The 51,949-nt window shown below is 38.2% G+C and overlaps 3 protein-coding genes across 8 annotated transcripts; 2 read left to right on the forward strand and 1 right to left on the reverse strand.

The window, feature by feature from the left end:
* Nucleotides 1-1,113: 1,113 nt before the first annotated feature.
* LOC117300929 (steryl-sulfatase-like) lies at nucleotides 1,114-16,319 on the reverse strand. Of its 2 annotated transcripts, none has more exons than XM_033784797.1 (6): nucleotides 16,244-16,319; nucleotides 6,614-7,141; nucleotides 5,988-6,110; nucleotides 4,571-5,257; nucleotides 3,962-4,243; nucleotides 1,114-1,651 (listed from the first exon to the last, which is right to left on the reverse strand). In XM_033784797.1, the coding sequence occupies exons 2-6, from the start codon at nucleotides 6,909-6,911 to the stop codon at nucleotides 1,215-1,217; spliced, it is 1,827 nt and encodes a 608-aa protein (XP_033640688.1). In that variant the 5' UTR covers nucleotides 6,912-7,141; nucleotides 16,244-16,319; the 3' UTR covers nucleotides 1,114-1,214. The 2 variants fall into 2 exon arrangements, with proteins under 2 accessions (XP_033640688.1, XP_033640696.1); XM_033784805.1 differs by lacking the exon at nucleotides 16,244-16,319 and adding an exon at nucleotides 9,305-9,521.
* Nucleotides 16,320-16,858: 539 nt separating this feature from the next.
* On the forward strand, nucleotides 16,859-32,779 carry LOC117301338 (fumarate hydratase, mitochondrial-like). Of its 5 annotated transcripts, none has more exons than XM_033785278.1 (11): nucleotides 16,933-17,023; nucleotides 17,375-17,575; nucleotides 25,069-25,197; nucleotides 26,240-26,350; nucleotides 27,204-27,380; nucleotides 28,149-28,304; nucleotides 28,721-28,832; nucleotides 29,256-29,336; nucleotides 29,745-29,948; nucleotides 30,613-30,844; nucleotides 31,256-32,779. In XM_033785278.1, the coding sequence occupies exons 2-11, from the start codon at nucleotides 17,393-17,395 to the stop codon at nucleotides 31,446-31,448; spliced, it is 1,578 nt and encodes a 525-aa protein (XP_033641169.1). In that variant the 5' UTR covers nucleotides 16,933-17,023; nucleotides 17,375-17,392; the 3' UTR covers nucleotides 31,449-32,779. The 5 variants fall into 5 exon arrangements, with proteins under 5 accessions (XP_033641176.1, XP_033641169.1, XP_033641161.1 ...); XM_033785270.1 differs by lacking the exon at nucleotides 17,375-17,575 and adding an exon at nucleotides 21,313-21,982 and having other exon boundaries at nucleotides 16,937-17,023; XM_033785259.1 differs by lacking the exons at nucleotides 16,933-17,023; nucleotides 17,375-17,575 and adding exons at nucleotides 22,938-24,213; nucleotides 24,247-24,338.
* Nucleotides 32,780-33,925: 1,146 nt separating this feature from the next.
* Nucleotides 33,926-46,249, forward strand: LOC117301361 (calcineurin subunit B type 2). Its single transcript, XM_033785295.1, has 6 exons — nucleotides 33,926-33,999; nucleotides 37,931-37,970; nucleotides 40,108-40,284; nucleotides 40,502-40,561; nucleotides 42,874-43,058; nucleotides 43,995-46,249. The coding sequence occupies exons 1-6, from the start codon at nucleotides 33,997-33,999 to the stop codon at nucleotides 44,040-44,042; spliced, it is 513 nt and encodes a 170-aa protein (XP_033641186.1). The 5' UTR covers nucleotides 33,926-33,996; the 3' UTR covers nucleotides 44,043-46,249.
* Nucleotides 46,250-51,949: the final 5,700 nt, after the last annotated feature.

Consider the following 51,949-nt stretch of genomic DNA (forward strand, 5'->3'; position numbering starts at 1 on the left):
TTGTACACATTAATAAAGAAAAGACCAACCACACAAAAAAGATGACTTCTTTATGAAGCAATGGTGTAGCTTCATCTAGTCGCTAGAGTAGCTTCATCAAGTATCAAAAAGTCATCCATTTTGTGTGGTTGGTCCTGTCCCTTGCTTCTTTTCATCACACAGTGCAAGCAGTCACTAATGGACAAATTTAGCGGTTGCCGAAAATGAAAACACAGACACAAACACTGCATCTGCCACATCAATGTGTTAAAATTTGGTCAGAATTCAGGAGCTTTAGAAAACTTGGCTTACAGCAAATTCTTGTTCAGCCAGAGGCGCTGAATTTGAATGAACTAGTAAGAGAAGGTTCAGCCAAGTTGAAATAGTACAAGGTTGTGTACTGAAACCTCATGATCTCCAGGTTTATCCAACCCGTATGGAAATTTCAAAACACCCTTACTGAAGGGTACAAATAATTTAAGGGTTACAATTTGACTACTAACATTTTAATTTATGATCGGGTAAGATTGACAAAATCCCAACTGCGTATCTATACAAAATATATAAAAGACAAACGGAATGAATAGGATTCTGACTTGATTACTTTACAAATTGGAGTTATTAATAAAAGCCATCAAATGCCAAATTTACCTATAAAGCTGCATTTCATAAAACCGATTTTGTGGCAAGTTTTTCCATAAAGCACAGAAGGAAAACAAACAAATGCCTACTATAGATTCACTCTTGTTAAAAATTCATTGCACAACTAAAATAATTACACTGCATACAAAAAAAGGTATACATTTTTAAAAGGAGCACGTTGCCTTGAATCGGTCGAGTTGGTCTTTAAAAAGCATTTATAACCGTTTGCTATAAATGGTTAGAAAGATGTCTAAAAAGTAGAATACAATGATCCACACAAATTTGCTTAAAATTGCGCAGTTTCCTTTTACTTTGCAAACTAACACGGCCAGCCATTTATGGGAGTCAAAAATTTATGGGAGTCAAAAATTTCACTCCCATAAATGGCCGACCGTGTTAGTCAACAAGATAAAAGGAAAACCACGCAATTTTGAGTGATACTTGTGTGGATCATTATATTCTACTTTTAAATTACCTATCAAACCATATGCATTTTATAATAAACGGTTACACACGCTTTTCAAAGACCAACTCGGCCAATCCAAGGCAACGTGTTCCTTTAAGAATTTTGGACACTGGTGCTAACAGCCCCTTCAACTCTGAGATATATCTTCTGTAGGTGGTACCCACTCAGGTTGTGTCACCACTTTGGGTGGCAGGACAGGAGTCTCGACTGTTGAGGAATCCTTGCAGGAGCAGAAGGGGAACGTCCCACAGCAAGGCTGCTTCCATGGACGCGGTAGCAATCGCAGCACATCAAACTGATCCTGCTGTTTGGTGATCCCACCTTGATGTTCAGCCACAGCTTCCTTCATTGTGTGGATGACCTCTCTAATCTCAGGGTCATTGGGGTCAAGTGGATTCTGCTCGGCGGGGTCACGGGTGATGTCGTATACCAGAGGTGGGTCATGGTGGTCTACGGAGTAGCCTGTACAACGACAGGCGTAGGTTCCGAAGCAACCCATGGTGCCATGAGGTCCTGGGACATGGATAACACTGCTGTAGTGAATCTTAAATACCTTATCAGAATCTGGGAAAAAAAGGATAGACCTTGAGATATCTGAGGAGATAACAGGGCTCAAATTTGGGGACAATTTGCAAGACTGCAGGGCTTGGGGCTCAAATCTTTACTGCACCTGCTGTCGATTTCACAAAACTCTTCCTAACTTAGGATTAATCTTATGATTTAGGACGAGTCCCAACCCTGCACTGTGGCATGCAGACCTTAAGGTTAATCCTAAGTAAGGACGAGTTACTCGTCCTAACTAGAGATAAGACAAGTCCTAACTCTTTCTGAAATCGACGGCTGGACTCTATTTCACAAAGCACTTAGATTCATCTTGAGACATGTAAGCTGAGTTGTCAACAAATAACAATAGCGATTTGTATTGGGACATCACACTTTGCTTAGTAATTAAGATCGAATGGCAGTTAAGATCAATCTTAGCTCTTTGTGAAATGGAGCATTTGTCTTGTTAATTTATATTTATCAGACTCATAGATAAACATTTAAAAAAAAATTAAATTTGTACAAGATACTAAAAACACTAGACCACAGGACTTTCCCAGTTATGAGTTTACCGGCCCAGGGCTTAAAACACTGGCCCTGGGGCTGCGGTTCAGTGGAAACTTTTAAGTCTTTCATAATTTGACAGATGATGTAATAAAACGCATTGTGGAGATATCGGTGAGATATTTGAAAAGGAATCAGTACTTATGAATAGTTCATAGTGTTTAAGTATAGACCTAAATATTTTAAGCGTTACTGTAAACTTCACAATTAAAAGGAATGTGTGGTTTGTCATTTCAAACACTGAATGTTTAGACATTGACATCTTTATACTCAGTAGCCAAGATAGTGCCTCAGAATAGAACAGTTTTGTTACCCCAAACAGTTTGTTACTCCAGTTTGGACAGTCAGGTCAAATTCATTGTATGATGTGGGCAAACAAATGACGCAAAAATAGACCTCAGATGCGGCAATAATAGTAACCTTATCAGACATAAGTTAAAAAGATTGACAAATTAAACTATCACATTTGTTTTGCATTGATAACATTGTTACCCAAGTTTGGACAGTCAGGTCAAATTCATCATATGATGTGGGCACACAAATGACGCAAAAATAGACCTCAGATGCGGCAATAATAGTAACCTTATCAAACATAAGTTAAAAAGATTGACAAATTAAACTATCACATTTGTTTTGCATTGATAACATTGTTACCCAAGTTTGGACAGTCAGGTCAAATTCATCATATGATGTGGGCACACAAATGACGCAAAAATAGACCTCAGATGCGGCAATAATAGTAACCTTATCAAACATAAGTTAAAAAGATTGACAAATTAAACTATCACATTTGTTTTGCATTGATAACATTGTTACCCAAGTTTGGACAGTCAGGTCAAATTCATCATATGATGTGGGCACACAAATGACGCAAAAATAGACCTCAGATGCGGCAATAATAGTAACCTTATCAAACATAAGTTAAAAAGATTGACAAATTAAACTATCACATTTGTTTTGCATTGATAACGTTGTTAACCCAGTTTGGAGAGTTAGGTCAAATTCATCATATGATGTGGGCAAACAAATGACACAAAAATAGACCTCAGATGCGGCAATAATAGTAATCTTATCAGACATAAGATATAAGTTTGACAAATTTAACGATGATACGTGCACCGAGCTGCGTGCAAGTATTTCACAATCTCTTGGGGGGTTGTAGTAAAGTGGGTCAGAGATAAGAGTTTGGAGCCTGACTGAGTGATCACGTCACCTTTTAGTTGACATCGGTTTAAGTCATGCTGGGTGCTCGGCGGAAAGGCGGAAGGTTCAATGCACATGCAGACCTTATTTTGCCAGCAAATAGACGACAAATACCAATACAATGGCATAATTAGTAGAATTACCCCCAAAAGACATGATTTCTCATTCCCATTCAGATTTTAACCATCTAATCCTATAATACTTATTTCGTCTCTGTTTTCTGGAACCAAAATTGTGTCACCAGTTGCACATAATAACAGTTATCATAGTGGTTTTTCAACCAGGCCCAATTTCAAAGAGCTGCTTAAGCAGAGAATTATGTAAGAGCCAATTCTGCTCCTATAAGCAAATAAATAAAAAGGATACTAGTCAAAGATTGTCATGCAACATGTTACTTTGAATGGTAACCTTATTCAGGTAAGCATGTGTTTTGTTGAGCATTGTGCTTAACTGCTTAACAGCTTGTGCTTAGCTGCTTATTGTGCTTAAGCAGCTCTATAAAATAGGGCCCAGACGTCCCAAGCTGGTATGACTAGCTTTTATAGACTAGCTTTTTAATTTTACCTTTTGGGGTGTAGCGTGCCGCATGTAAGTAGCTACCACAGTAGTGATACATGAACTCATGGTGAGGACCGCTAGTCTTGCCTCGAGTCAATAACGGCATGAGATCTTTCCCATCATATACCCTGTCATTGGGGAGCTGTGCCCCAGCGATTCCTGCGATCGTTGGTAGCAGGTCTTCAAGCTTTGTGGGCTCTGAGATCTCTAAGCCTGGGGGAACGACTCCTGGATATTTCACGATAGTGGGGACACGAATTCCACCTTCCCAGGTGCTTGCTTTCCCACCTGTTGAAAATATTGGGAGGAAAATAATGTAAAACTGTTCAAACGGCCAAGTTTGCCAAAACAAAAATAGATGGTGTCGCCATGTGCCATGTCTACAAGAGAGTCTACTGATTCCATACTCATGCATGTCTGTGGGTAAAAGAATTTAAAAAAGAGAACAAGCTAAGAGGAAATACAACCAAGAGGAAGGTTGTTAGTCATTGGAAGTATGGGGAAATGTCAGTTAAAAGAACTATATATAGGGTTAAAATTGTGTGTGGCCAGGAAGATACAGGAAAATAAGGTCTCTTAAGGGTTACGGTTGAATCTTTCAGAAACAAATTTTACCTTTAAAAACGCCGTTCCATCCTCCCTCACGTACACCGTCCTCTGAAAACTCCTCCACATGACCTCCGTTGTCCGAGGTCAAATAAATGAAGGTGTTCTCGTCGACACCAAGTCTGCGCAGCGTCCTCAGAATTTCTCCCACACTCCAGTCCATCTCCTCCAGGGTGTCACCGTAAAGACCGTGCTTGCTTCTGCCAAGAAACTTTTCTGAACTGAAGAGGGCCGTGTGCGCCTGAAGAAATGACATGACGAGTAAGAAAGGTTTGTCATGATGCCCTTCAAGGAAATTGACGGCCCGTCGATGAATTCTCTCGGTGAGATTGGCATACTGAAGAGGCTGCTCCACGACTCTTTGATTCTCCATCAGGACGCAGTTCATCATGCGAATTGACTTGATGAAGGCAAAGAAACTTCCGCACAGGATTGCCCCCGTACCGACAAAGATCACAAACCCACACAGACCGATGTAGCGGTGCTTCCGGGCAGTGTACGCAGCCCACAGCACAGCCAGAAAAGTCAGGACAATGTCCCGGTAAATGTGGGGGTCCCATGCGATAAAAACATTGCTGTTGCTACCGCAGTCACGTAAGTTTGTTAGTGGAAGGCCAAAGAAGTAATCAAAGCCTTGGCCGTTCGGATGAGAGCATTCGTTCTCTGCCTCACACATGGAACCTAAATGCCATTTACCTGGAAAAAAAAAAAAAAAAATGAGAACAAAAATGTTAAGAACTGTAGCAGACCTTAATTTTGAAGGATTGCGCATACACACGCTCGCCTCCCCAAACCTAAACCTTGTCCAAGAAGTGCCCCCAAAAAAGGTTTCTTTTTTTTGCAAAAATTGTCAAAGACCGGTATCCTCACTTGAAGGATCGCAACATATGCATACAAAAATAACAAATCTGTGAAATTTGGGGTCAATTGGTCATCGAAGTTGCAAGAAAATACTGAGAGAAAAACCACCCTTGATCCATAGAATTGTGATGATTTTTGGGTTCTTAAAATTGTATAGGCCTATGGAAACTGTTAATTTGTTTGAAACAAATGATTATCTTGGTTTACTCTTTCTAACATGTTAAAGCAGCAGCATTTGGGGATTCTAAGGGACCCAGTGGTTTCTTAAAACTTTAGATCAAATTTAAACAAAATGTAACAAAAGACAAAACTTGGCATCTTGAGTGCGTTTGGCGACCCCAACCAGAAACATGTTTGAGCTTTGGTCATCGGTTGAGCCTTTTCGCGTGTTCGGTGACGATGCTGTTCAAACCAACCGGTAACCAACTTGTTGACTCAGTTGGGCTTGGTTGGGGTCGCCATAACGCACTCCAGGGACTCAATGAAGTCAAAGATTTGACTACAAAAACATAATGACAACTTTGTACCAAGTTAATTAGTATGACCAACTTGGATTTTTTCTTACCGACTAAAGCCGTTGAATATCCAGTGTCTTTAAGTACCTCAGCAATTGTAGTCTCGCTGGAAGGCAGACCCGCCTTGGCCGAGAGAAAAGTAAAGACCCTCATGATGTGCCTGGAGCCCATCCCTGAAACAAAACACAAAATCTTAAAATCATTCTAATCAATTTCAAATAGCCTACAAAGATCTCAAAGCATGAGTAACTTGGATGGAAGATTGAGCGTCTGGTCATAAGAAATTCGGTGACCCAAGTTGAAAGACTTGTGACCCCTATTTGACTTTGACTTGAGTCACATCTATGATGACTCGGACAACCCCCATGCAGGCATGTCGGCAATCATTTTTAAAAGGGCAAGGGCACTAAGGCATTTTCTTCTTGGTAAAGGTCACTCTATGACTAAAACTGGAGAATTTCAAGGGCACCAAGGCAATGACCAGGTTGCATGGAGGCAATTACCTATGCTGCCTCTGTTGTCCGTGACGCATCAGGCCCTGCCCTTGGTCTTTCATATGATTTGACCAAGGACTCAAGACTCGCAGTATGGACTCAAACTCAATGAATGATAACTTTAATACAACTCTTGATAAAAATGTATCCAACTGTGCTCAGTGTGTTTGTTTAAAACTCACCATATCGTATCGGCAACCTTCCAGTCATAAGAGCAGCTCGACTTGGCGTACACAGCGGCAACGCTAGATGGTGCGTCAACTTAGCGCCCTCCTTCGCCAATCCATCAATATTTGGTGTCTTTATAGTTCCATTCCCAAAACAGCCCAGATCGCCCATACCAACGTCGTCCATGATAAAAACAACAAAATTTGTGGGTTTGCTCTGTGGTTGTGGTGAAGAATTTAAAAGAGCGTTTGTGCAAAGTATCGTACAACTCAAAGTTGCAATGAGAGATAATGATGTCCATGACAACTCCATTGTGTCACCAGCTGTGGGTATAGCACCCTTAAGAAGTTAGAAAGTTCAAAACTCTGACATCAGTTACCACAATTCAAATCTCCAGTTTTCCCAATTTCCTCTGCATTGAGTCGCTTTCATTCTACATTTACTCCATTTTGTCAAACTAGTTGATCCCTATTTTTCTTGGTAGATCATCCTTTCGTAATGTGAGAATGTCGTCATGTACATGTAGTCCTTGTCCATTTCTCCTGTAATTCAAATGATACGGGGGAAAAAAGAGATAATTTAGTTTACTTCTGTCACATTCATGTACGCGGATCATCGGTTTACAATATTATGCAACAGAAAGATAGTTCAAATATTAAGTATGTTATTTTCATAAATACCTCAGACAGTTTCGTTATTCCTATTGGTGGAGAGTGCGTCACATGGGTTTGTATAAACCTTTGTTTATGACCGGTAAAAAGTGTTAATTCATGGGCGTGACACGCGACCTTGCACCTGTTCTTATAAGACAGTTTCTTCATTCCTATTGGTCGAGAGCAACGGCTGAAACAGTTGTGCCACATCACGCGATACGCGCGCAACGCGCACATCATTCCCTTATAAGGAGTTGTTTACCCAGGGGCGGCGGAGGGCTTTACCATTTCATAGCTGGAGGGGTGTTGTGTTCAAAAAAATCATTTAACAATTTTATTTTTTTGCATTTATTCATTTATTTTACTTTTTGACCAAAAAGTGATGATGTTTTTGACCGAAAAAGGTATTTATGAATGGGAATCAAAGTGTGTTGAATCGGTTTTCAACTAGTGGTTTAAAACCCGCCGAGGTCTGGTTCTTTATAATTTACCTCGACTTCGTCTCGGTAAAATTATCAAGAACCAGGCCTCTCTGGGATTAAACCACTAGTTGAAAACCTCTTCACCACACATTGATTCCCTTATTTTTAAACGACAGAATAATTGAAGTACTTTTCACTGTTGCTAGTTGATGTGCTTTCAACGACAAATTATGAAAAGGGAAAAACAGAGAAAGTATATTTTACACATTGGCTATTCTTAGACTAACGACACAGGAGGCAGGATTATTCTGTTTCATGACATGATGCCACAGCCTGAATTTATTCAGCCAGAAACTACCAAAGACAGAATAGGAGACTTTCCAACGCTAGGTGGCAGCAGACATACCGGGTAAATTTCCATTGTTTACGTAGTTCTGAACATGCGCATAATTCTGAGAACAATGGATTTACCCGGTAAGTCTGCTGCCCTCTATCGTCCCAGAAAGTCTCCCATTGGATCTGCTTAATTACAAAGTGATGTAAACGTACACACAAACTGCAAATTTTAGAGGTAAAACCATTAACATTAAATTTGTTTCACATGTACGTACAAGGAAGCCTGCTTCTCAAGGAAGCCTGCTTCTCAAGGAAGCCTGCTTCTCAAGGAAGCCTGCTTCTCAAGGAAGCCTGCTTCTCAAGGAAGCCTGCTTCTCAAGGAAGCCTGCTTCTCAAGGAAGCCTGCTTCTCAAGGAAGCCTGCTTCTCAAGGAAGCCTGCTTCTCACAAGACGATCCAATAAAATTAAGGACAGCCCGTCATGCCTGAACCACAAATTGTACATTTACTGTACCTTAAATTTCACCTAAACAACATTTTTACAATGAACCATACATTTGTATAGCTTATCATGAGGGAAAATTGTTGACAATGTTGCTTTTACGTACATACAAGTAAGCAAGTTAGTGTTACAAGTTAGCATTTCTATCGTAGATGCTCCATACCATCTCAAGTTCTAATTTATGTAATGTACACCGTACATGTAGGTTGTATTAAAGACAATGGACACTATTGGTAATTATCAAAGATGAGTCTTCTCACTTGGTGTATTTCAACATATGCATAAAATAACAAACCTGTGAAAATTTGAACTCAATTGGTCGTCAAAGTTGCGCGATAATAATGGAAGAAAAACACCCTTGTCACACAAAGTTGTGTGCTTTCAGGAAAATCTAATTTTGAGGTCTCGAAATCAAATTCAAATATTATAGTGGAAAATTACTTCTTTCTCAAAAACTACGCCACTTCAGAGGGAGTCGGTTCTGACAATGTTTTATACCATCAACAGCTCTCCATTGCTGTTACCAAGTAAGTTTTTATGCTAACAATTATTTTGAGTAATTACCCATACCTGTGTCCAGTGCTAAGCAAGCTCTCATTTTGCTTCAAATGCTCACCTTTTCCAATCAATCATGTTCGAATCTCTAAGATCATCATGTTGTCTACTTGTAGATTGCAAAGTTCTGTATCTCTAAGGTGTTTTTAAAGTAAATTTGTTCTAGTCCTTCAGGGAGCTAGGAAACAATTACAGAGGCATCTCAATTGTAAACACATTTGCATACATGCACACCTACCTGTTCATACTTATAGTGCACACATGCAGGAGCATTGTGTGACAACAAAGAGATACACACTACGTAAAGAACATCCTCACAGTTACTTGCATAATAAATGCCCAACCAATCAATAATGTATTAGGCCTTAATCCTTCAGTGAAAAGGTTGTGTAACAGTAAACCAATCTAGAAGAAGCTACAGACCTGCACATTGTATAAATATTGTCCTTGTGACAGTTTTACAACTGTACACTGCATGTGTATATATATAAATACATGTACTGGTAGATGTGTTAAATGCCTAGTACGTGTGTCGTCTTACATACCAATAGAGTAATGCCAGTATTAAAGGGTGGCTGCAGGGTTTTTTTTTTTTTTTTTTTCTTCATTTAAACGATTAAACATGACTTTTTAAACCTGAAATATGTTTTTATTATTTTTTATTAAATGCGCAAGTATTTTAAAAATGGTTTTCAAGAGATTAAACGTTTGCATAAACGTGACGTCATGTCGGTAACCCGAGCCGTCGGGCCCCCTGGCTGTGTGCATGTAGAGACGTGTGCAATGTGTGGCCTGGTACCTAGGCGCGTGTAGTTAGGGACCAGACTCTTTTTGCCGACGATATGTTTGAATTCCCGACGTGACGTCGATGGTAGGGGCGGTATGTCGCTCATTACGCAAGTCAGATAAGTCGGGAATAAACAAAACACACTTTATTGATGTTCAATACATATATCAGAAATAAGTGACAGCAAAATTAACTGTTTTATTTTAATTCACTGCAGCATACCTTTAATTGTAAGTGCTGCAAGTGGCATAATAATGCGTGGGCAGGTGGTTCATGGTTTCTGCTAGCATAGTTAGTGGCAAAGCTATTTTCATTTTCCCCACAGAAAATGACACCTTCAAACAACAACAAAAGGACTAGTTGCAAGTGCCACCAAATCCATTAAGTACCACATCCAAATTTCATTTATGGTAAGCAGCAAATTATTGCTAAGCTACAGTGGATTAAGCATTAATGAGCAGAATACCACTCACAGAATGGAGTGGATTGGTAATTTGGCTGGTTGGTTAACTGGTAAGCAGCTTATTTGAATTGCTGATATTAACTACAATGCAATCATAAATGAGCAGAATACCACTCAAAGAACATAGGTGGATTGGTAATTTGGCTGGTGTGTAGCCTTATTCTGGTGAGCATATTTTGTTACATTTGATGTGCCCAACCTTTTCCTTAGCATCTAAAATGTAGGAAACTTCTGTTGACAGCTCTCCATGCCCTGTCTTTTACAAAATACCTAGGCAACTTTTATCACCCAAGCTTACAGTCACGAAGCTATAGCTACATGGTAAAGTGTAGGAAGAATATGACGTCTTAGCACAGCAAGTGCGTTATAACCAAATGAATTTAATGTCAGAAAAAACATTTGGACTCATTGATCACAGCTCTCAACTCTTTTCAATATTTCCTCAACACTTCACAGTACCCCACACCTTTGTCCATTTATTATTCACCACTTTGGCTCATTCAATTATAAATGAAATTATCTTTCACACCAACTCAACATCAACATGCCATATATTGTGTACAATGTACGGAAAACTTTGTGCTTTTAAATATGATTTTGTTTTCATAAAAGGAAGCACTTGGGTATACTTCAACACCTCATGGTAATGCAGTATGGGATTGAGGTTTGGTAAAAGGTAATAAATAATTCACAACATCATTTCTGAAGTTATTAATTATAAAACCCAGCGATTATTTTATGGCAAGCCTATTTTGAGGTTCCTTAATTTAATGTACATGGTACCTTTTCAGAAAAAAGGAATCTGATTTTGAATTTTTGAAAACATGGAAAAGAAGTTCAAAACAAAACTTCCCCGTAAACCACTAAATGTATGCAAATACACTGTCTTCAAATCAGTCTTATTTCCTATGCATGTGTAAATACTACTTAAAGGCAGTGGACACTATTGGTAATTGTCAAAGTCTAGCCTTTACAGTTGGTGTATCTCAACATATGCATAAACTAACAAACCTGTGAAAATTTGAGCTCAATCGGTCATCAAACTTGTGAGATAATAATAAAAGAAATAAACACCCTTGTCAGACGAAGTTGTGTGCGTTTAGATGGTTGATTTCGAGACCTCAAGTTCTAAATCTGAGGTCTCGAAATCAAATTCATGGAAATTTACTTCTTTCTTGAAAACTATGGCACTTCAGAGGGAGCCGTTTCTCACAATGTTTTATACCACCAACCTCTCCCATTACTCGTCACCAAGAAAGGTTTTGTGCTCATAATTATTTTGAGTAATTGTCAATAGTGTCCACTGCCTTTAAAACTAACACTGACTATCAATTCAATAAAGGGGCCCGACTATCATCACTTCAATAAAGGGGCCTGACTAATAATTATGCCCTTCCACTCACTGTCTGGTTTCTTAATGAAAGGAAAGTAAGTCATAGTCATTACATACAATCGTGAAAGTTCAAGGTAATGTGAAACATCCTTAAAGGAACACGTTGCCTTGCCTTTGATCGGTCAAGTTGGTCTTTGAAAAGCGTTCTGTAACCGTTTGTTATTAAATGCATATGGTTAGAAAGATATTGTAAAAGTAGAATACAATGATCTACACAAATATGCCTCGAAATTGCGTGGTTTATCTTTACCTCGTCGACTAACACGGTTGGCCATTTATGGGAGTCAAAATTTTGACTCCCATAAGTAGCCAACCGTGATAGTTCGCGACGTAAAAGGAAAACCGTGCAATTTTGAGTGATACTTGTGTGGCTCAGTATTCTCTACTTTTAAAACATTTGAACGGTTTCAAAGATAGAAGATAGTTTTCGAGATAGAAGTAATTTTCCACGAATTTGATTTCGAAACCTCAAGTTTAGAACTTGAGGTCTCGAAATCAACCATCTAAATGCACACAACTTCGTATGACTAGGGTGTTTTCATCTTTCATTATTATCTCGCAACTTTGATGACAGATTGAGCTCAATTTTTCACAGGTTAGTTAGTTTATGCATATGTTGAGATACACCAACTGTGAAGGCTAGTCTTTGACAATTACCAATAGTGTCCACTGCCTTTAAAAGGTCTCATTTTATCAGACATACAACTTCCTTATTGCAAAAACAAGGAAAGGGTCTGCATTATCACACTTAACTTTTGCACAGTGTTTTTTAGTTTTCTATGGCACCGTTTTGAAAAAGAAAAAAAGGAAATCAGCTGATCAGCTTAAAAGTTGCGTGCCTATCTAATTGCTCATCCCTTGCTTTTTCTTCAATTAAACTTAATTTACCGATTCCACTGCACCATAGTTCATTTCATACAAACTTTGAGTGCCTGTTTTGTTTGAAGCAAAAGACCTTGAAGCTAACAGTATTATGGTTACATCATGTAGGGGTCCATTCAGAATGACCACAGTTTAACAACTTCATGGTGGGAGGGTGGCCCAAACAGAAATATCATATTTTTGAATTTTATAAAATGGAACAAATACACAATTGAAATAAATAATCCAGACAGCCATTTCAATTTCATCTGTGCTGTTCTGTTGTCAGCGGTCATCATGTGGCAGTCATATTGAAAGTCCACCGCTTTCCAAAAGCAAATAGGAATAGGAATAGGAAATAAAGGACAAAGTTTTGTGTGCTTGACAATAATTTCCATTTTGTTTGGTCAACTTCAAAGTGACAGGTCTGATTGTACATGTACCTGGAATCCTTGAAAAGCTATTGAAATGCCTGAGAGCCAGGAAAATCACAAAAAATACATCTAAGAATAATCTGCATCATTTGAGGCATCACTTTGGCCTTCAGTGTAGGATAAATTGAATAGTTGGTCAATACAATTAATAGGTATCTCCAGCTTAAATATGTTCAAGCAAACAGTTATTTACAATACTGTTGGTGTTATGAGCTATTGTGGATTCAGCATTGTCAGGTTTCTAGGGTTGTTGTACAGGGGTTACGTAACTATACAATGTAAGCTAGACTGTAGGATTTTGTACTAAGAGTTTCAACAATAATACTGCAAAGATTTGTCTAATAGCCTAAGTATTTGATTGATTGATGTACAATATGCATTGAATGTACCAGCATTAAACACAGTTTAACCCATGGTCCAACCTTAGGACCGATACTACAATAAAGTCATATTAATATCTAACATCCTGTGAAATATCCTGGTATTTGTTTTCTTATGATTTTAGAAAACAGGATGCTGCCCACGTATCAATGGGCATTATCAGCGCACAAATGACTCCGGGTGAAAGCAACACCAGCAACCGTCATCATGGCATGAATAATACTGGTTTTGAAGTACAGTAATGCAGTACACAATAAAACCTTTTAAGATGTGCAAACAGCATGGCGTCAACCGTCCCTATTGCAATAGTATATTTTCAAGATGACGCATCTATGCATGCATGGGCTATTGTTAGCAAATTGGAGTTTGTGGAAAATGGAAAACTAGATGTTTTTTCTCTTTACATTCCAACACTAAGGCTCACCTGGCTATCGTTAATGGCTAGTGGCTAGTTTGTAGTAGGTTCACTTATCGCCTTGCTCCCTTTTTAGCCTCATATCTTCTCCACACTGTACTTTGTGTAAAGATATGCTGTAACTTATGGAAGTTTTAAACTAAAAGTAGAACAATGTTAATTTTGTGTGATTATGAGCTTTTTCCTGTTGACCTAGAGTGTATTCAAGAACAGACTCCAAGTTCTTGAGACAGTCTAGGTCAACAGGAAAAAACTCATAAAACAGACAAAATGAACATTATTTGATGTTATAGGCCTAATTAGTAACCTTCCTTATTGGAGTATGTACAGTATAATAGAATCATCACGCATTGGAGTTAACGCTACATTTTCTTTTCATTTGCAAAAAAACCCCAAAACAAGTACAGGGGCCGATTTCACTAACGTCTATGTTTGCGATCATCGCTAACACACTCGCGATGAGATCACAAACCTCAAATACATCGCAATTGCGATGGATTTCGGCGTTTGCGATGACCAAAACGCGTTAGTGAAATCGGCCCCAGGCCTGTACATCTGGTCAAATACTTAAAAACACATTAAAACAAATCTGGGTTGAGTACGTTATCAGAAATGTAAACTTTCCCCGTACAATTGGAATGGGGTATCCGCAGAGTATACTGATGAACTTTTAAAATATTGTAAAGAAAGTTCTGTGGCTTGACCGAAGAAGTTATGGGGGATGGGGGGGGGGGGGGGGGTAACCTGATTTATTACAACATAATGGCATCCATATTGTATTGTTGCTGGTTGGTGTTATTAAGCTGGTTGTACGAATATGACATCCTAACTTATTAAAAGTGGGACCAGTAAGTTTGACATCGGAAGTACAAATATTTGTTAAAACCCTTCACTTAGACAAAGAATCTCTAAGGTCATCAGGCCATCAAACAAGCTGAAGTGAAGTGGCCGTGATTCAACAAAATATCACCCGATACTATTGGGCTTGTTGGAGTTTGGTGAAAAGCCAGCAGTACCAGACCAGTTAGCTCTGGTACCCAAGCTTTTTAACTATGTATGTATTTTCAGGTCTGACAATTCATGGAGGCATTGAAGGTGATTGCATACATGCCCCTAAACAATGCTTTCATGCCCTTGAAATAAATTGCTCCAAAGTCACCTTATTTGGGGTTTGTGGGTTAATTGGACGTTTTTTCTTCACGTCTGTAGTCCTGTACAAAAGTAATGTCAGCAGATGTTGGCACTGTGTGGTCATTGCAAAGTTGAGATGATACAGAACTGGTTCCAATGATCCTGAACTGGTCATATGACTGTAGGAGTACAGTAACTACACGTAGGTGTTAGATAATCATGGTCCCATGGAGGTGGGTGTTATGAACTAAGAGAACATGAACATTTTCCTTGTCTCCTCGCTTTCTTTCAGCTTCCCATGCCTTCTCATCTCAGTGTGCTCAGTGTACGGTCGCTCACTATGGCCTCCTGTCCATGGCAAGCCTCAGCCTCCAACCCTCCCAAAAGTGGGCAGCTTCGAATTTACCTGTACTCTAAAACCTACTCCTATTAAAGGAACACGTTGCCTTGGATCGGACGAGTTGGTCTATAAAAAGCGTCTGAAATCGTTTGTTATGAAATGGATATGGTTAGAAAGATGTTTTAAAAGTAGAATATAATGATCCACACAAGTATCACTCGAAATTGCACGGTTTTCCTTATTACGTCGCAAACTATCACGGTCGGCCATTTATGGGAGTCAAAACTTTGACTCCCATAAATGGCCGACCGTGTTATCGGATGAGGTAAAAAGAAAACCACGCAATTTCGAGGCATATTTGTGTAGATCATTGTATTCTACTTTTACAACATCTTTCGAACCATATTATGCATTTTATAACAAACGGTTACAAAACGCTTTTTATAGACCAACTCGTCTGATCCAAGGCAACGTGTTCCTTTAAGTCCTAATACTACCTTGAACCATGGTAGTATGAGGAGATTTGTTCAAGGAGACACTTGTGTCCACCCAATCATACTTCTTCTACTTCTAAGACTTGCGTACTTCTGTTCTACTTGTGTACTTGGCAGGAGGGTTACGTAACTATACTATAGCATGCAGTAAATCTACTAAACTCTAGTCAACATGATGTATGTCCAAGTTAAAGTGTACATACAACAAAGGTTACAGTACATGGCTGCGGTAACCACAGCTTCACACACACATACAATCATGACAATGATGTCCGGTCGCGGTTGCGGTTGTTCACATGGTTGAGACTGGAGAAAGTGGATTGGAGAATTGCCAATTCGATTTTGGACACTGCTGAGACTGCTGACGGTTTTCTTATATCCAAACTATTAAAAATCTAGTATTCATAAAGCAGCATTTAAAAAGTTGGAAATTAATTAACGTGAGGAGATTAGTGGGATTGATAAAATAAAACCATACCTTGCTTGAGATCATAAGAAATTAAGAGACATCATCACCATCATATCTCCGGCGATATTGTAAACACGATTGCTTTACATACAATGTAATGTGCTCAAATTCTGCATGCACTTTGACACGCACTTCACGCGCAATATCCGGCGCTCTGACGAAATGGATTTGGACCCTTCCAAACTAATTAGGGGTTAGTAGAGGGAGGGGCGAACGATTGTAATAATTATGCCAGCAAAATTGTATCAAATTTGTAAATAAAATACTATCGTTGATAACAAAAAATCTAGAATAGGTTCCACTAATTCAATTAATTAAAATATTTCTTAAAAAAAATAACTTTTACAACTTATAAATAAATATTTTACCTACTACATGTATTAACTAAACTCTCCACAGTTGATTTTCTGGCAACTAAGCCTAAACAGCCCTTTTCGAAACCGCGGAATCAGCTTAGCCTTCGACTTCGGCTTTATCCACTTGCGATTGAAAAACACAGCGCAAAGACTGAACCTAAAGTCGGAGCCCAAGTTGAAGCCGTGATTTCTAATGTAAAAGGGCCTACAGCAAAAAACGAGAGAGAGTTCGCTCGGATCGCTCGGTGTTTCAATTTGCGCAAGGCTGAAATTTGCGCTCGACGAGACGGCAGGTACCGACCGGTGGTGGAGCTGTTCATGTGCACCTGTACAACAACACCACTAAATGACAACCATCCAAAATATTGTCCGGCGGAAATTATTGGCTTCAGTAGGGTTTGCGACCTCATTTCGTCGGAAAGCAAGCGATATGGTAGGTATTATTAGCGAGGTTTTTTAGCAAGTTTGTTTGTCTAATGTATTCCTCCATGGTAGGAATTTACCATGGACTCGATTTATTTATATGCACACCAACTCTATCAATACAACAGGCATTGCCAGATTTGTGAGTGTTTGAGTGACGAATGAACTTTGAAGTAGGCACATGCTCGACCAGCCCTGCTGGTACTGGCATGTGAGACTTCCTCTTTTCAGCTGATTTCCTCTTTTTTGGTTTTGATTTTCCTCTTTTTTTCTTCACTTTCTGTGTACAAAAGGATAGGATTATCTTCTCCTCTTTTTTTCTTGCCTGGTATTCTCTTTTCCTCTTTTTTTTTCATGGTAGTAACCCACATGCCTGGTGATGGTCAGTGCACTGTCGGGATGCAACGGAGGAGTCCAACCTGGGCTACGGTCAGGCCTACTCCTAGAACTATTTCGGTTACGTCCGGCTATCGTCTCCCGTAACGAAACCGAAGTAGTTCTAGGAGTAGGTCAGGCCATGGTCGCCCATGGGGTCGATCAGCATGATCGATGTGATGTGCAGGTATCATTAATTAATAGAGCTAGTTGCGATAACGTAAACCTCCCGTCGACAGGAGGAGGGCTACGTTATCGCAACTATAGACTATAGAGCATATAAATAGATCATGATATGTATCGACATTATCATGGATTGTGGTGGCTGGTAAAATAAATAATTGTATGGGCTATAAACATCCTCAGTCTAAAAAGAAAACCAGTAGGCCTACAGGCAATACTGGATTCACAGACAACCCCCCCCCCCCCTCAACCGCATCGACCTTATCATCGACTCCCAAAGCCAGTTTATTGCGCAGTTCCAGCATGGCGGAGGAATTCTGGTTGGATACTATCTGACCCTGCAGCTTTTCAGACTTGAGGAGTTTAAAGACCGCTACCATTTCCTCCATTGTTCCTTTTGCTTTGTGCCCCGCCTTGACATACAGTAGCAATGGGCCATATTTTTGACCGCGTGAGGGCGCTCTCAATCACTTCCGGGGGTATATTCATTCATACCCAAAACAGTTATTAAAGATTGGAACACATTACCACCACAGACATCTAATCCATCACGGACAATAAGACTTTTAAAGGAGCCGTTATAATCCACCTCTAAAACAGATTGAAACTACGGCGCAACACTAGTGACAGAACACCTATTAATCTGTGCAGGGCGAATCGCGTATACCCCCGGAAGTGATAAAAGTACTATTTATAGCGCCCTCGCGCGGTCAAAAATAAGGCGCATTGCATCAGACTCTTTATTAGATGTACATGTACATGAAATTAAATCCTTGTTTAGTTCTTGGCATTTTTCATCCCAGCAGGGGATGTAGCTCTGAGAGTATAGCCAAAGGGATATATTCATTGGCTGCCTTTATCAACATGCTACAGTAAGCAGAGTAGAAAGAGTTTTTACTCTTTATAGTAAAAAAAAGAGTATAGTATAGTCCTAGTATAGTCTGCTTTGCAGAAATGCCAGGGTTCTACTGGTTTGTTTTGGGTTGGCCCCACAAGAGCTACATGGACAATCAGGGAAGGGCCATGTTTTGATCCGGGAAACTTGTCAAGGGAGGATGTATCACATATGAGTTTGATTCCCTTGGTAGGAGATAGCAAAAGGCAGATCAGGGTTGGTGCCTGTATTCTAATGTGCAGTGTAGAATATTCAAGGGGATCTTTGTTGGTGTTGGTGACTGCCAGCTGCTCAAAGATGTTCACGAGGAGCTGTTGAAAGCCTGGCTTCAGATGTGGACTTGCCATTAGAATGAAGTGGTCAGCTATAGATACGACGAATGGTAGTGAGCAACCCCCAGGAGAAGTGATTGACTTCAGTAGCCATCTTATGCAGAGAAAGTCACCAATGAAATCAAGAAGAGAAAATGTAGATTTCATCTTTTCGCTCCAGATACAGTCGCCGGCTGGTTGGTTACCAATAATCATCAGGAACATCTGATATCTCTACCGAGCCATTTGATAGGGTTTTTGGCAAGTTTAATTTTGTATGGACTCATGAATGCAGCTTTTCAGGAGGTTCTGCACCCAGTGCTGCAGGGTGCATTTAAGCCTATAATCGCTACACCCATGGGCAGCCTGCTGTACCTTGACCTTACCCAACAATGTAAAGGAGTAGCCTATTCGAGCCATGCATGTTCGTATGGAGATAATTGTGTCCTCTTGTTTTTTGAAGTAATGATCCAAGAAAGGTTTTGTATCCTTCATCCTTCACTTATGACATTATAATATAATTTTCAAAACGGTTTATTTTTACAAAGGCAAACTGTTAAACACCTAGCAAACTATTTTGTTTAACTATTTTCAATAAGGGTGAATAAGTTGGAAACACCTCCCGGTCCCGCATAATATGCAAAAATAAATTGCTGACGTTTCTTTTTGTGTCCCACGAGTTATGTTGGTTTTGAGTAATTTTAGTGACAAAGCCTAAATCACACCTTACATTTTCCCCAGCCTTAATGTATTCGTGAACGCTAAGAATTGTAGAATGAGTTTTGCAAAGCTTTTTTAATTATTATGTTCTGTGGGAATTTTGTGTCACACGCCTAATCCTACCTCCATGCTTAATTATAGCAGACAAGTTTTTAGAAGAAGAACATCATCTACGACCTGACCCCACACGTGGTGTTTACCGCCAACCAAAATACATTGCATCCAACATCCCACATTTTTATGAATGAAAATCACATGGTAAACAGTATACCGGATATGTAATGGAGGAAGGTCCGTGTGTGTACGTCCAGGTCCGTAACGTCTCCACCCCACACCACACACACACAATTACAACGCGGCGCCCTATTCGATACAATAGGGACTTTTCGTTTTCGACGACGGATGGTTCTGCGACGGTAAAGATGTCATTTGGCGTCATCTGCGCATGCGTCGGCTTTGAGGACGGTCGTCCCTCAATTTCTACGACAGTACTTGGGATGAATCTTCGTTGTGCTGAAAACGACAACGTTTAGCTGAACAACCGTCGCAGAACCATCCGTCGTCGAAAACGAAAAGTCCCTAATAATGTGCTACTAGCGCCCTGCTGCATGTTGTTCGTGTCCACATCATCGAGTCGCAGTTGCATTGGTGATTTTCTTTACGTAAGCTTTATCAATTCGTCAAGAAAATGTAAGTGTCCTAAAATGTTTTCACATGGTGTGTTACTTTATTTTTAAAAGAAGCATATTGAATCAAAAATGTTGGGTCTTTCCGATTGCTAACTAGTTAGTAGTTGTACCTCGATTTTACAACTTTTCATGACGACTAGGAAGGCATGCACGGTGTCCTTACTCAACTGGAGTCTCAAGCACGGACGCTATTTGAACACTTCCCAGTCTCGGGTCCCACACATGTTGCGTCTAGCATGACAGTCTTTATATCTCTTTTTTTTTGGTTGGGGGGGGGGGCGACACATTGTTATTTTGATCTATGTTTTGTTCGAATTTTGCTTCAATCTTTTACGAAATGATCATGAAATTGCCGTTGAAATTGTCCGGTCTGTGGTGTGGCGATTGCTATGGACTTCTCCATTTTATGCAGGGGTAGCTTGAAAGAGGTTTTGATGATAATAATGAAAACGGTGTTTGTATCAGTTTTAACGCGTTTTGATGAACGTGTAAAAAATTAATATCGACTAATTCGTTAAAATAATGAGATAAAACAAACTATTTTTTGTGGAGTTAGTCAATGATTTTCCCCATAGATACAATGAACTATCGCCTGTTTTAGCAATGGATATGTCCAATATGACTTTGGTGTGGGTTATACTATAGGCCCCACCTGCCAAGCAATTTGAGATGGAGCACGGTTTGATCATGGTTTGATGTGTGAAAAACAAATATCTATGCATACCTTACTCATTGCTCTATGCTTAAAACATTTATTGCTAAATTTATCTTTGATTTGTCCACTTTTCTTACATTGTGATTTAGGCCTTTTAATGTGATTGTAAATGGAGGAACATGGGTCTATGTCCAGGTCCAAACCTGCCCAAGGACCAACCCCAACTTTTTCAACAAAATTGTGGGTACATGGCTTGAGGTACAAAAATCACCCTGCTTGGAATTGAAGCCTTGATAAACACAGTAACAATAAATGATTAAACAAAATTCTCAAAAAAAAACTTTGCTTCCCTCCCATCCCAACCTCTTTGAAAATGTCAATAGAGAAAACATCAATACCAGTATTAAAGTTTGTGTATGTAATTATTCCTTGTTCTATTTTTAAATTTGTTTCCACTTGTCTCTTTTCTAGATAATTGCAAGTTTATCTGCAAAGTTTTATTGGCATCATCATGGCTCCACCCCCATTTCGATTGGAGATTTGTGGCAGTGATCGAATTGCCCAGAGGAAAAAAAAAAAAATTTCAGTTGTAACTCAACCAGCACAAGAGTTTGGATCCAAAAAAGATAATCCAACAGTACGTAAAGGGAAACAAACAAGTTATCGACAAAAGCTGAGAGAGAAAAACCCAGATAAATATGAAAGAATCAAGGAAACGGACAGAATTCGCATCCGTCTCTATAGACTTGAGATGACCGAAGATGACCGACTGCGCAGCAATCATCTCTCCGCCATAAGACAAAAGCGTTACAGACTAAATAAGAAGGCAAAAGAGGAAGCACTCAAAAAAGAAGGAATAAAAGTTGAGAAGGGAAATAAACGTAAAATAAGACGAGGACAAGGAAAAGCAGAGGCACTGAAGAAAAGAGACGCAGAGAGAAAGCGTAGATACAGACACGGTCTAACGCAAGAGAAACTCGAGGAGATTAACAGAAAACGGAGACAGGCATATGCTGAAAGATTTGGAAATGAACAGCAAGAGCATCTAGAGAGGAAGAGAGAGAAACTGCGGGGAGAGTTTGAGAGGGGGAGACTGCGTATGGAGCATCAATATGCTGCTACTGTTCCAAAGAGCATTCTAGTAATAAATTTTAAACCATTTTGAAATCTGAACCTTTTTGATTTGTCACACATTTTGACCCCCTATTTATACCGACACACCTTTTTGCATGGTTACAGTGTTAGACATGAAGAAAATCTTAAGAACAGAATAAGAGGGGACCAGTCGCCCTTTGACTTGATGCCCCTTTTGCAGGTTTCCATAAAATAATAATAATATGAAGCATTTATATAGCGCTCTATGGAGAACAGAGCGCTTTACATGAGACTATGACAACAAAAGAAAAACAAACAAACTAGGATTGGTGGGGGAAAAAAAATGTCTTGAGGAGGCTTTTGAATACAGGCAACGAGATCGCCTCTCCTAGACTTGAGCGCATGTGATGAGTGGATTGACCACAGGCCTAATTAAACTGCATCATTGTTTTGGCACATGTAGATCAGGGGTGCTGAGGCAGCAAGGCATCATGCAAGAAAATAAAATGGGGCGGCAAGACTGGTTCCCCCATGGGTGATATAGGTAATGTGGGTTGTCGGTTGAGTGGCGAGAAAATGGGGTTAATCCAGAACAAATTTGACAAAACAGTCCGTTTTCGTCAATCGAGTCGAGTCTTAATAATTATTTACTCCTGTAAATATAAGTAGACAGCACGGTTTCACATCATAGTGTAAACATCGGTTGGACGTAGTATGTTCCCCATAGGGCCAATCTGTAGACTTGTGAAACCTCTCTACACAGCCTTGTCGTTTGATATGTGGAACATGTGTCACTTAACTGTGTCATTCTTTAATTTTGTTCAACCCTATAAACCAAATCCTTTAAAAGTTAACCTATAATTTATAAGTTTCCATGGTATTTTTACTAATTTATAAATTATATATTGTTCCAAGCTTTGTATTATTTATTGTTGTAATAGATTAGAATTCAAACGGAAACGTCAAAATGATAAGGATTTTAGATAGAACACTACATTTTTTACTCCGCTATGCATCCAATATTTGCATCGGAAAGGACTGTACTGTCCAATAGGGTATAAAACAATAATTATTTTGTAGGTTTTTTCACCTTCGCTCCCAAATTAATCGATCCCGTATGTCGGTTACTGTGCATTGCATGCTCGTGTCGTAGCGCAGGAAAAAGGTTGTCGGTAAACATGGCGCTGCCATTGAGTAGCGTGAAAATTGAATGCACGTCATTTGATCTCGTTTCAAGCGACGATTTACAGGATTTCGTTGATTTAGCAGACGCCTCTAATACTAAGAAGCAGATTAAATACGCCCTGACTAGATTGGAGAGTTATGCAGTCTTCTCAGAAACAACACTTGATGCAGTTTCAGCTTTAGCAAAGCGTGACCTGGACGAGTTTCTGTGCAGATTCTACGCCAGCTTGAGAAAACACGATGGAGAATTGTACACCAAATCATCGATGCAAGGAATTCGATACGGTCTTCAGAGACATTTTCAAGCCCTCCGCAAGTGGAATATTTGCAACATTGAAAGCTTTCCCCAGAGTAATATTTTTTTCAAGACCATGCTTGTTAAGCTTGACCGTGAGGGGAAAGGAAAAATTAAGCACAAGAGCCCAATATCGGCTGCTGATATGGACAGAATACTGGCCTCCGATGATTTGGACACGAGTACTCCAACCGGATTGCAAAACAAAGTGTTCATTGATATCATGATGAACTTCTGCAATCAAGGCCGTGAGCACATGCGTGAAATGAAGCCAAGTGATTTCATAATTTCCAGAGATGAAGATGGCGTTCGTTATGTAACAAAGCGTGAACACAATGTGACCAGAAACAATCAGGAAAATGATAATGAAATGTCCAGTGGTTTCATGGATGAGTTTCCAGGCAGTAACACATGTCCAGTATCATCGTTTGAGATGTATCTGTCAAAGTTACACCCAAAGTGTCCTGATACTTTGTGGCAAAGACCTCTACCAGTTAGACCCGAGAGTGGTCCCTGGTACTCCTGCGTCCCAGTTGGAATTCACACTCTTGGCAACAAGATCAAAACAATATCAACCAAAGCTGGCTGCAGTAGAGTCTACACTAATCACTGCCTAGGCCTGAGAGCAACCAGCGTACTTGATGGTACAGGATTTGCAAACCGCAATATCAGGGCAAAATGTGATGACAGAAGAAGGCAAATGAGTGCTGCACTTGCATCTCAGACTTTAAACCGGCAGCAGGAATCACCACAGCAAGAGGTCCCTTCTGATGATGACATTTTGTGTCTACAACAACATGAGGATAGAACCAGTAACTTGGGTTTCCAACAACACGTTCACATTGACCGACTCGTGACACCCTTTCCAAAGAAACGCTCCTCTTCATCTTGTGAATTAATGGAACAGTCGAGACTTCACACTGTGATTATTGAATTATTATATTTTGGTATATTTCACCAAAATCCATCCCTTAATTCTGTATTTTACTCTTAAATATTTGTATGAACTCGAGAATAAGATTAATCCTAGTGTTTCGTGAATTCGGCAGCAGACATGCGTGAGGGTTCAAATCAAAGCTTGCAGCGAAAATCTACATTAAAGACAAAACAGTTAAGTTGTTACTTAAGTTGTTACTTGACCAGAATTATTTGTACTACTTTAAAAGACAAGAATCCAAATGAGAAGAGATTATGCGATTTAACCAAGAGTATACACAATAGTAGGAACAAAAGTTAGTGCATGTAGGAACCGACTAAAGAGTACATGTAAGAGAATATTTGTGATACATGGTTTAAAAAATAATAAAATTGGCAGACTCAAAAAGAGTCCAAGTCAACATTTGAATATATTTTTTTGGTAAATAAAGTTATAATTGCACAGCGATGGTGATATTGTATAAAATCAAAACACAAGACCACTGTACGTGTCCTGTGGGGTTTTTACTGGGGTTTTACTGGCCCTACAGTAAAATCATTGGGCTGGGACCTGCAGTCCAGTGTTAATTTCAAGATCTTGGGTTGTGACAAAAAAAAATTTGGGTTAGTTAAAGTTAACGATTTGTTTTACTTTTTGTTCACAACATTTTTAATATCCCATCAATTAACATTAACAGTTTCAGCATTTTTATTATTATAATTGTTTTTCTTTTCAGGCGAAAAAATTCAGGACGGAATCGGACACTTTTGGTGACCTGGAAGTGCCGACTGACAAGTACTATGGTGCCAACACAGCACGCTCCTTCAAGAACTTTGATATTGGTGGTGAGCGAGAAAAAATGCCAGTGAGTGAAAGATACTTTTGTGTTACACATTTAGTGTACATTATATTTATAAGAAGCACAGTCAAGTAAAACATATCACTCTTGATTTAATTATTCCTATAAAGAAAATAATAACCGTAATCTGTCAACAAAATATTCCTTGGATTTTAGAGGGTAGTTTTTTTTTTCAGGCATGACGGTTTAAAATGGCATGTATTTGGAACCAAGTCTTTTAACAAGATTACATGCAAGAAAAAAAGGTAGAGGTGGTCCTCAAACCTAGTCCGATCTTAACTCAAAGGTAACTTATCATTTAAAAGTGTGCGATAAAGTGGAACTGGAATGAATGGCAGGTTACACTTCACAACAACAATTATCTTGGTTTTATTTGTGTACAACCTTTTACACCAGACTGTAGAAAGCACTGTAAACTCGGTACTGTCCTCGGTGGGGATTCAACACCTGCTGTGAATTTTTAATTTTTTTTGACAAGACTCTAGAAAGAACGGAGAATACAATGCTTACCTCACATTAGTGGAAAGGCAAAACACAAACAATTACATGTGAGGCCATTTTTTCTCCCCGATGCAATCATTACATCTATTCAATCATTAAGGTACCAGGGGTGGATTTCACAAAGGTAGTCCTAACTTACCTAGGCATAGCTAAGAGATAGGACTGGTCCTAAGTTAGGACCAGTAACTCGTCCTAACTTAGGACTGGTCCTATCTCTTAGCATTGCCTAGGACTAGTCCTAAGTTAGGACTACCCTTGTGCAGTCCGCCCCTGCTTGGTATACAGGATTCAAACTGACGTCTTGTCGCTGGGCATGCTTGGTGGTCTAGTGGTAAGACATCTGCTCTGGAATAGCAGGTGTTATGGGTACAAATTCACTAGAGTGAAATTTTGCTCTCTTCTCTCTCCTCAGTGGAAAGCACCTACTACACGGTGCTTATCGCACAATGCTATAACATAAGGGTGTGACATCTATAAAAAAAATTGTGTTTTGTTCCTTCACAGAGACACGTGTAGATTAGTTGGTAATTTTATTTTGACCTTGTAGGTACCACTGATTCGAGCGTTTGGTGTACTCAAGGGTGCTGCTGCCCAGGTAAATAAAGAGTATGGTCTCAGTCAAGAGAAGGCCGACTACATTGTCAAGGCTGCTAAAGAGGTACGTGTAAAATTATTACTAATAATATTATAGGCACTGGACAACTACTCAAAATAATTGTTGGCATAAAAACTTACTGGTTAATGAGCAATGGAGAGCTGTTGACATTATAAAACGGCTCCCTCTGAAGTATTATAGTTTTTGTGATTGAGGTAATTTCCCACTCAAATAATAAAATATTTCAGCTGAGGCCTTTTATTATGCATCTGAAAGCAAACAAGGTGTGCAACAAGGGTGTTTTTTCTTTCTTGAATTGAGCCCAAATTTTCACAGGTTGTTTTATTTTATGTTGGGATACACCAAGTTAGAATACTGGTCTTTTACTAGTACCAAATGTGTTTAGTGCCTTTAAATGTCCTATACAATACAGCACTGTATGCATCAACAGGTACTCAAGGTACTTTGACAAACGGCAATATTGTAAGATAGGTTCAGAATTAAGGGCAGTGGACACTATTGGTAATTACTCAAAATAATTTTTAGCATAAAACCTCACTTGGTAACCAGTAATGGGGAGCGGTTGATATAGTATAAAACATGGTGAGAAACTGCTCCTCTGAAGTAATTTTCACAAATTTGATGAGACCTCAGAATTAGATTTTGAGGTCTCGAAATAAAGCATCTGAAAGCAAACAACTTTGTGTGACAAGGGTGTCTTTTCTTTCATAGTTATCTCGCAACTTCGAAGTTCATTTGAGCTCAAATTTTGACAGGGTTGTTATTTTGTGCATATGTTGAGATACACCAACTGAGAAGACTGGTCTATGACAATTACCTATAGTGTCCAATGTCTTTAAGCTCACCACTATTGCAGGTTAAACTAAATTATTTCTTTCTCATAAATTACTTGCAGCTTGAGGATGGGAAGTTGGATGACCACTTCCCCCTGGTGATCTGGCAAACTGGGTCGGGCACTCAGACTAACATGAATGTGAACGAAGTGTTGAGTAACCGCTCTATTGAGATGATGGGAGGCGTGATGGGCAGTAAATCTCCGATACACCCCAACGATGATGTCAATAAGAGCCAAGTAAGTTGTGGTGTGTTTCAGGCTTGATATTCTTCCAACTTTAGTCTCATTTCCTATTTTTATGAGACCTCAGGAAACAAACGGACTTCTTTATGTGAGTGTAAGTAGGTCAAACCTTAGGGGCCATTTGCTGCCCCTAGACATTTTGGTACAAGCAGCTTGTAGCTGCTATAGTCTTTACAGGATAAAATAGCCTTAAAGGCACTGGACACTATTGGTAATCACTCAAAATAATTGTTAGCGTAAAACCTTACTGGCTGTTGATAGTACAAAACATTGTGAGAAATGGCTCCCTCTGCAGTACCCTAGTTTTTAACATTTGAGAAAAAAGTAATTTCTCACTTGAATTTGAATTAGTTTTTGAGAAAGAAATTATTGTCCATGAATTTGATTTTGATGCCTCAGAATTATATTTTGGGGTTTCGAAATCAAGCATCTGAAAGCACACAACTTGTGTGACAAAGGTGTTTTTTCTTCCATTTTTCGCTCACAACTTGGACGACCAATTGAGCTCAAATTTTCACAGTTTTGATATTTTATGCATATGATGAGATACAATAAGTAAGAGGACCGGTCTTAGACAGTTACAAAGAGTGTCTTTAAAGGCCTTTTCAAGTTTACACTATGTGTGTGCATGAAGGTTTACCCTTAAAACTCCTGCTTTCTTTCCCTGAGATAAAGCGGGAGCACTTCTGTAGTAGAAATGGGTACGGTAACATAAAATGATTCCTGGTGATAAATTTATTGATTTGTTTGATTCTTACGCAGAGCTCCAATGATACATTTCCCACTGCCATGCATATATCTGTTGCCATGGAGATTCACCGATGCTTGTTACCAGGACTACAGCTTCTTCATGATGCCCTCTTAAGGAAAGAAGAGGAATTTAAAGACATTGTTAAGATTGGAAGAACCCATACTCAGGTAAGAGTCAATGCGAATTGTTTTGATTGGTAGAACCATTTACTCAGGTAGGGTCACATAGTGACCATCAGTGTTTCAAATATGACTAGGCCCATCTTACTACTTTGAGTGACTACCTCACTTATTCTTCTCCAATATCCTCACCACGCTGTGAAGATCTTCCATATAGTAAATTCAAATCTAAAACCATTTGTTTTGTGCTGTTTATTAATTGTTTTCCCAAAGCCTCTGTGTTTCAGGAATTCACAACTATGATGTAGACTGCTTGAATTGTGGCTACATTCTTAAATTGAATGTTTAAATTCTTGCTCAGGGATACACTGGGGAAACACTGGGGAAACACTGGGGACAATCCAACCATGCTATTTAGCAGAATCACTACATTTTGACTTTTGAATTGTGTTTGTTTTTTACAGGATGCTACTCCAATGACTCTTGGGCAAGAATTTGGTGGATATCGGACTCAACTGGCTAATGGGGTGGAAAGAGTCAGGGACACTCTGCCGAGGTTATACCAGCTAGCTGCAGGTACCTGAAACAGATTCACATTAGTGGCTAAATGCAATGAATGCATTTACGACCCAACTACTTTACCTCTCACATGCCACCTCTACCTTTATACCTGAATATCTCCATTATACCACCATTCTGTTGCATCCATGTACGGTGTAGACTTATGGAAGCTTTGTTTGAGAAAATGTGAAAAGTGATTATTTTTGCACTGACGGAACAGTTTATTGTGAAACATTTCTAAGCCAGAGAATCAGAGATGGGGATAACATTTCACAAAAATGAAACCAACAGGATATTTTTCACCCTTATTCTAAAACATCTCAAATTAGATTCATATAATCTTAATTTTGCTCTTTCTCTTCATTTGACCTTCCACAGAAACTTGGGAAAACTATTAATAGTAGTATTTGAATAAATCTTGTGTTTTTTTTGCTACAGGTGGGACAGCCGTAGGAACTGGTCTAAATACTCGTATTGGTTTTGCAGAAAAAGTGGCCGCAACAATCAAGAAGCATACAGGTATATTGTTTTGTTTCATCAAATAATACTAGTGTTTATGTATGCGAGTCATTAATTTTTAAGTTTTTAATTATCCCCACTTATCATTGGTTGAACTGTCTGTGTGTGCTACATTGCAATATTTCACATCAGACCATGACCTTTTCTTTGACTTTTTTATGTGAATGGAAGTACATTAACTTTGCGGCCACTATTTGTATTTTTGTACGAGCCATTTGTGACTGCTATGGTCGCTAAAGGGTTGATGAATTACCTCTGTCTTTGTCTTTACATCTGTGCCATTTTTATTACAATTACCAGCTGTAAAATTTTCACAGAGGTAGTTGCTCAGATGACTTCTCAGATGGCTGAATTCAAGTCGCTGTTTTTACAGCAGCATTTCATTACCCTGATCGATTCACCCCCTAGGTATTCCCTTCGTGACCGCACCCAACAAGTTTGAAGCCCTCGCAGCACGAGATGCCCTGGTGGAAGTACATGGCGCCCTCAATGTAGTGGCGTGCAGCATCATGAAGGTGGCTAACGACATTCGATTCCTTGGGTCAGGGCCGAGGTGTGGACTGGGTGAAATCCGTCTTCCAGAGAATGAGCCCGGTAGCAGTATAATGCCAGGTCAGTTATAGCCCTAGAAGTGCAACTACAAGGCATTGGACACTATTGGTAATTTTTTGAAACTAATTATAAAGCATAATTACTTACTTGGTAACAAGATATGGAGAGCTGTTGATAGTATTCAACATTGTTAGAAACGGCTCCTTTTAAAGTAATGCAATTTTTGAGAAAGGGGTAATTTCTCACTCACATATTAAAAGACCTCGGGCCTGAATCCTTTTATTAGGCATCTGTATGCAACAAGGGTGTTTTTTCCTTTCGTTATTCTCTTGCAACTTTGATGACTAGTGTATTTGTTGGGAAACACCAAGTGAGATTACTTGTATGTGACAATGCCTTTATCAAACAGCCATTCAAATCTGATAAGAATTTGCAAATAAAAGGTTAAGAAACAGTGATCGCAATCAAGGCATACACAAACCTAAAATGTTCTTCCAAATTGTCTTTTTACTTTGACCTACACAAAGTCATTTTAATGTCACACGGTGTTCTGTTACCAATACAACACTGTCATTACACAGTCTTGCCCATGAGCAAGAATTATCAACGCTCTGTTCTTTCTTTGTATGATATGTAATTTTAAGAAAGCTTCCCTATGTTGTGTGATGCGTGATGCACAGCTTAAAATTGACCTTATTTGACTGGTTCCAATCCTTATACACAGGTAAAGTAAACCCAACTCAGTGTGAGGCCATCACCATGGTTGCTGCTCAGGTCATGGGGAATCAGACGGCGGTTACCGTCGGTGGAAGCAATGGTCATTTTGAGCTCAACGTGTTTATGCCGATGATCGTTTCCAACGTGCTACGCTCGGTCCGTCTTCTTGGTGATGCCTGTACCTCTTTCAGTATGAAATGTGTTTCAGGAATTGTGGCAAACACAGACACAATAGGAAGGTGCGTTGTTGGTTTTACTTCAGAACTTTATCATTTACAGTTTAGTGTTCAGAGTCTCAGCGAAGAAAACCTTGAAAGGCAGCAAACCATTTGGGAAGCAGTTAAACAAGCCCATGGGAGAGCTACCAACTCTCCCTGACTCTGTAGAAAGTTCCATGAAAATGAACCCATCTTTCCATGTTCTGACTAAACAAGTTTGAAAAATCTCCCTGATTACAGAAACATTGTGCTTGTTATTTTGAAATTAATTCTAGATATCTCCCTAATTTTGTTGTTCAAAATCTCCCTGATTTTTGCACAAAATCTCCCCCGTTGCAAGATACAAATGTTGTCAGCTCTGTGGCTTGCCAAATACAAAACAATTTTCAGACAACTCTTTTACAACTTTTGTTTTTCTATTCTTGTTCCCAGATATCTGAATGAGTCCTTGATGTTGGTGACATCATTAAATCAACATATAGGGTATGATAAAGCAGCAAAGATTGCTAAATACGCACACGCTAACAGCACAACGCTGAAAGAGGCAGCATTGAAGCTTGGTTTCTTAACTGAAGAAGAATTCACTCAGTGGGTGCGACCAGAACTAATGCTCGGACCGAAATAGTTTAGGGAAATAGTTTAATTCCATTCATCATTGCTTTAAAATGCGTATGCCTTTTACCCTTTGCATCATCATCACATGAGGGTACTACATGTACCCTTCATGCTCACAAGGCTTGGAGTCAAACAGCCTGGTGTTTGATTTCTTAGGACCGTTCCTGACTTAAGGATTTTCTCAAGATTTCATGTGCCCTTCGACTATTCTGGAATGAAGCAGTCCCCAAAGAAAGACAGAAATAGTCTGCATTGTATCCAAACCATAGTTTTGGTTTCCAATGTAATTTGTAATTAGTTGTAACATCTGAGATGCTTTGGATCTAGAATAAGAAGAACCCAGGGCTGCAAACCATTTTCAAAGAATTTAAGTATTAGGCAAATCTCATGTGGTAGACATGTAAATACCACATCGCCTAAAGTGTGCACTACACATTTTTATTAAGAAACCGGGACATTGACTCCCAAAATGGCGCAACCAAGATTGTTGTGATGATGTTGTCAGGTGAATTGGGTGAAAAGGCTGTGAATAAGTCCTGTGCATTCTCAACTATTTTGGGGACTCTTGTGTCCTCACAATAAAGGAATTACACAGGATTGGTAGAATAAAAAACATCATTGTTTAATTTTGAACATTGTGTGCGACTATTTGTCAGCTCTACCAATCATGTATAACACCTTTAACACCCCCATTGTGCATAGATTACAGAACCCATTTGATGATCCAAAAATAAATTGGGTTCCCGCCGTCTCTGTTTTTCTTGATAGTAACTGCAAGTGAAAAATAGTGTCTCGCTTTTTGGCCAAAGTTACAAGAAAATGGTTCCAGTTGATGGTTTCAAAGACTGTCTCGAAATACCTCATGGATCTGATGTGATGGAATGGTTGGACTTTACAGGGAGTTGTTATAAATATAGTTAGTGCAAATATTTGCTTACTGGTAAATAGAATTGTAATTTTTGGGGCCTAGGTGAAGGAGTGCACTTCTGAAATTTTACTTGTTGTTTAAAAGGTCATGGTCAATGGCAAACCACCATATTTTGTTTTACCTTCGCGTTCTTAAAGTATACGAATTTACCCATGGGCCCTATTTCATAGAGCTGCCTCATAGATACCAGAATAAGAGTATGTACCATCCAAATACATGTCACCTTTGACTGGTATCCTGCTCATTAATGCTTAGCAGAAAATAGCCAAGCTATATTTTTCGATTGAAGCAGCTCGATGAAATTTGACCCAGGTCTTAATGCTATAAGCTATTTCGGAATATCTCGCATTGGTTTTGTTTGTTTTTATGTGAAACATAAGTAGGCAATAAAAATGACTTTAAATTACTGCCAATTGAAGTATGAAACAACTATTTTTTAAAATTATGCGTCCTTTCTTGTAGTGAGGTTTGCGGAGACACCATGTACATATTTATTTTGTCTGTGAGATGCGGTGGTTCTCCCCAGAACCACTGTAGCTCACATAAAAAGAGTTTCTGTTCATGGTGTCTCTGCAAACCTCACTATTGTATTCCCACATTGCAAAGTACAATTAATTTCTCTTTTTCTTGTGTGTTAATCTTTAAAAACATTTTTTGGGGCTGTACAAAGAAAATGAGTGGGATTCGAACCTCTTACCTGTTAAAAACAATAACGCATGTTAGCTGCTCAGCTTAATCTTGACAAGCAAAAGACAGATAAACAAAATGTTTTTTATTGTTTTAGATAAACTTCTACTCATCAAATTTACAGGTTTTTAAAATCCGTTCAAGTCCTCTGTATTTTCTGATGAATTTGTGAATTGGAAAAGCAATAGTGTTTTATATGATTTTGATTGTATCCAACTATTTTCCCTCAATTGGGACCCAATTTCATAGGGGATAAATACAAAATAGCTAAGCAAAACAAAATTATTGTTAACAGAGTAAGGTACCAGCTAAAATACTATGGCATATTTCGAAAGGCTGGTATTCTGCTTTTTGTTTTGCTAAGCAGACATCTAAAAAGCTCCATGAAAATGGACCCTGTTAATAATTGGAAAAGAATGGTTCAATCTACAGAATAAATTATAAAACAACCGAGGGAAGGTGGGGGTTTAGCAGTGATTAAATCAAAAATATCATAACATACGATGGTTAAATATTATGAAATATAAAACAGGAAAATATTTGTTTATATTCACCTTTTCAAGGAATTTCCTTGTATACACCCCTGCCCCCGCCCACAACCCCTTCCATATTATAGTTTAGGGCGTTGTACATTATCATTATATTACCCGCCCTTTTGTTCAAAAGGTAGAAAGATAAAACAAAGAACGTATCATACGATAATTAACTAGTATAAAGTGTAAAGAAAAAGAACTATTCCGTTAACCCTTTAAAATTGCCAGCTACCCATCCATCCCACTTTGTATACCCTTCCCCATTTTAATAACATCACCCTCAAAGTTTTTACTCCCCTGTTGACCAAAATGGACACGTCTGAAAGGCCATGGACTTGCCCGGATGTTGACCTTTGCAATCTTGTAAATGGTTTTGGGAGAGGAAATTTAACAAATTTTCTAGTATCAAAATGGTGAGTACATTCGTTGTTTTAGACGGTAGTTCCGAATGTTAATTATAGATTATGGATATTATGATGCTGTGAGTTATGCTATTGTAATTTTGGATAGATTTAATCCCAAAATTAAGCTGAACATTGTGTTTTTGCCACGGAGTATAGCTGCGTAGGTTTTTTAATCATTAAATTAATGCAGCATCCAATCAAGTTCAACATACATTGTTGATATTTTTATGGCAATACAAATTGTATTGTATTTTGTAGAAGTGATATTGAAAGTATTTTCGTGTATGTATGTGCTCCTTGGTGTTTAATTAATTAATGGCAAGCATAGCGCCACTTGTGTGGCCAAGGAGGATTCAGACAGCTATCGGCCACACAAGTGGGGCTATATAACAGGCAAGCAGTGAGTTAGGTGTAGCACGCTCCAGGATGACCAATGCAAGACAGTTTGACTTGTATGCAATTTCTGGTTGGGTTTGCAATTTTTGCCTTGCCCTTTTTTTTGGGTTGATATCAACATCATGGTTGGGCCAAGTTGCGATAATCGTAACCCTCCATCCTCCCGACGGTCGGAGACCGGAGGGTTACGACACAAGACTGATATTATCGGTGTAACTAGCAGTTTTGACCAGTTTTTGCCAGACTCGTGATCAGATTCGTCCTTTTTTTCCACTTTCCAAAATCATGACAGACATTCTAAACACATGGAGTTGATCTTTATTGTATGACCACGTCATCTGGAACCCTTAAAACAACATCATGAAAATATTTGGCAGAAAAAACGACAAAAACTTACCAAAAGACTGACCGAATATATCCATAATCCATAGCGGGGCCAACTAGTGATTTTGAACGTCGCACTTGCTTGGCAACAACCAATCAGCGTGACCCAACCAAACACGCATCTGGACGAGCCATGGCTGTCGTATGCGTATCGGCCATTCCAGCTTGCAAACTCACCGCCTGTGTGTGTAAGCACCGATCCCCCGCACCGAGTGCGCAGCATGCAGGCATGTACATGTACATGTACTGTATGAACATCGTATGATCACGAGTCTGGCAAAAACTGGTCAAAACTGCTAGTTACACCGATAATATCAGTCTTGTGTCGTAACCCTCCGGTCTCCGACCGTCGGGAGGATGGAGGGTTACGATTATCGCAACTAGGTTGGGCCATGCATTGGCCGGCCCAACAGAAGGACAATGAAGTTCACGCAAAAATAGGGCCAACTGCCAGTATTTCAGGGAACTCATGTAAACATCGTCAGCTGAGCTGAGTAATTGAGATCAGTCAATTTCACCTGATGACTTATCTTGGCACTCTGTCGGGTTGTCTCACTGGTGACTTGTCATGCTGTCAAGTTTTTCTGACTGGTTGTTTTTTTATTTGTTTATTTTTCGTCCCTGTCACAAAGCCGGGTTCTCCTAAAGTCCATAATCAAAACTAGAGAAATTGTTCCTTCAATTACTAAATTAAGATCACTGGATCCACTTTCCTTTGCTTACAAAAGGGGACCTCAGTTAAAAGTTTAGGTGGTCAAAATAGTCTGAACACTGTTTATTACAATTTTACTTCACCATTGAAATAGACCTACATGTAGTAGGCCTATTACCTTTATCTTTGTAAGGGTCAAACAAAGACAGAGTTGAATAAATGGCCACTCCCCCATAAAAGTCACCCTACATGTTCAGTGTCTGCACAAAAAAAGATTGCCCTAAAGTTTATAGTCAGCATTGCATTTGAGCTAGGATCATCAGTTAAAACTCAACTGTTTAACTTTGACATTTGACATTAAACAATGGTTTAGAATTGAAATTTTGCTTGAAACCAAATATTGATACCTCACCATGAAATGCCTCAAATCCTATACAAACTTTGCTTGGTTCAGGAATGTTTGCTCAAAACTGTAATACAATGTTTTGTATTATTTTTTATTTCAATGATCATTTCTGTTAATTACATATTTTGAGGGGCACGTATGTACACTATTGAAGGGGTTTGACCTGTCCAACTTTTGTTGAAGCTAAACTTCAGATTGTCATTATCTTCATGCATACATTATATAATTAATAAAGCCTTGTATTGTAATGTGCACATACAAAATCCACCCTGTTTCAAGGCGCAGTCAAACAAAAACAAAACCAAAACGCAAGAAAACAGACACAACAAAATTAGTCCTTGAAAACCTGTGACATAAGATTTGTTTTGAGAAGAGATTTGAATTTTGTGGTACAGAGACAATATCTAAGATTTAGTGGTAGAGGGTTCCAGATGCGTGGTGCAGCTGAAGAAAAAGGGTTGAAAAAGGATAAGGGACGAGGTTGTTGTGAGTCCACAGTTCAAAAACAAAAAGTAAATTTTAACAAGAATCCAAACTGAACGTGGGTGTGTATGAGACAAGCCACCTGTTATTCTAACGAATCACTTGCCCACTGGTGACCTCAGTCCTCCAGACTTTCACTATTCTCACTCTTACAATAACATCACTTTACATGGGTGACATTGGTCATGTTGGTGGGTGTATTTTTTGCCCAGGTTTAGCATACAGTCTCCAATCTTCTTGTGCTCTTGAATACTTTACAATTGCCTCATAAAACATTTGAAATGAGATTATTTTCAAAAATATTTGTTTTCTAATAGTTCAATAGACATTCATAATTGTGATAAAACAGACCTATATTGTATCAATGTAGTTATCTTCAATAAAACAAATAGTAGGCCCCTAAAACATGCAAAAAGCCAAAACATTGAATGCTTCGTGTTTTTCATAAATTAAATGCAGTTTTCAAGCAGGAAAAGAACTATGATTTGTTTAAAAGAATGGAATGTTAATGGTCAACATGCATTGTGATGACACATGGCTGTGTTGGCATTGGTCATCTTCAGAATTAATTTGCAAATTTCAATCTTTTCATAACTTTATTAGTTTGTAAATTCAATGTAAAAAAGCAAGTAGGAATGTGTGCACTGTAAAAAAAAAAAAGGGATGTAAATTCTGGTTTGTAAGCAACCTAAGGACGAGTTACAGATCTATTTTATCGTCACTCTTCAAATGCCTAATTACCATTTTAAACACAATAATAAATATTTTCATAGTCTAGGTAGTCTTGTCTACATAGTTTCTTGAATTGATAATTTTGAGCACCTGTCTGCCTGCAAAGATGTTTTAACTTATAATGCCACTTGGTCACAGGTGTTATTTGTATTAATTTACATTGAATGAATATATCATAGTGACAGTTCATGCACTGCAGACTGCCATATTATCAAAAAATAATTTTAAAAGTCATCTGTGAAAGTTTCCGCTTATGAAATTGTCTACTTGTTGAGAAAAGAGAAGAAAAACAACACTTTCACAGTATTTTCACAACTGCTTTTGTTTTTATTTTCATTAAGAATGTCAAATCGATCAGATAAGTGTAGCAAGCTATCAACACATTGCATTTTGCATTCACAAACGGGCATTCAGTGAAAGATTAAAGGCACTTGGAAATTACTCAAAATAATTGTTAGCATAAACACTTACTTGTTAACGATCAATTGAGAGCTGTTGATAGTACAAAACATTGTGAGAAACGGCTCCTTCTGAAGTATGTAATGTAGTTTTTGAGAAAGAAGTAATTTTTCCACTAAAATATGTTAATTTGATTTTTAGACCTCAGAATTAGATTATTGAGGTCTCGAAATCAAGCATCTGAAAGCTCAAAACTTCATGTGACAAGGGTGTTTTTTTTTTCCATTATTATCTTGCAACTTCGACGACCAATTGAGTTCCAATTTACTCAGGTTTGTTATTTTGTGCATATGATGTTGAGATACATGTACACCAAGTGAGAGGACTGGACTTTGACAATTACCAAAGGTGTCCAGTGTCTTTAAAACAAAAATCAATTTGCTATAGCTTCCCTTTAACAAATGAATTTCATTCTTTTTTGTTCTCAGGGTAATGAGCAGTCACTCCCAGTTGAGCTGTGCTCCACATGTAAGTTTATTGAATTTTTTATTTAATTAAAAATTCAGCAACCAGATGTAAGTTGTGTCTTCAAAGGTTACATACTTTATGACTGCACGGAGAGGAGAGTCTTTGCTTTATAATTTGAAAGGTCAACTAGTAGTTGAATGCATAAATTCAAACATGAGGAATGGTTCAAAGAACTAAGAAGGTACATGTATTATGCAGGCAGCGCTTCATGATGGAAGTCTGATGGTACCCGTACATAATTAATGTGTTATACAAATTTGTATTTTGTATGCATACTCTACTAGAGCATTCTTGTCTTCCTTTGCATGTAATTACCTGCCTTCAAGGTTATTATTCATCACAATCATCCTTGAGATCCTGGAGCTAAGATTGAGCTTAACTGCGAATCACTCTTATTGCTAAGCAATCTTTTAAAAGATTAGTCTTTGTGCTTTGTTAAATCAGCCCCCACTCCAGGCATGACAGGTTATGTAAAATGGGCATACTCACTCCAAGTGGTCCAGCTATAAAGATATTGTTGTCACATTTTTAGTTATCGTAAAACAAATTGATTGTGATGTAACTCGTAAGTTTGACTTGAGTAACAGTGCTGCTGAGCTACATGTAGGTTGATTGATCCAGTAGATCTAGCTAGTCAAACCAGGCAGCATTCGACTTAAACCCATCTCAAACAGGCGCGCCAGAGTTACGACGAACGAAGTTCATTAGGAGCGACTCTATGTAGACCCAAACAAATTTTGCTTTCAGAGCGGCGGACTTAACATTTACATTTACACTGGCTCGGCTCATGTCGTGACAAGATCAATGTCTAATACCAAGGTGCTCAAGGGTCGCTCCGAACGACTGTAACAGGCCATCTTTCGACTTCTAGCTTGTCCAGTCGATTTTAACTGTTTATAGAGGTCAAACTGTTCATGTACTTAAATCAGAATTTGGTTTGCCGCGAATCTGGTAGTGTCTGGAGTGCCTGTCTGAAACAGGTGTTAGTCGCCCACCTGTCTTATTTGTTGCTTCGTGTTTCAGCCATTGTCAATCCACTGAAGGCTTCCGCATAATGTACTAAAAGACTCTATTTCTAGCTATATGGTAACAATTTACATTGCCCTTATAATGTTGCAGCTTATCTTTTCCCATTTCAAAGCATGACCTAGTTTATGTACATGTACATAAGATGGGGTGGCATGAGATTTAGTGTGCCCCCCCCCCCCCCCCAATTTGACGACCTGTGTAGAATTTTCATCAAATAGTGCCCTTTAACTTTTTAATCAACTTCCTTCAGCCCATACTATTTTTACTGTAGTGGGGACACACCATACCTGGGGACAAAATCCCTTGATAATACACTACCTCTAAGTGCCTGTCCGTACGTAACAATAGACCATGCAAGTCCAGCGCACATTGGAATGTTTGTGGCACCACTTTGTTGATTGATACAAACTTGCGCCCTCTAACAGGTTCCTACACGTATGTTGCAATATGCATTATGAGATTTGGATAGTCTATGGGCAATTTATGAAGAACTTAAATTAAAATATGAACCCATGAATATTATTAAAGTTATTTGAAGTTTGGAGTTTCATGTAGATTTAAAGGCAGTGGACACTATTGGTAATTACTCAAAATAATTATTAGCATAAAACCTTACTTGGAAACGAGTAACGGGGAGAGGTTGGTAGTATAAAACATTGTGAGAAACGGCTCCCTCTGGAGTGGAGTAGTTTTCGAGAAAGAAGTAGTTTGCCACAAATTTGATTTCAAGACCTCAGATTTAGAATTTGCAGTCTCCAAACCAAGCATCTGAAAGCACACAACTCCGTGTGACAAAGGTGTTTTTTCTTTCATTATTATCTTGCAACTTTGATAACTGATTGAGCTCAAATTTTCACAGGTTTGTTATTTTGTGCATATGTTGAGATACAGCAAGTGATAAGACAGGTCTTTGACAATTACCAATAGTGTCCACTGCCTTTAAGACATTGCAGAAAGATCAAATTTTTAATAAAGATCAGGTTAGCCGTCAAAGCAAATTAAAACCATGGTGTCTGTTGAGAATCCAGAAGTTAATAAAGATACTGTCGGTGTAAACACCTGTACCAACATGTGTAATGTATCACACTCTACTTTTTCTCACGTGCAGTTGACACCGAAGAGATCAAGAGATTAGGAAAGCGTTTCAGGAAACTGGATCTGGACAACTCAGGGGCACTGAGCGTCGATGAGTTTATGTCCCTACCTGAGCTCCAACAGAATCCATTAGTGCAACGAGTCATTGAAATATTTGATGTGGATGGTAACGGCGAAGTAGACTTCAAAGGTATGGCCAAGCTATAAAAACATTTTGTTTATTCATACTTCTTCTTGGTGTTATGACCCTTGGTGTTTATTCATTAAATTTTTAATTTATTTTTATGATTTCACACAAAAATACAACATTCCATGGAGAACTCGATGAGGAATTCGAAATTTAACTGAACAGTTTGGACCATTTTGTTGTCTTACTTCATCGGTTATGTTTTTTCCTTCATTTGCAGAATTCATCCAAGGTGTTTCACAGTTCAGCGTCAAAGGAGACAAAGAATCAAAGATGAGATGTGAGTGTCTGAGTGTCAAACATGATATTCTTCCTAACCTGAATTTTTGCATTTCAGGATTTTTTTCGCTCAGAAATTGTTATTTAATGCATTTGAAATGCTTATGAAAGCCGATAATTATAGTACCATGCTCTGGTATAGGTCAGCCCTGTACTGAATAAAATTGCCCCTACTTGTCCCTAAGAGCCTGGGGGAAGGGGCAGGAAAAGGGAAATATCCAGTGATAACTTAAAACATAGTTGAGGGACAGAAGAGAATTCAGAATGAGTCTGCATTTGTAGCTTTAAACAAAAAAAATGTCAAGTCATCTTGAAAACATTGGCTTTGGTTTCTGCTGGTGCAGGATTTCAAAACTAATTGGATTGTTACAAAGTATGCGAAAACAAGGTTTGCTAAGTATATATAGACTTGTGTGTTTGCTAAGTATAGACTTTGGAAAACCTTTTTATGCTAAATACAGACTTCAGAAAACAAGAATGGGAAAGCATACTTGCCTGAAAACAATTTTCTATTTTCAGTTGTACTAATTGGGATTTTGCTGAGCTGCTCTCATTATATAAGGCCGAGTAAAAAAAGAAACATGTTAAGCGTCCCCGCCCGCTTCCTTTCTCCTTTTTAGAGGCCGCCTCCTTTTTTATTTATTTTTTATTTTTATATTTTTATGCACATTTAAAAAAAATTGTAATGACTTTTCTTTTTTTTATATGAAAAAAGGGTTATTTTAAACATTCTCAGCTAAAAAACAATCTGAAATGTCTTGTCTGAATGTCTTGATCAAAATGTTTCATTGTGTTTGATTAGTAGAAAAAACAATGGATATTTGACATTTTAAAAAGAATGGCGGCCATCTTGAAATAAAAAATAAAAAGCCCATCCTCCTTCCTTTTTTTGAGAAACCTGGACGCTAAACATGTTTCTTTTTTACTCGGCCTAATGTTAGTTCATGCAATGTGTTTCTTCAAAGCTAAGACTATTATAGAATATTATTCAGCAGTGCACCAGCGGCCACCAATTCCCATCCACAGCAAAAATATTCAATTTCTAGACAATCTAACTAATTCGCCTCACATGTCTGAACAGTTCCCTTAAAATGTTTGCTAAGTTTAGTAAATGTTATTATAACTTATAGAGGTATCTGACCAGATTGGTAAACTGCTACATGTATGTACTTGCCAAAGGAGGTTTTAGTACTGTAGCCCACATTTTAAATATGTATCTTCAAAAATGTGTCTGACTGATTTAGTAATGGCAGCGATGACAACAACCAGTTCTTGGTACTCGCGCTGTATTTGTGAATGAGGTGCATGCTGGTCTAGCTAGCGCTCAAGTTGGATCCCTAGCTGGACCAGCATGCACATTATTCAACAGTTAGCGCTTGTGCAATGGGTTTTTGCAAAAAGGTCTTTAGGGTCAAATGAAGTTCATTCACACACTCAAAAATAAGTTACCATGGTTTTAGAAATAAGTGCGTTTTAAACAAATAGTTAGCATAATTTTGAGTAGCCCACAGGGCAAGGTGAGAAGTGGTGTTTGCTAGACCCTAGCAGTTTTTACTAGACAAAGTACACTGGGCTAGTCTCAAAGGTAGTGCATCACATTGGTATATATACAAGTTTCTCAGATTGGCATGCTCAATCATGGGATGATCATAATTGGAAACTCCCCTTGAAATACTTTTGCTGTGGAATGCAATAGTTTTTTTGTGTGAAATGAGTAGAACGACTAGTTTTGACCTTGTGATACCAAAACTCACTTTGAAAACATTGAGGGTTTTCCCACTTTTTTTATGACTTCATTGACTGATTCAGCTCAAAAATTAATTCATGATAATGATGTCGGGTCACATCAAGTGTGGATACTGGTCTTTGACAATGACCAATGTGACACATGTGCTTTAAAGGGTTTGGGTATTCTTTGTACGACACAAAACATAAACGTCCACAGATTTACACTAAACTTACATGGTATTACGGTAATGAATTAGAAAACTTCCCTTAAAGTATAACTTGTTGAGGTGCTGTAGTTCTTGAGAAAAAAATATTTTACTATGTACAACGGATTAACCTGACTCTCCTATAACATTGCTCTGTGATTTTCACTTTTTTTCTCAAAATCTTATGAATCTTAAACTTCTACAGGTAAATTGTATTACATATATCTTCATTTACAGTGATTGGGGATTCATTTCATGGCCTCAATTTTAATCTATAGAAGGTACCAAAGCCCTGTAAGGGTTATCGTCTGAGTTATTATTTCTGTGCAGCCCTTGCCATGCTGTCACTGATGGTTTCAAAATGTCTGCTCTTTTTCAGTTTTCTTCAACATCTACGACATGGATAAGGACGGATACATCTCAAACGGAGAGCTGTTCCAGGTTCTGAAGATGATGGTAGGCTCCAACCTTAGAGATACACAGCTTCAGCAGATTGTTGATAAGACCATTACGAACGCCGATACCGACCAGGACGGCAGGATTTCATACGAAGAGTTCTGCGCAGTGAGTTCAAATCATGTTTTTTACTTTCATGTCCCAATTTATTCGACTTCAATAAATAGTTAATGCCCTACGTTTCGACCCTAGCGGTGCCTTTCTCGAAGGATAAATGACAGCACATCAAACATGCACAGGTAACTAAGTGTAACATAAGCAGTGAAGTGGAAATACATGAATAGAGAGAGAGATTCAGAGAGCACACAGAAAAGGATGTCATTACATCTTTAGCATCAAGGGAACTCAAACACTTGCAAGGGGATATAAATGCCAAGAAGTTGGCAACAGCCTCTCTCTCTCATACAAACATTGGTTTATTATTGGTTGGAATCTAACTCCTCTGTTTGCATGGTTCAATTGAGGGACTCTCTTATTGATGAATCTGTTTCAGTATGGTCGTGGTTGAGTTAATTCAGTGGATTGCATCTCATCTCCTGACCCACTGGGGCTATTCACTGTTTTTTTGTTTACCTCAATTAATGGGTTCGTAATGGGGTGCAGTTAAGCTGCTGGACTCACCAGAGTGGGCTGGCTAAAGGCAAAATTCAAAAGCTGATTACAATACTTCTGGTGTTGTCCCTTACATTGACGTTATGAATATTTCATAAGTGCTGCAGTCATCATTGGGTCTTTCAGCCTATAAGTGGATTTTGGTTTTCCTATACTAACCACCATGTCCCAATTTCCCACTGTGGATATGGCTGAGGCTTGCCACGTTAGCAATTTAGCATGTGTTGAAGCACACTGCCATAGGAGATCTAGGATGTTGCTTCTGACATAGGGTCCGGTTTGGATCGAAAGATAAAACCATCTCCCCTGCCTAGTTTTGAGATACGCATTTATGTGTAGGTTTGGTATGTTATCAATAAAATTAGAATAAATTTTGTTTGTGTAAAATTAATATGTTTTATTAATATGTATTATTTCTTTTCCGATTCACAGGTTGTTGGGAATACAGACATCCACAAAAAGATGGTTGTTGATGTATAGCGCCCTCATGTGTTCAACTTAAGTAAAGGTATCTTTTTTCTGTATTTGTGAACACTAAGTGCGTTGCCAACATCTCTTTACATCATTGTTTATACCATTGATATTTTTAATCTTTTTGTCTTTAAAATGTATAACTATAAGCAGCCATTTTGTGTCATTTTTGTAAATTTTGTTATATTTTGTTCATGTAGTGATGTAAACAAAACAAAATCATGAAACCTGAGAAATTTTATTTGAACTAGAAAAAAAAGTGGTTTTGTATGTCATTGTATAGTTAAGATGTTTGCACCTTTATAGGTAAATGAGTGGTAGGTAAATTTTTATGAGGCTTTTTTAGCAAGTTAAACTGAGGGCTGATGGTAGACTATTGTGTGCCGTCTAACTTGAAGGAAAATTGGCTGCTGTCATGTAAAGTACATGTATGTTGTACCAGTGTGTATGGCCCACCCATTCAAACTTTACATTAAGACTAGCTGGTCAGTTGCCCGCTAATCATTGCTGAATTTTCAGATGAGATGCATCTTAAGCGCCTTGAAAGTGGCCAAAGGTTGCTTTGAGTTGATATCTTTAGATATTGTAGGTTCAGTGTGTTAAACAGTTCAACTGTGGTTTGCTGAGGTTAGCAGGCAAACATTTTCCACTAAGTCATACTTCGCATGTATAGCAAAAACGATCGCAAAGTGATTTTTCTTGATGGAGATGAGCTAATGACGATCAGTACCCTCAAGTTTCCCATTGTGATGAATTAAATTTACTTGGCTTTCACAATGTAGATGACTATGGCCCAATCCAGTCAAACCAAACCATCATGTCATGGTATGAGCAAGTAAGAAGACTACTTCCAATTGCATGGCTCTGTTTACAGCAAATTCTGCACTTATCTAGCCTAGTATTAAAGCACAAATTCTATGGGACTTAAATCAGAATTACCCGTAAGTAGAGCCACCCTCTTATTCACGTAACCATTAGTGGAAACACAACCACCCTTGTGTTTCCGTTCAAAGGAAGGTAGAACACCCACCTTCTGTTCGTCTTTTAAAAACAGAAGAACAAGACCTCAAAGCTTTGTTGACAAGCCTGGTTGACGTCTAATTATCTTAGTTGTCTAATTGCCAAACTAGTAAACAACCGTGTCCAACTTAATTAGAGCCAGTTTGCCAATCAGGCTTCTCATTAAAACAGCTCTAACAAGGTGTGTGAGATAGTCTTTAAAAAAATTAACAATAGTTGAGTCAAACTTGCTCATGAGATTTGGTCCGAGTGATTCATGAAACTAATTAGAGGGAGATAAATGATGCATCACCTCATTTAATTGAATGCCTTGTTATACCAAAGCCACAATTAAAGCGAAAGGCCTCACGACGTATGCAACTTTTCTAGGCATCGACCGGTGTGTAGAGGTGGGTGAAACATTGCCTGATAAGGCAGTCACAGTTACATTTAAAAGTGTCCCGCACGCAGGCAAGTTTACGGCTGGTGTCCGACAGACACTTTTCAGATGTCCTACCTATGTGTGATAAACAGTGTGTAAACTTGTAATCGATGTGTGCGAATTCCTGCCGGACATCGACAAGGCATAGACCGATTTATTAGCGATCAGGTTGCAATGCGAAATGCCACACCAGGCTAGAAGTCGGAGGTAAAAGTAACTTGATGTCTGCATTTCCAGAAATGACCCGACAGCCTTAAGGAGTCCCGTGGGGCCCTGGTCGAAAATGCCTAAAAATCCATTGCAAACTACTTGCATGGCCATCGCAAGCTAATTGTGACTGGGTATAAGTGGCAGGCAAGATTTGTCTATGATCATGTCTTACCTTTGTTCGCTTTACACTTTGATATGCTATTGTTTTAGGTTAATAGTAGTGACAAAACTGACATTAAATGAGACTGTGTAGGAATCTTAATAAGTTACACAAGAGACATCTCAAACTATCTTAAAAGCACCTGCCACTGAAAAGAAAAACTGTTGCCTACCACAGTTCGTCATGGTAGCAGTCCCTATGTGTGCCATATGTCATTGTCATGTCACTTGTTCGTAGTTTTAGGGGTCAGAGTTTAGGGTAAAACCTTTCTGACTTTATTAGTGTATGCGTAAAACATAAATTTATTTGTACATTTGAAGTAGTCATTATTATTAGGCGTGGTTTAGTGACAAAATAAACTGCCTACCGCTATAAGTGTAGGAATTTATGGAGGATATAGTTATAGTTTGTTATGTGTTGAGAGTTATATATCCATTAGGGTTGAATAAACGGCCACTGATATATCATGCCAACTTAATACTTTAGTTTGCCGACCCCCCCCCCCCCCTCACCCAGCAGTGTTTTTAAATCTGGTTATTTATCAATCAATGTGTGCTATATTAATGAAAGGTTCACTATATATTTGTATGTGAATTTCAAGAAACTTCATGAGTTTCTGTCTTAAAGGCTATGTAACTTTTGTAGGACAAAAAAACATCATGTCCACAGATTTACCCTAAACTCACACAGTTTGAATATAATGATAGTAGAAAGCTTCCCTGAAAATATTACATGCTAAGGTGCTGTAGTGTTTGGGAAATGAGTAAAACAATGTCATGAACATAATTTTCGTCTCATGAGACGAAAATTATTTTAATCATTTACAAACGTATTTTCATGACATTGTTTTACTCATTTCGCAAAAACTACAGCACCTCAGTAAGTAATATTTGAAGGGAAGCTTTCCACTATCATTATCTTCAAACCCTGTAAGTTTAATGTAAATCTAGGGACATTTTGAAAAGGTACCCCAATCCTTTAACTCTTAAGGTTTGAGTATACAAAATTACCTGTGATGATTTGGGTGGTAGCTGTATGACAAGAACAATGAGTAGCTATTTTAAGTAAATATTTTACAAATAATTATGTTGATTAGTATATCAGTTTACAAAACCAATCAGGAATCATCTCGAAAGCTAAACTGAAGCGCAAGATGTAGAGTGTAAGGCAAAAAGCAACTATACTTGCATCAGTGCCACCCTAAGGCCTCACTATCTATAAATAGTAAACAAGCTTCACACATAACCAACATTCTTATATCATGTGCCCCCCCCCCATTTCCAAATATCTGCATCGAGCCTGTAAATGTATCAATTTTGGTAAACATTTGCGTGCAATAATACTATACATAATTACCATGAAATGATGTGTTGTGATGTGTTTGTTGTTAAACAATCATTTCAAATAATTATTATCTGACATTGCTTACAAGTTGCAGCACAGATAAGAAGAGTACTGTATTCATATGGTTTGTTTACGTGTAAACAACTTGTTTGTACAGGATTGTTGTAAACTAATTAGAATAGAATGAGCTGAGTATCACTATAGTTCTTGAATTCTCTTTGCACTCACATATAGCCTATACCAGATATGCTGTTCCATTTTATGCTTATTCTTTCATTTTCCCATAATATACTGTATGTATACCAATATATCTCAATTTTCTAAAAGAACAAGACTTGATTCTAACTCTACGTAAATGTGTTTTTGTTTTTTGTAAGGTATCCCCATGGAGTTGTTCTCCACCCATCAGATAATTTCACAAACGGCATCGTGCAGTTAGATTAATATGCTCATAATTCAATTCAATTCCGTTCAATTCAATTTGATTTATTTCATCAAAGGCATAATGCAAGCTTTGTGTTCTGGTGATGAAGACACCTCTCTAGTATAATAAGGTTCTGTAACCTCATGTGTCCGAGGAGCTTGCTCCAACATTATTCTATTGCAGAAAGCTATAACAATGTTGTTGTCGGTCCACTGATGCATTCCCAACAAGTTCACAGTACATGTACATGTATATGAACTCCTTTATAAACATACTTTAAAGCCAGTGGACACTATTGGTAATTACTCAAAATAATTATTAGCGTAAAACCTTTCTTTGTGATGAGTAATGGGGAGAGGTTGATGGTATAAAACATTGTAAGAAATGGCTCCCTCTGAAGTGCCATAGTTTTCGAGAAAGAAGTAATTTTCCACGAATTTGATTTCGAGACCTCAAGTTTAGAACTTGAGGTCTCGAAATCAACTATCGTGTGACAAAGGTATTTTTTCTGTCATTATTATCTCGCAAGTTCGATGACCGATTGAGCTCAAATTTTCACAGGTTTGTTATTTTATGCATGTTGAGATACACCAACTGTGAAGACTAGGCTTTGACAATTACCAATAGTGTCCACTGCCTTTAAGTGCAACAAATTAGTTATCAGAAGAGTTATTATATAAAATGATTAGGGTAGATGGGCTTAGTTTTCGATCAAAACCGGACCTTCAGATGCATAAAAAGTAAAAACAGATACGTATCCATTTATAAAAAGAGGAGCAAAGAATTAAGGGAAGGTATCCAGAAAAAGCGGGAAAATTATAGCCAATCAAAGTTACCAATTATGAACAATTTGGTGGTCAAGAACAAATTAGAGTAAAGTGGCGAGGAAAATGATGGTCAGTATGAAAGGGTTTATTAGAAAAACAGAATTGAATGTATGCCTAGTTGTTGCAAACTGCACTGCAACCAACATGACATCAAAACAGAATTGAATGTAGGCCTAGTTGTTGCAAACTGCACTGCAACCAACATGACATCAAAACCAAATGAAAAACGAAGTTTAATGACCTTGTGTTTCTACAGCACACACCACTTGAAAAATTGAAACATGCAGTCGAGGAAAAAGAAATGAACAGAGAGTGAGATGAGGCAGAATGCAGTCAGAAAAAGCAAGATATCCAATCAATTCGTCTTCTTATTGCATTACTGGCAATTGTGCTACAACATTAATGCATCCCATGTATCAGGTTTGTCCCTGTAAGACATTCTTTACTCTATGAAATAGAATCAGAACCATTCTTTGCCTTGCCTTGGCCTCCCAGCCCAGGATGGACTGTTTAGAATATCAGCTATAATGGTAGCTTTCTGAGGCTCAACATAAGTAATAGATAATATCATTCGGCAAAAAGCAATGTGTTTTTTTTGTGTTTTTTTACATATTATTTATAGATTGAGTTTCAGGGTGCAATATTCTGCTCTGCATAATGCATGGACGCAATTGGATGGTTGATCTCTGCTGCCTACACAAAGGTCAAAAATGTCATTAAAGCCCTGTAGCAAACTGATATCTAATTTGTTTGATTTGTCATTGCAGATCTATTTGGTCTGCAACAATTAATCTTTTACAACCCAAGATGTTGTGTCCCAAAACCATCTATTTATTTTCAATTTGAAACTTACGTAGTGCATTGATGATGATTCAAATCACATAATTTTCTTTGTACTAAACCAAAACGTTGTTGCCATGTGAACATGGCCTGCCGAATGTGAAATCATTAAAGAGAACTTGTTGTTTTCCCAAATAATGTCTTCAATTGTGTGCTCGCCTATTTTGTTTATGACTTCACTTGTATAATATTAATAGCAATAAAACAAAGCCTATCATGAAGACAAACAAAAATAAACTTCACTGATATAATATATATATAGACAACAGAAAACTGCTGTTGCCTAATGATGCAAAATAATAACAAAAAGACGAGCATAATTGGGGCATAATTGAAGCATAACCAAGCACACATGACAATTACCAATAGTGTCCACTGCCTTTAAGTGCAACAAATTAATTATCAGAAGAGTTATTATATAAAATGATTAGGGTAGATGGGCTTAGTTTTCGATCAAAACCGGACCTTCAGATGCATAACAAGTAAAAACAGATACGTATCCATTTATACAAAGAGGAGCAAAGAATTAAGGGAAGGTATCGAGAAAAAGCGGTAAAATTATAGCCAATCAAAGTTACCAATTATGAACAATTTGGTGGTCAAGAACAAATTAGAGTAAAGTGGCGAGGAAAATGATGGTCAGTATGAAAGGGTTTATTAGAAAAACAGAATTGAATGTAGGCCTAGTTGTTGCAAACTGCACTGCAACCAACATGACATCAAAACCAAATGAAAAACGAAGTTTAATGACCGTGTGTTTCTACAGCACACACCACTTGAAAAATTGAAACAGTCGAGTAAAAAGAAATGAACAGAGACTGAGATGAGGCAGAATGCAGTCAGAAAAAGCAAGATATCCAATCAATTCGTCTTCTTATTGCATTACAGGCAATTGTGCTACAACATCAATGCATCCCATGTATCAGGTTTGTCCCTGTAAGACATTCTTTACTCTATGAAATAGAATCAGAACCATTCTTTGCCTTGCCTTGGCCTCCCAGCCCAGGATGGACTGTTTAGAATATCAGCTATAATGGTAGCTTTCTGAGGCTCAACATAAGTAATAGATAATATCATTCGGCAAAAAGCAATGTTTTTTTTGTGTGTTTTTTTAAATATTATTTATAGATTGAGTTTCAGGGTGCAATATTCTGCTCTGCATAATGCATGGACGCAATCGGATGGTTGATCTCTGCTGCCTACACAAAGGTCAAAATGTCATTAAAGCCCTGTAGCAAACTGATATCTATGTTTGATTTGTCATTGCAGATCTATTTGGTCTGCAAGCAATTAATCTTTTACAACCCAAGATGTTGTGTCCCAAAACCATCTATTTATTTTCAATTTCAAACTTACGTAGTGCATTGATGATGATTCAAATCACATAATTTTCTTTGTACTAAACCAAAACGTTGTTGCCATGTAAACATGGCCTGCCGAATATGAAATCATTAAAGAGAACTTGTTGTTTTCCCAAATAATGTCTTCAATTTTGTGCTCGCCTATTTTGTTTATGACTTCACTTGTACAATATTAATAGCAATAAAACAAAGCCTATCATGAAGACAAACAAAAATAAACTTCACTGATATAATATATATATAGACAACAGAAACCTGCTGTTGCCTAATGATGAAAAATAATAACAAAAAGACGAGCATAATTGGGGCATAATTGAAGCATAACCAAGCCCACATGAAGGAACAAACTTCACTGATTATTATATATATAGACAACAGAAAACAGTTCACTGTACTGTTGCCTAATGGTGCAAAATAAAACAAAAGACAAGCACAATTGAAGCATAACGGAGCCTACATAAAGGAAAACAAAAATAAACTTCACTGATGCATTTAATATACATAAGACAACAGAAAACTGTAACTGTATACTGTTGCCTAATGATGCAAAATATAACAAAAAGACGAGCACAATTGAAGCATAACTCCTTACTTGAATCCTTTCATTATTAGTGATTGACCTTATCAGTGGTTGAGAGCACTATTTTTAGTTTTAATCAGACCGTCATGAGTGTTTTCCCCAATGTACAGCTCATTAAAGTGATTATTCGATGAGAGAAAAAACGTTATAACCAACTAAAATTACCTATGGTATAAATGCGAACCACAGCAAAAAGCATTGGGTTTTTTTGAAGGGAAAATACATGAGTAGAGAATCAGAAAACACACAGCAAAAAAGCAAGGGATTAATGAATGAAGGGGACCGGTTTGATCAGAAGTAGATGGAAACAAAAAGGACCAGATCAAAATGTGGGAAGGGCCGAAAGGGTTTTATTGGCAGGCAGGGAAAATGCTAATTTCCTTCTTGGATGTTCAGACCATAGGGTTGAATGGTCTGAAGGCGCCTTATCCACAGTTTCTCCCAACTCAAATAAACAGTCTCTCGGTGGTTACCTAGTGACAATGCCCTGTAAAATCATGTATTAGATAGAGTGATCAGAAAGATTGACGTGATGTCCTACAGGTGTATCCAGCTTTAGGGTGTTGACTCTGGAATGGCCTTATATAAACGTCTCTTGAGCAATTATTTTAATGAACCAGCACATCATCTCAAATATAGACCACCTGCGTCAAGCCTTTATTTTTTAGATGGAACTAACTATGCAAGAAGGCTTGGAGCATGTTCACTCCATGCTAAACCAATGAGTGC

The sequence above is a fragment of the Asterias rubens genome, chromosome 1 (assembly GCF_902459465.1).
Source record: "Asterias rubens chromosome 1, eAstRub1.3, whole genome shotgun sequence".
NCBI classification, from domain to species: Eukaryota; Metazoa; Echinodermata; class Asteroidea; order Forcipulatida; family Asteriidae; genus Asterias; species Asterias rubens.

What these genes read in the sequence shown, in the direction of transcription:
- LOC117300929 (XM_033784797.1), bottom strand. Translation starts at nt 6,911, where the DNA reads ATGGAGTTGTCATGGACATCATTATCTCTCATTGCAACTTTGAGTTGT. An exon ending in ATATTCAACGGCTTTAGTCG is followed by an intron (nt 5,258 to 5,987) that starts GTAAGAAAAAAT and finishes TTTTTTTTCCAG; the next exon opens with GTAAATGGCATTTAGGTTCC. An exon ending in ATGGAACGGCGTTTTTAAAG is followed by an intron (nt 4,244 to 4,570) that starts GTAAAATTTGTT and finishes TATTTTCAACAG; the next exon opens with GTGGGAAAGCAAGCACCTGG.
- LOC117301338 (XM_033785251.1), top strand. Translation starts at nt 23,115, where the DNA reads ATGGCGCTGCCATTGAGTAGCGTGAAAATTGAATGCACGTCATTTGAT. An exon ending in TTGTCAAGGCTGCTAAAGAG is followed by an intron (nt 26,351 to 27,203) that starts GTACGTGTAAAA and finishes AATTACTTGCAG; the next exon opens with CTTGAGGATGGGAAGTTGGA. An exon ending in AACACAGACACAATAGGAAG is followed by an intron (nt 30,845 to 31,255) that starts GTGCGTTGTTGG and finishes TCTTGTTCCCAG; the next exon opens with ATATCTGAATGAGTCCTTGA.
- LOC117301361 (XM_033785295.1), top strand. An exon ending in AGTTGAGCTGTGCTCCACAT is followed by an intron (nt 37,971 to 40,107) that starts GTAAGTTTATTG and finishes TCTCACGTGCAG; the next exon opens with TTGACACCGAAGAGATCAAG. An exon ending in CATACGAAGAGTTCTGCGCA is followed by an intron (nt 43,059 to 43,994) that starts GTGAGTTCAAAT and finishes TCCGATTCACAG; the next exon opens with GTTGTTGGGAATACAGACAT.